The 71569-nt window shown below is 43.6% G+C and overlaps 1 protein-coding gene across 2 annotated transcripts; it reads left to right on the top strand.

The window, feature by feature from the left end:
• The first annotated feature begins 18886 nt into the window (after positions 1-18886).
• On the top strand, positions 18887-61618 carry LOC121167593 (V-type proton ATPase subunit C 1). Of its 2 annotated transcripts, XM_040997093.1 has the most exons (15): positions 18902-19046; positions 29563-29570; positions 31825-31829; positions 33047-33186; positions 34948-35015; positions 41970-42055; positions 44147-44241; positions 48466-48557; positions 49604-49702; positions 52243-52311; positions 55264-55356; positions 55448-55541; positions 57325-57422; positions 58243-58369; positions 60776-61618. In XM_040997093.1, the coding sequence occupies exons 4-15, from the start codon at positions 33055-33057 to the stop codon at positions 60869-60871; spliced, it is 1149 nt and encodes a 382-aa protein (XP_040853027.1). In that variant the 5' UTR covers positions 18902-19046; positions 29563-29570; positions 31825-31829; positions 33047-33054; the 3' UTR covers positions 60872-61618. The 2 variants fall into 2 exon arrangements, with proteins under 2 accessions (XP_040853028.1, XP_040853027.1); XM_040997094.1 differs by lacking the exons at positions 29563-29570; positions 31825-31829 and having other exon boundaries at positions 18887-19046; positions 33018-33186.
• The last annotated feature ends 9951 nt before the right edge of the window (positions 61619-71569 follow it).

Below are 71569 nucleotides of genomic sequence, written 5' to 3'. Positions count from 1 at the left end.
TTAGTCTCTGCAGTCTGGGCTAAAAGCTTTAATTAGAGAGCAATACCTAGAAAAGGAGGTGAGAGGAAGCAGGGTTGCGCTGAGGCAGAGGTGAATGATAACATCGGCCCAACAAAGCCATGGCAAAGCAGCAGGAAAATCTGAAGGAAGTGTTGCTTGGCAGAGCTCCCACTTAAGGCTGAAATGACGGGGGCATGTGGAGAGCCTCGCTTCCTTGGGTCATCACTCTTCAGGCTTTCCTGGGAAGGGCGTGACTTGTGACAGCGCCTCTGGCTGCTCCAGAGGCTGACACTGAATCAAGGGCTACCTGCTGGCTGAGCACCACCCCCTGCAGTTGGGCAGTACACCCTTCCTCAAAAGGTTTTGGTGAGAAATTTGTGTCTGTCACACCCCCGGGGCACTTCCTTCACATACAGCTCTGCTTCAGCCAGTAACACGGGCAAGAGTTTGTTCCAGTTGCAAACAAATTTACTACACCATGAAACCGGAGTGCAAGTCTGACAACCTGAATCCCATCCCGAGACAGGAGGAAAAAGGTCATTTATTAGCACATTTGCTATTTCAGTTTTTTAAAGGTTTATTTTATTTTTATAGTAAAGTCAGATATACAGAGAGGAGAAGAGACAGAGAGGAAGATCTTCTGTCCGATGATTCACTCGCCAAGCAGGGAGCAGGATGGGAAGCAGGGCTGCTAGGATTAGAGCTGGCATCCATATGGGATCCCAGTGCAAGGACTTTAGCCGCTAGGCCACAGCTCCAGGCCCATCATTTGCTATTTCTTATAATGTGGATAAACACAAAGAACTTTTAATTTAATTTACTTACATTTTCCTGTTTTAAATCTTTTACAGGGGCTGATATGGTGGCTCAACAGGCTAATCCTCTGCCCACTGCACCAGTATCCCATTTGGGCACTGGTTCATGTCCCCAAGGCTCTAATTCCCATCAGCTTCTCTGCTTATCGCCTGGGAAAGCAGTAGAGGATGGCCCAAAGCCTTGGGACCCTGCACCTGCATGGGAGACCCAGAAGAAGCTCCTGGTTCCTAACTTTGGATCAATCCTCAGCTCTGGCCATTATGGCCATTTGGAGAGTAAACCAGTTGATGGAAGATCTCTTTTTGTTTGTCTTTCCTCGTCTCTGTAAATCTCTTTCCAATACAAATAAATTAATCTTTTTTTTTTAATAAACAGATGGTAAGTGAACTGTGGTCTTAAACTGTCACAGGCATTTCAACTTGCTTGTTCCTTTACAGAAATAATTGTCCAACCTACAAGATGAATTAGTATGAAATGTTGAAATTAACTGTAATAGACCTATGGTATCAGTATTGTTGTATCGAGTTTGGATCTGTCCGAGGGGAAAAAAAATTAGAGAAAAAAAATCTTGTGTGATTTTTCCCATCTCCCAGGAAAAGCAGAGTCATCCAATAAACTCTGCAGCTAGTCTACTATTAAGCTGTACAAGATTAAATGCACCTCACATGATTGTCATGGGTTCCTACTGAAGTTCTGAATCACACACATACACACAAACACACATACACACACTCCTCTGAAAGAATAGCAGAAATGTGGAAAATGAGCAGAAATCTCCCCAGACTAGACCCAGCTGGGAAGGAGTTTGGAGGCCAGCCACACCATGCATTCCGAAGGTGCTGGAATAATGAAATGGTTGCAAACCACCAAGGGCTGCCTCCAAGGTTGCAGATATCCCAAGGGGAAAGTTGGAGACCGCAGGGACTAAGTGTCTCCCCCCAAGGTCATCTGGCCCATGTCTGGCCACACTGGGACTTAAGTCCAGACCAGCTAACTCACAGCCAGGAACTTGTTCCTTTGCTTCCCGCTGCTTTCTCTTTGGCACTGAATGAGCATGCTATGTGCTTATGCCTACATACAGGACTATAGCGCAAAGCCAATGCCAGATTTTTTCTTCCTACAAAGCTTCCCCGATTCTGAGATCACCATGGCACATGCTATCCATGTCCACTGGCTCTGGGCATGCCTTCTTCCCACCAGGCATCCTATTCTCTGCCAGAGACATTTTACCTGTGTCCCTGAGAGAACCCCGGTTGCCTGGCGATTATCCCATCCCATTCCCTCCCCCTTGCCAGGAGCTGTGGGGAACTCAATCAGGGTTTCCCAACTACCTGCTGCCACCAAAGGTGTATCTTAGCAGGAAGTTGGAATTGGAAGCAGAGTCGGGACTTAAACCCAGGTTTGCTGATTTGAAACATGGGCATCTCAAGGCAGGGCTCAACCACTACACCAAATACTTGCCACTCTTAGTCCATTTGATACTGTAAACCCATAATGTACCTGCCTAGGAGTTTTATAATGAATAGAATTTTTTAGTTCCCTCTTCTGCAAGCGGGGAGTCCCAAATGGAAAGTGCTGTGCCTGGTGAAGAATTTCTTGCTCCAACATAGTATGATGGAAAGCATCCCACCATGAGAGAAGGTCAGGGACCGAGTCCTCATTTTCCTGGTACCCATTCCCACCATAACCAACTGACTCTCTCAATAGAAAGACATTAGTCCAGTCATGGAGCAGAACTTCAAGACCTTGTCACCCTGTCAAAGTGCCACATCTCAACACAGTTGCATTGGTGAAAAAACTTAACATATGGACCTTGAGGGAAACATTCAACCCATAGAATGAACTTTGCTGCTTTCTGGGGCAAAAGAAATTGTGTTTTCTACATCTCTCATAGGCCTGGAACATTGAAATGTTCTGTTATCATATGTTATGTTTTTATATTTTTAATGTTTAATTTTTATTTATTTGTAAGAGCAACAAAGAGAGAGATCATCTATGCTGGCTCATTCCCCTTAATGGCCACAAATAGCCAAGGCTGGGCCAGGTCAAAGCCAGGAGCCAGGAACTCTAAACAGGTATCCCACATGAGTGGCAGAGACCCAACTACTCAGCTTGTGTTCCATTATCTTCCCAGGTGCAATAGCAGGGAGTTGAATTGGAAACAGGGCAGCTGGGACTCAAACTGGTGGTTTGATTTTGGATGCTAACATCACAGGTGGTGGTTTAGCCTGCAATGCCTCAACATTGGTCCCTATAATCATTTGTTGACTGATGGTGACCACAGCCATGTAAACATTCAGAGCTTTCTAGGGAACATGGAAACAAGAAGGTGCAGCAGAAGGGAATGCAGTGGACATAAGCTGGAGCATTAAGCCTGCTGTGTGGTGGGATCAAGGGAGCCGTTCATGAAGATTCCAGAACAGAAGGGTGGCCCTGGGGTGGGAAGCAGGGGGATTGGCCTGAGATATTATTGGGAAACCATAAAACTGGATGGGAACATTAGCACTGGGACATATATGAAAGGGAAACTTCAAAACTTTCAGAATCCTTCATGAACTGTTGCTAAATGGGGCAACTGGATAAAAAGATGACTAAAAAGCCTATAACACACTCCATACCAATGACATAGGAAAAGCCTGTGTTGGTCAGTGGCAATTCACAATTAATGAAGCCACTGATGCTTACAGCATGAGTTCTTACCTCAAAGCAAAAAAGACCTTGATTTCAGGGAGTCTGCAAACTTGGACAGGGACGAAAACTATTTCTTGATTTTCACTAACATCAAGCTGAAATGTTAATTATGAATGAATCAATAAAACTCAGCAGCATGCAGGATTTGGTCACCAATAGTAACTATGGATATTTCATATGATAATTACAGTTGTTCTGGATATTTCAAAACATTTATGCTCATCATATTTTAAAATTAAGGAAACTATTAGATCTGCCTTTCTCTAGATGTTTTTTAATGTATTAATGAAGGACATGTATAAGTATTGCTAGTTCACATATTTTGAGCTGGTAGAAAATTCTGAATGTTCCCAACACAAATGGAATAGGTCTGTGACTATATATGTTAATTTCCCGAGTAAACACACATTGTATACATATACTGAACTGTCACACTACACCTCATAATATGCACTGTTACTATTCATAAATTAAAAAACAATGTACAAAACATTTTTATATCAATATTACAACATAATTGAATTTATACTTTAAAATTTTGTGCTTTAAAAAAAAAAGATTTAGGGAATGGCATGGTAGCCTAGCAAGTAGAGTCCTCACCTTGCACACACTGATGGGATTCCACATGGGCACCTGTTCTAATCCAGTGGCCCCCTTTCCCATGCTTTCCCATCCAGCTCTCTGCTTGTAGCCTGGGAAAGCAGTAGAATATAGCCCAGAGCTTTGGGAGCCTGCACCTGCATGGGAAACCTGGAAGAGGCTCCTGGTTCCTGATTCCTGGTTCGTGGCTCCTGACTTCAGATTGGCTCAGCTCCAGCCGTTGCAGCCCCTTGGGGAGTGAATCATTGGATGGAAGATTTTTCTATCTCTCCTCCTCTCTGTATATTTGCCTTTCCAATAAAAATAAATCTTAAAAGAAGATTTATTAAAAGATTTATTTCATTTATTTATTACATAAATGAGAAACCATGAAATAAGGTCAACAACTGGTATGAATTAGAACAGCAGCCACAGCAACAACAGCAACAAGAGAAATTTACTTATTAACTTACGTTTTTTTAAAGATTTATATTTATTGGAAAGGTAGATATATGGAGAGGCGGAGAGACATAAATGAAGATCCTCTGTCTGCTGATTCACTCCCCAAGTGGCCACAGTGGCTGGAGCTGAGCCAATCTGGAGCCAGGAGCCTCTTCCAGGTTTCTCCCACACCAGTGCTGGGTCCCAAGGCTTTGGGCTGTCCTCCACTGCTTTCCCAGGCCACAAGCAGGGAGCTGGATGGAAAGCGGGGTGCTGAGATTAGAACCGGGGCCCATATGGAATCCCGGGGCATGCAAGGTGAAGACTTTAGCTGCTAACTTATCGTGCCAGGCCCAACCAATTCTTTTATAAAGCATGAGTCTCTAAACAAATTCAAGGAGGTTTTGTTGTTTTTCTAAGGAGCTCTGAGGATTAAATCCAAGCTTGGTTCACAGAAAGAACTGAAACCACTAACTTCCCAGCACTGGAATGTGAAGAGGGATTGTCACAGATTTAGCATGAAAGCCACATATTTAACATTCCTATGTAATAACCATTCTTTAAATTGTATTTTTGTATGAGAAACAGTAAATGCAAATTCAGCACAGGGATAGACTTTGTTGATATTTTGAAGGGAATTGTTGTGGGAAGCAACCCATCTGGGCCAACCTTGTGGGTGGTACAAGAATTCACCGAACAGTCCAGTATAGGGAGCAGAGTTAGGTTCATGGAACATGCTGCAGGAAAGCAGTGGGTAGGACAACTAGGGGCTGACTGCTGCAGGCTACAACTGGAGAGGACAGAGTTAGTGCAAATTCTCTTGTTGGCCAATGGGTTTTCCCGGTTAGTTAATTTGCCATACTGGGAGGAGCTGGGGAGACTGCAATGCCCTTAGCTAGGGACTTTCACACTTCACTAAGTGCTTTCATGAATACCCTTCACATCACTTCCTCTCGATGAGTTGATGATGACAAGTATTTGGCATTTGGATGGAGGGCTTGTCTTCCATCACTGCTTCATGTCAGACAGAGAGACATCTCATTGGCCTTGTCTAAGACTGTTTGTCCACTACAGGTTCATCATGTCCCAGGGTCCTGGCTGCAGGGATGCAGCAGGAAGTAGAGTCTCAGGGAAGAGGGGACAACCCTTCCAGAAACATCTACCCACATTATGTAGGTGGCCTTTTCCAGAGGAATTTGATGCTGAAGGAGCTGACATCCTTGTTGTACTACCACTTGCTATATTGTGAAGGAAATAAAATAGATGAGCTTGTTCAGAATAGGAGTCCCAAGAGTTAGGGTGCAGAGGATAGGTATTAGAGGAATCAGTAGGGGAGGAAGAGAGGATAGGAACCAGGTTCTCCATCCAGGGAGAACTTAAGCTTAGGATCTCTAGTGCATCTGTTAATCCTTCTCAAACATTCTATGAACTGCTCCTATCTTCTGTGGCCTACTTTTACTTCAGTGTTTGCCTCATTTTTTCTTTCCAGTTTAGAGTAATTCAGTCATTCCATTTTATGACAGAAATTTCATAAACAATGCCTTCCCTTGTAAAAGAAAATAAGAGTTTTCTGTTCTTCTTAACCTTCCTCACCAAGAATGCATTCTAACATTTATAGCTTATTTTTCATTTCTTTCTCCCCTGTACACTGATTCCTTTCATTTGCACTTTGAGATAATCCTTTAGGTGTCTCTTTCCTTTGAAATGGGGGTCATCCCTCTCTAGAGGGCATAGCTTCAGCATAAGAACCCTTCCTTTACAACCTCATAATTTTATCTAATTTGTTTAGGGGCAACAGCAGCGCCTCCATTCTCTTTCTTCATAACTTTTAGTCTCTTCTGACAACGTCATTTGCTGACAACACAACTGAGAAATCATCTTGTCAGTCTCTCATTGCCAGGCTTGTGTTTGACCTGATGGTTGGTTTAATTCCTTGATGAGAGAGATGCATTTGATGACCGGGGATCAATATAAAAAAAACTGTGATGACAAAAGACTTATAATTGTTCAAGACCCAGGCCTCTTATTCTGGAATCTTCTTCTGGGGCCAGGCAACATTACAAAGGGGAGCTGGGTGCTTCCTGGGCGGGGGGGGGGGCAGTTGTGTCAAACTAATTTCTGTTGTTTCCTACAGGTGAATTACGGACAATGGAAAGCAACTGGCCCATTCTTTGAAGAAAACAGCCGACATTGGGTAGAAGGTGAAACAGCTTATTTAAGGGCCAACCAGTGCATATCCTCAATTTACATGGGTGTTTGCATCCAGGGGGTGGGCACTCTGCTCACTGCTTCTTTGGCTAGAAAAAGACCCAACACTTTCCCCCTCAGAGGGGAGTCTGTGATGCTGGGTGCCCTGATGGGGAACTGTCAATAGCCACTGCACCAGAGAGGAGGAAGGGCTGAATGTGAACACTTCCAGGGCAGGTGGTATGTGTAGATTCATGGGGATGAATGGCTGCCATCCATTACCCCACACACTGCTAGTTGGCTTCAAGGGAACAGAGAAGTCCTCCTACGGATTATCAACCTGTGTGGGAAGCAACTGACTGTGGCTGGCTTTTCAGGTGTTGAAAATTTCTCCAGAGCAGTCAGAGTGAGCAGGGTTAGGTACATGGAACGTACTGCGAGAGACCAGTGGCAGATGGGACAGCTAGCGACCAACTGCTGCTTCCTGGAGCACAAGCTGAGAGTACACATGCAAAGGCAGCTTACTGAATTTAAGATGAATTCTCCTAGGGTCCTTTCCCAAGTGATGAATTTGCCTTGTTGGGTGGGACTGGGGAGTTTGCACTGTCTTTAGCTAGGGGCTCCCCTAGTCCACCAAGTGTGCCCCAGGAATGAGAACTTAAGAGGTTCCTCTGTCCAGCAGGAAAGAGCTCTCCCTTTAGTCCTCCACATGATGAGTCCTGTCACATGGGGCAGGCTTTTCTTCCTAAGGCTGTCTGAGTTCTGCATTTCGGTGTCCAGAATAGGGAAGTGAAGGCTACATGTATTAGACACATAATATAAATGTAAAGAACAAGTGGCTGAGAGATGGAATTAGGAACAAGGATTTTTATTTGCCCAAGGCTAAGAAAATTGTGCCTGGGGATGCTGGAAAGAAAGCAGCCCCTTGTTTTCCAAACTACTTCCTCCTGTCTATTCTTTCAGGGGGCCAAGATGTGGCTTTTTGATTGTCAGCAAAATGTCATTTTTGGGGCCCATCATAGTGTAGTGAGTAAAGCTACCATCTACTATGTTGGCATCTCATATAGGTGCTGGTTAGAGTCCCAGCTGCTCCGCTTCCAATTCAGCTCCCTGCTAATGTATCTAGGAAAAGCAGCAGAAGATAGTCCAAGTACTTGGGTCCCTGCTACCTGTATGGGAGATCCAGAAGAAGTTCCTGGGTCCTGGCTTAGGCCTAACCCAACCCTGGTCACTGTGACCATCTGTAGAATGAACCAGTAGATGGAAGATCTCTCATCACACTCTCTCTCTCTCCTTCTCTTCCCCTCTCTCTGACTTTCAAATTAATAAATAAATCTTTTTAAAATGCCATTTTTCTCAGTGACATACTCAATAATAATCCAGCGAATTTTTATTGGAAAGTTTTCATGCAGCCTAGCCCTCAACTGTCTTCAGTTATATTGACTCATTGGCCCTCATGTATGCCCCCTATCACCCATATTTTAAAGAATCAGCTTTTACAGTGACTGGCACAGAGAAATCATCCAGTGGTTGGTAGCCACAATTTTTTTTTTCCATTAGGAAGTCAGAATTACAGACAGAAGGAGATAAAGAAAGATCTTATGGCTGTTGGTTCACTCCCTAAATAACCGCAATGGCCAGAGCACAGACAATCCAAAGCCAGAGACCTCTTCTGGGTTCCCCACATGGATATAGGGGCCCAAAGGCTTGGACCATCTTCTGCTGCTTTCCCAGGTCATTATCAAGGAGATGGATCACAAGTGAAGTAGCTGTGATAAGAACCAGGGCCTACGTTCAGATACCGACATTATAGGTGGATGACTAGCACCAGCTCCTTCAGTTCCTTTTTTAATTTTAGAGAAAGTGAGAAAGGAAACAGAGCTCCTATTCATTCCTTGGGGTTTTCTCCCTAAATGCCTGAAACAGCTAAAGTTAGTTCAAATAGAAACCAAAACTTAATCAGGGTGAGTGGTTGGAACCCAACTCCCTGAGCCCTCCCTGCTGCAACATCAGAAGTCGAACCAAGAGGTGAACCCTGACACTTCGATGTGGGAAGCAGGCATCTTCACTGCCATGCTAAATGTCTGCCTCAATTACTAATTTTAATCATGATTACTTTTATGACTAGTGTCCATATGAGGTAATAGGAAAGCTTCAGATTTTGAACTGGATGTTAGGATGTAAATTGTTTTTGTAAGTGGAAGTAGGAAAGAAGTAAAGAGAGATTATACACCCAAGGCTAAGGAGCATGCGGTGGTAAGTAGTCATGTAGCTTGTCTGCACTGAAGAGTTCCTAATCAGTTTGAAGGCTGGGCCTCTCAACATCGTTACAAGGCACCTGCATTTCTTTCTTCTTACAGAGATCTATGTATTTTTACTGGGTAGTGTTTCAGAGAAGAGAAGAGAAGAGAAGAGAAGAGAAGAGAAGAGAAGAGAAGAGAAGAGAACTTCCATCGCTGGTTCACACCTGAATAGCCACAATGGCTGGAGTTGAGCCAATCCAAAGCCAGGAGCCAGAAGCTTCTTTCAGGTCTCCCACCTGGGTGCAGGGCCCCAAGGCCTTGGGCCACTCTTCACTGCTTACTCAGGTACATTTGCAGGAAACTGGACTGGAAGTGGAACAGCATCCATAAGGTGGCCTGCTAAGCTACCATGACCACCCCAACATTCAGTAGCTCAATTTTCTCATGTATTGTTAACTATTTTGAATTGTTTATAAATGTAAGAACTAAGGAATAAAAACAAATAGGAGATTAAAGGGATGCTGTTTAAAATTATTGGATTCTTCAATATTTCTCCTTAAATTAGTAAATTGTAGCTACTGAATATTACCTCCCCATGTTGTTATTTTTAGACTATTAGTGTAAAAAAGATGAAAATGAAACATATTTTGTCTACAGGTCACCACCTATGGGTACAGGGCAGTGTTTATTCAGAATTTGTCCCCTTGTGTTATTTAATGCTGGGTTGAATAAATTACAAAGTAGTGTGATAAAGAAAAAAAATCCTGAAAATCAGTGGCTGGGAAGGGAAGCTATATTTCTTTTTAAAAAATGCTTTCTCTCCCTATCTCTACATTTGCTGCTCCTAGGAAGATGATAATTTCTATTTGTTTAAGGATTGAGAAAACGGGAAGAGAAGAAAGGAGCTGATGAGTTTTATGACTCAGATGAAACAGTTTTTCAGCCCTTCTGCCTCTGGCATAACTGTCTGAGATTAGGCCTTGCATTTGGTTGTGAAATCTATCCAAATACCATCTACCGAGTGCATACACTGTATAATGCATATCCAAGACTCCGAGTGAAAAGTAATTTTGGTAAACTGCTAAAATGCAATGCAAGCAGAATTAGCTAAGTGTCATAAGAATGCTGTAAGAATTAAAGAGGATAAAAGTGATGTTTTCCATGTCAGCAGCATGGCTCTGAGCTAGACAGCCTGGATTCAAAATTCACACCTACCACTTACCAACTTTCTGAGTCCATTTCACAAGGTACAAACATACTAACAGGACTGTTCTCTAGGGGTGGGAGTATTGTGAAGCATTTTTCTTCTTTATGTTTGTCTATACTTAAAGAAGCATTTATTTGAAAACCAGAGTGAGAGAAAGAGACAGAAAAGGAGGGAGAAAGAAACTGAGGGGAAGAGAGAAAGATTGACTTTCCATGTGCTGGCTCACTTCCCAAATGCCTGTAACAGCAAGCTACAGCCAGGAGTCAGGAGCTCCATCAGGTTTCCCTCAGGGATATCAGGGGCCCACACTCTTGGGCCATCGCTTGTTGCCTCCCAAATACATCAGCAGGAATCTGAATGGGAAACAGAATAGCCAGAAATCAAAGTTTATATTTATTACACAATTAATAAATATGAATTGGAATAACATAAATAAATGAAGAACATATTTTCAAAGCTATTATTGATTAAATATTGGGTATTTGTTGATATAAAAATTTATATTTCTGAGCTTAAATAAGGGTTATGACATGTAGAAATTTGACTGTGATGGGCCAGGAATTCACTCTGAGGTGGCACTGGATCTACAACTTATTACACAATTCCATTCTATTGTCATAACAATAGAATATAGAAATAGGATAGAATGTAGAAAGTAGAATAGAAGTAGATGCTATCTTAACTTTGCAAGTAAAAAAAAAAAAACTGAAGGCATTACTCCCTGTATGGCAATCAAGAATTTGATAATTAGACAATATTATGGGGTCCTCCACCACCATAGAGATTTTGGATCAGATAATTCTGAGTGGCACAGGGTGTTAGGCAGCATTCCTGGCCTCTGTTCATAGATAACAGCAGCAACAGTCCCCTGCCCTGCCCCAGGCAGACAACCAGTGTCTCCAGACATGGCCAGACATGGCCTGTGGCTGCAAATCACAGGTCGAACATATTCTGCTTATTGGCCCTAAGCATTAACTTCTCAACATTCAGGACAGAAACCTCACACTATTCTCTCAACATTTAACCATCTCTGAGGATTAATTCTTCAACTAAATATATATATATATATATATATATATAAATATTTAGCTTTTAAAAAGGTTTTCTTTTTATTTGAATGGCAGATGTATAGAGAGACAAGGAGAGATTGTTCATCTGCTGGTTCACTCCCCAAATAGTGGTAACTATCAGAGCTAGGCTGGTTCAAAGGCAAGAGCCAGGAGCCTCCTCTGTGTCTCCCATGTGGGTTTGGGGACCCAAGGATGTGGGCCATGCTCTGTTGCCCTCTAAGGCACATTAGCAGGGAGCTGGATCAGAAGAGGATCAGCTAGGACTTGAATAGGAACCCATATGGGATAACTGAAACAGGCAGAAGCCTAACTCACTATGCCACGGTGCCAGCTCCTTCAACTAAATCTTAAATAAATGTCACTGATGGTGAAAACAAACAATAATGGAGGAATGAAAATGTTTTTTTCTTTAATTTTACTTCTACTTCATTGATTATCAAATGGAATGAACATTTAACTTGTTTTACATTTTAAAAATCTAATTTATTTGAAACACAGAAAGTATGAGAGAGGAAGGAACAAGAGGAGGCTGGAGAAAGAGAGAGCTCCTTCCCTGTGGTCTTACTCTTCAGATGCCAATGATAGCTAGGGGCAGGGTAGGTCAAAGCCAGGAGCCAGACACTCAATGCAGGCCTTCCTTGTATGTGGCAGAGACCCAGCTGCTGGAACCATCACTGCTGTCTCCCAGGATGTATACTAACAAGAAGCTGGGATCAAAAGTGAAGCCAGCTTGAACCTAGGCACTCAACATGGGATGTGAGCACCACTGGGTCAAACACATGTTCCTGATATTTCTTCCTTTCTTAGTTGTTAGTACTTTTTGCCCCATTGTCTTTTAGTATTGTTCTCCTCAATATCTGGTATAATGTAATCTGGATATTATAAATCGCTACCAAAAAAAATAGGTCACATGAGGCCTTCAAGCATAGTCTTTAGTGTGGGCAGATGACAAGGGACTTATATCACAACAACTGAAACATTCTTATGTGGAGTTCTAAACACTCCTGTTTTCACGAGAGCCTTGTCGCGTTGCTTTCATCTTTCTGATCTTTTTTCACTTCTCTATTCCTTCCTCTAACCTCTCTATTCTTCAACTTTTATTCCTTTCCACTAGAGATGGGTTTAATGATCTTTTAGTCTCCATTCATCTAAGCTCTCAGATCATCTTTCACCTGATTAGTTTAGGTATTTTCCCAAACTTGGGAACTTCTTTTCCTAAGGGGAATACCAGCAGGACTTTAAAAAACAAAACAAAACAAAGAGTTATTTATTTTTATTGGAGTCAGATATATATAGAGAGGAGGAGAGACAGAGAGGAATATCTTCTGTCCGTTGATTCACTGCCCAAAAGTGACTGCAATGGCTGGTGCTCTGTCGATCAGGAGTTAGGAACTTCTCCCGGGTCTCCCACATGGGTGCAGGGTCCCAAGGCTTTGGACGTCCTTGACTGCTTTCCCAGGCCACAAGCAGGGAGCAGGATGGGAAGTGGGGCTGCTGTGATTAGAACTGGCATCCATATGGGATCCTGGCGCATTCAAGGTGAGGACTTTAGCCACTAGGCCACCATGGTGGGCTCAGGACTTTGTTTAACATTGTTACTGGTTAAGGAATTCTGCCTATGAGGCGTTTCTTTGGAATGTAGTTCTTCATCACTGCCCTTCTCCTCTGTAACAAAAAGCATATCCCACCACCCCAGAGGACTGGATGTATGTGGACAAGACTCTCATGAGACCCTAGAATGATCTTTTTTCGTTGGCAACTCAAGGTCAACAAAGACTACCAATTTCAGAGTATCACTTTAATAACATGTTATTTAAGCATGGTCAGCTCAGCAACAGGTGCAAAAGAGGAATTGCACACTGTTAATGCAGAGGTAATGAACTTGAAGGCAGTCCAACAAAAGGAGCACTGGCAACTTTGAAATTGTGGGTACAGCCAACAGTTTGCCTTAGGCGCACAAGATGGAGAGGAAGATGTGACACTCTTAGGTAAATCTGGAAAGCATCCTGGCCTTGGACGTAGTGGTGCCTGCACAGAACAAAGTAAAAGTTGCTGCTGCTCAAGATGCAAATGATGATGATGAAGACAAAGAGGATTTTAATGAGGAGGAAGCTGAAAAACAAGGTATAGTGAAAAAATCCAAATGAGATATTTTCAGACCAAAGTGCACAGAATTCAAACCAGAATGGGAAAGACTCAAAATTCTCAATACCCAAATCAAGAGGTTTATGATCTCTCAAAAACCAGGAAAAATAGTGCTGGCACAGTGATACAGCAGGTGGTCCCAGCTTGGGGTTGCACCTCATATCACAATTCCTGGTTTAAGGCCCAGCTATGAGGCTTCTGATTCAGCATTCCTGAAGAAATGCTTGGGAAGGAAAAGATGAAGGCTCAAGTCCTTGGGTCCCTACCACCTACGTGGGAGACCTGATATCATCACTGACTCCCAGTTTTGTACTAACACAGTCCTTGGCTGTTGCAGGTATTTGAGCAGTGAAACAATGGATGAAAGATAATCTGTCTTGCTCTCCTAACCATCCTGTCATTCAATCTTTCTAATAAACTTTTAGGGGATAAAACAGAAAAAGCAATCCTAAGATTCCAAATTGACCTAGTTCTGTAATACACATTAAAGCCAAAAATACAAGCAACTATAGGAAAAGCTGGTTCTTTCCAAAGTGGAAGCCAATTGCATTCACTCCCAGGTGACTGATCAGGAAGCTATTCAAAATACCTGGCAATGGAAGAAGTCTCCTTAAGAAAATAGTTTAAATAGTTTGTTAAAATTTTATCTGATTTTGGGGTACACTCTCAACACAACAGCTAAATAGCTAAATCTTTACCTTGAAAGTGCTACCTGTTCATGTCCCAGCTGCTCCACTTCCCATCTAGCTCCCTGCACAAAGCTTGGGAAAGCAGCAGAGAATGGCCTAAAGCCTTTGGACCCTGCAGCCACATGGGAGACCTGGAAGAAGCTCCTGGCTCTGGATTGGCTCAGCTCTAGCTGTTGTGGCCATTTGGGGAGTGAATCAGCTAATGGAAGATCTTTCTCTGTTTTTCTCTATATAAATCTGATCTACCTTTCCAATAAAAATGATTGCTTTTTAAAAATGGTCCTATTTCATTTCTGTAATAACTGACATGTGTCCATCCTTTCTATAATGCACAATGAGGACTTTCCATGCAGTATTTAAAGACTATCTAGGTTCTGTTCTCAATAATGCATTGCCCAAGTGGCTATTTAGTTTTTAAAGATGGCACTCCACTTTTGCTCAGCTTTATACTTATATGGGCTGTTATAACAGGACTCGGTACTAGAAGTGATCAGACATGGAAATGGTTGGAGGACAGAACTATAGATAGCTCAGATTATATAGATTATACATAGATACACTCAGAATTTTAATAAAGGAGAATTAAATTAATTTTTCTTTTAAAAAGGAAAAGGGAAAGGATAGCCTAGTGGCTGGGATCCTATATGAGCATCGGTTCATGTCCTGGCTGCTCCACTTCCCTTCCAGCTCCCTGATGGAGGCCTGGGAGGGCAGTAGAGAATGGTCCAAAGTCTTGGGACACCTGTAAGAAGCTCTTGGCTTTGGATTGGCTCAGCTCCACCTACTGCGGCTACTTGGGGAGTGAGCCAGGCAATGGAAGATCTTTCTCTCTGTCTCTCCTTCTCTCTGTAAATCTGACTTTCCAATAAAAAAATAAAACCAAGGAAAAATTCTCTATGTATGTCATGGGTACTTTAAGCATAGTAGCTAGTTCTAGACAGGTAGTATTTATTTGTATCTTTAAGTCTAAAAATTAATTTGTTGCACAGCAAAGGAGGAAGGGAGGGATGGAGAAGGAGAGGCAGAGAGAGAATGCACAAGTATTCCTATCTGTTGGTTTACTCCCCAAGTACCCACAATAGTTGGAGCTGGACTGAAGCCAGGAGCCAGCAACTCAACACAGGTCTCTCACAGGTTGACAGGAGCACAAATCCTTGAACCTTCCTCGGTGTGCATTCGTGGGAAGCTGGAGTTAAGGGCCTGGAGTGGGAATCCAACAGGCACTCCATGTGGGATGTGAACAGCTTTATCATTAGGTTAAATGGCCCCCTCAGATAGTATTATTTACATGATTGGGAAAGAGCTGAAGGCATGGCATGCCTCGTACATACTTACACACCTAGTAGGCTCATTCACACAGTATAGAAAGTGAACTGCCTTTTTCTTTGTGAAAATACATTTTCTTACAATTAGGAACAACTATGAAGCTTCATGCCCCAACTTGTATGAAGAGAATATAAAGACAGAATTAAATGGTAAGATGTTGTTTCCCGTGAACATTTTCAAGCCCCCTTGCATTAAACACATCTGTTAGGTTGCTACAAAAGATATGTTAGGTGTAATACCAATTGGAGTGAGCATCTATCGAACACAGCACCCTACATGTATCCTCGGAAGTAAAGAAAGATAGTTGGAAGTAGATGCTCTGCGCTGGGCAGAACCAGGCTGGATTACAACACCCATTGGTTCCAGTGGAAGTCGGGAGTGAAAACAGAACCAACGCAGTAATTGCAACCACCAGCTGATTGGAGCGATGGACGGTGCCAGGCCCTGTACTTGTTAGCACACACAAGAAGTTTCTTTGGAGATCTTCCTATTCTAAATGCTGGACTCAGAACCCTAGCGAAGAAAAGAGAGAAGACAGAACAGTCAACCAACCATCTCAGCTATGATGGACTATGTCAATCAGTGGATTTTTCAAAGACCTCATAGTGCTTGGAGTGGCAAGATTGACAGCGATTCATAACTGTTGCAATATCAAAACCACTTGAGCAAGAACCTCAGAGCATGCCCTACATCCAGGACCTGGGGAGGGTGGGAAATTGGGTGGGCCTTCTCCCTTAATACCCCCCTTTAAACATGAAGGTAACAATATGGAAAACATACTAGTATTATCCACTTTCCTGTAGCCCTTGAACCTTCTTACCCTAATTAACTATGTAAAGAATGTCAAAATAAATTTTATTAAAAAAATAAAATAAAATTATAAAAAAAGAAAATTAAAGCAAAATGATAAATAAAAAAGTTCACTGAAAATTATAATTAAAAGTTAAGCTTTTGTTAGTGTAAAAATAATTTTGAAATCCATATTTTTTTTCATACTCCCTTTTTTCTATAACCTTTCTGAAAACCCCTTTGAGGGCTTAGATGTCAAAACTGTTTTTGCACCAAAATAAATGTATCTTTTTGATTAAAAAAAAGATTTATTTATTTGTTTGTTTATTGCAAAGTCAGATATATGGAGAGGAGGAGAGATAGAGAAGAAGATCTTCCGTCTGATGATTCACTACCCAAGTGACCACAATGGCCGGTGCAGAGCCCATCTGAAGCCAGGAGCTGGAAACTTCCTCCAGGTCTCCCACATCGGTGCTGGGTCCCAAGGCTTTGGGCCGTCCTCAACTGCTTTCTCAGATAACAAGCAGGAAGCTGAATGGGAAGTGGGGCTGCCGGGATTAGAACCGGCACCCATGTGGGATTCCAGCACGTTCAAGGCGAGGACTTTAGCTGCTAGGCTACCTCACAAGGCCTGGAAGTAGTTGCTCTTAACACATGGAGAAACCACGAAGTTTCGAATGCACATCTTAAAATTGTTCCATCAGGGCCTGGTGTGGTAGCCTAGTGGCTAAATCCTTGCCTTGCACCTGCTGGGATCCCATATGGGCACTGGTTTTTATCCCGGCTGCTCTACTTCTCTTCCAGCTTCCTGCTTGTGGCCTGGGAAAGCAGTGAAGAACGGCTCAAAGCACTGAGGCCCTGCGCCCACATCAGAGACCTGGAAGAAACTCCTGGCTTTGGATCAGCTCAGCTTTGGCTGTGGCAGCTACTTAGGGAGTGAACCAACATAGATTTTTCTCTCTGTCTCTCCTTTTTCTGTACATCTCTGTAAATTCTCTCTCTGTAAATCTGACTTTCCAATAAAAAAAATCTTTAAAAATTTGCTTTGTCAGTAGTCTGTATGCTTGTTTAAACTTCAATGAAAGTGAGGTCTGGCACAATGGCTAAGTTGGCTAATTCTTCCCTTGCAGACACAGGGATCCCAAATGAGTGCCAGTTTGTATCCCAGGTGCTCCACTTCCCATCCAATTCCCTGTTTGTGGCCTAGGAAAGCAGCAGAGGATGACCCAAAGTCTTGGGACCTTGCATACAAGGGAGACCTGGAAGAGGCTCCTGGCTTTGGTTTAGGTTCAGCTCCAGCCACTGCAACCATTTGGGGAGTAAATTAGTGGATGGATGATCTTTCTTTCTGTCTCTCCTCTCGGTAAATCTGTCTTTCCAATTAAAAAAGAAAAAAAGTTTAATGACAGTGAAACACATTTCAGAATCCAGGCCCTGAGCCACACTGGCTGCATTTTAGGTCCTCAACAGCTGTTGCAGGTTAATGGGTCTTGCCTGAAGGTTCATTCTGGGATGCCAGAGAAAGCCTCTGAAATTTCTGACACGTTTCTACAGCTGTCCCGCACAGCTGGTTATTGGGATTGCCTGAAAATTCACCCAGACCCCCTGAAGCTCATCAGGTGCATGATGGTTTAGTTGACTGGTACTTCTTGTCCATTCTAATTCTGAAGCTTAACAGATTATCTGATGAACTTCCACAAGGAATTGCAGCATTCGAAAGACAGGACAGGTCAGAAGACCTCGGTCCTTATAATGTACAGTAACAGCAGCAGTCGCTTCCTGGGCATCGTGATAAAATGCCCAGCTCTGTGCTAAAGGCACACTTGATTAAATCATGGTAGCACCTCTATCTGCGTGATTACCACTACTTTGCCGGTGAAGAATCTGACCCTTCCAAGCACAGGGTCACACAGCTGGGATTTCACACCAGGGCGCTTTGCAATTTCCTGTTAGCCCAAAAGGACAAAAGTAGAAAAATCTCAAATCTCTGCTATTTCCCAAATTTGATGTTGGAAACTGGAGGACCGCCCCGCCAACACACACACACCTTCCCAAGCACACGCAAGGTTCAGCAGCGCAGCCGCTACCTGCTTTTCAGAAAGGCCACACTTCCCGCTTCCATGCCTGTGTCCCATGTGTGGATGCAGGTTCATCTGTCTGTGAGGCCACAGGCTCCCCCTGGGCCAGCATCATGCTATCCTGGAGAGAAGGATTCGCTTCAGCAGGTCATTCTCAAAAACAAAACCAAACAAAACCCCACAAACAAAAGCAGCACCACGGTGGGTGCAGGGCAAATGGACTATGCACATTTATGGAATGAAGCTAAGCAGACGGCAAGGAAAATGTGAATTAGGGGACGTGAACTACTAAGCATGTTACTCAGCGAGGCTGTTTGAGGAAAATTCCCAATGCGAAGGAGCCCAAGATGGGGGACTGAACAGAAATTCTGACCCGCAAAAACCTTCTCTTGGAAAATGTTAAGGATGGCTGCGGTGACGTTCCCAAGTGGCGGCCGAGACTCGGCAGGCGACCCTGCGAGCAGCTGGAAACCGGATCCAGCCGGGAACTGGTCGCCAGACTCCCGGGGCCCCGGCTCTCCGCAGGCGCCTGGTCCCGCCCATGCCCCAGGCCCGGCGGCGGCGGCGGGGACTGCGGCTGCGCAGTGGCGCACCAAGCGCGCCAGGTCAGCTGACTGCTCCGGCCGGCACGTGACTTGCTGTGTGGGCGCTGGGGTCGAGGAAGCCGTGAGGCCGGAGCTTAGGTCGGGGAGGGATGGAGCGCTGATCCGTTAACGTCTGCCAGGCTGCCTGCCTCCGTACCTGTACCTACCTGCTGCCACTTCCTCGGTTGACACCTGCCTTGGGTCAGTGAGCGATGGCTGTTCCGGATGGCGAGCACTGGCCGGGCCGGAGCTTGCGCTGCGGTCGCCGCCGGGGAGGGATGGGGGTGGGCGCAGGGGCCGAGGCCTGGGCGGTGGGGCTGGAGCTGTCTGGTTGGATATGTCCGCTTTCTCAGCGCCTGGGGCCTGGCTTTCGTTTCTAAGGAGGAGGGGGTGGGGTAAAGAGGACAGAGCTTAAAAAAAGAGAGAGACCCAGGGCGTCCGGGACCGTTCTCTTGTGAGCGTCACAGCAAATCCGTGCCACCTGGTTGAAGGCGGCGACAGGTGACAGAATACCCAGGCGAAGACTTGGGATGGTATGTAGTAGGTCACACGGAGGAGCCTTCAGGAGGTGTACACCGTGGCGTGGAGGTTAAAGGGCGTAAGAACGTCCCCCCCCCCCTTACTGCACGCAGGGGACCCTCCAGAGGGCACACGATCCTGATAGGGGCAAGGACACAGAGCCAGCGAACTCAAACCATTTTTGAAATTTGATTGCAGTGGGGGAAGGGAAGCCCATAAAAAGAAAAAAAAAATCCCAAAAGGAAACTTGCTGAGTGTCATAGGCAAATGGAATACCTGAGAAACACAGGACAAAGAGGAAGCTGGGCTTCTTTTCAAAGGAAGACGTAGTGTGTTAAGGCGGAAGGGATTTAGGAAGCACTCGGGACTTGGTGCTGCTAGGCCTTGGAGGAGTGGGGCTGCTCAGCCTGGAGCCTTTAGGAGTTCACACACCAGTGTTGGGGAGAGAAGTCACACACCCAGCCATTAAAGGATGTGTGGGTTTTTTTTTTTTTTCCTATATAATTATCCAAGAACATGCCAAGTGCTTTGGGGGTGTGCTGCGGGGCCAGGTGTATGGACTCCTGCTTCGGGCAGCTGGCTAGCTGTCCTGGAGGAAAGAGAACTGGGAAAGATCTGGGCAAGCCGGTGGGAGTTTAGCAGGTGTGTGTGTTTTCTTGGTTGAGAGGGACTTTTTCTAGTCAGGGAGATCCCACAGGGTTTGAAGGGAGAATCAAAGTAGAGAGAAGTAATGTATCTGAGGGAATCAGAAGTTCCGGTGTGGTAGATTTCTTTGTGGAAAAGTGGAAAGTGTAGTAAGGGGCTGGGTCAAGAGAACATTTGACTAACATTATTTACATATTCATTCAACTAATGGATGTTGAATGAGTGCTGTGTGTTTCCTGTGCTGAGGCTAGAGCTTAGAAAACACAGTCTTCTTTCCAGAGTGTACAATAGTTATGCTGAGGGACTGATTTTTAAATGTTACTTATTTGAAAAAAGTTCATTTTTTGGAAAGGTGACAGGGAGAGACAGAAGATAACGTCTGTGCATGGGGCCAGTGGAGGCCAGGAGGTTGGAACTCCAGGTCTCCCATGTGGGTGGCAGAGGCCCAAGCAGCTTGGACCATCTTCTACTTTTCCAGCCATATTAACAGGAGCCCTCAGGACTTGAACCGCTGCCAGGATGCAAGATGCTGGCATTACATTGTATAGGATAGATGGCAGCTTAACCACCTTACCCACAGTGCTAGCCCCTGGCAGGATGGATTTTTGATGAATCTCATACAAGTGTAAAATGTGCTGTCAAGAGCCAGTGGTGTGAAAGAGTTTACCAGGATCATGGCTAATTTTAGAATGCTTTGCCGAGTTTTGACCCAAGACCTCAAAAGGGGGCAGAAAGGACGAAGTAAAGGCGTGAGTGAGAGGAGCAGCCCAGGCTCACGGCGCAGTGTATGCCAGGGCCCTGAGGTGTGCGGAGGAATAACACTTTTGAGAAGTTGTGGGAGGGCTGGTGTGGCTCTAACAGGGAGGGTACAGTGTGAGAAATCTGATCAGGAAAGCTGGTCAGTTTTTTTTCCCTCTAAAATCAGAGGGAAGCCAGTGAAGAGTATAGGCAGTGGGATGAATCCAACTGTGGCATTGAGATCATCTTGTGGAGTGTGAGAAAGGTGGCCAAAGTCAATGAGGGGAAGACTAGGTGAGGGGAACATTGTAGAGTTAAAAGTTATATAACCTCCTGTATGCACTGAAGAATGACAGAGAAAGTCTGATTGGGCTCATCTTAGCGGAGCTAGGGGTTTGTGGAAGTTCCTGCCCTGTCTGTCTTTGTTCTTCTGGGTCTTGGAAAGATTCAAGATGAGAACACTATTAGGTGTGTAGATAGGAACCTCTCTAAACCCCAGGGACTAAAAACAGATGAAATACCTGGTGTGACCCGTGGTCTTCTGACTGCTGATGTATTCCTGCTGCTGGCCTCGTTAGTATGTTGTATGCTCTTTGATTTAGCACTTGGAGTGAAATTTTTCTCTTAGGCCAGCTCTAAGGGGTCTGATCAGGAACTGTTTGAGCCTGTGTGCAGCCATTCAGCTTGCAGCTGAGTTGAAGGAGGTAAGACTAAGAGGTGAGTGGCAAGCCTCAGGTTGTCAGCCACAGCAGGGAGGCTAGGAGCAGGTCTGCCCTGGTGTTGAAGACGGCGCCTTGGGCTTGTGCCCTAGACTACATGCATCCTTTTCCCTTCTGCTATGCCTTGGTGAATGCTAGGGAAACAGAGCTTAGGGCCTGAGAGCTACCTGGTTAATGTAACTCTGTTTTTAAAGCTGAGCAGGAAATGCTCATTTTTATTTTTAGGGCATTAGTCTTAGGAATCTCATTTACTACCTTCATTTTTGCTACCTAAAAAGAAACCTTGAGGGTTTGAAAATCTGATTCTGTGTTCTTTCCAACACATGTGTAGTAATTTCACTGGCTACAAAGCAATGACAAAATAAACCTGCATAGAAGATCTCCTCCAAGCCCACAAGTCCCAGTGCAGTTTTTCAAAACTTCTTTCTGCTTGGGAGTACTGGTGGGTGTAGCCAAATACTTCCTAGTTAAATGTGTCCTTTTGTATATTTTGATTTATCTGCATGCCCTTTGGATGTGAAAGTGTGTATTTAGTTATAATTTCATCTTAGATTTCCATTTTGTGAATGTTTTTAAGACCTTATTAGCACCACCATTAGCATGATGCCCTTGGAAAGATGGTCAGTGAATTAGGGCAGTCTAACATTTTCAATTGACATAAGTGATCCTTGAAACTAGAATTTTCAAACTATATTCTTCTTTTTAAAATAAGATTTATAAGCACTGTGATGTCATAGTAAAGCTGCTGCCTGCAGCTTTATTTATTTATTTTTTATTTTTCTTCTCGCCTGGTAGAGAGCTGGATAGGAAATAGAGCAGCTGGGATGTGAACTGGTTACTGTATGGGATCCTAGCAGATGCAAGGGCAGGATTTAGCCACTAGGCTATCACATCAGTCTCCTAATAGGTTAATTTCATCATCTTTTTGAACCAGCCTATAGTTTCTTTTTAAAGAAGATTTATTTATTTTAAAGATTTATTTATTTATAGGAAAGTTAGATATACATAGAGGAGGACAGACAGAGAGGAAGATCTGTCCGATGATTCACTCCCCAAGTGAGCGCAATGGCTGATGCTATGCCTATCTGAAGCCAGGATCCAGGAACTTCTTCTGGGTATCCTATGTGGGTGCAGGGTCCCAAGGCTTTGGGCCGTCCTCGACCGCTTTCCCAGGCCACAGGCAGGGAGCTGGATGGGAAGTGGAGCTGCCGGGATTAGAACCGGAGCCCATATGGGATCCCAGCGCGTTCAAGGCGAGGACTTTAGCCACTAGGCCACGCCACCAGGCCCGATTTATTTATTTTTATTTGAAAGGCAGAGTTACAGAGAGAGAAGGAAAGATAGATCCTGTTACTGGTTCATTCCCTAAATGACCACAATGGCCAGAGTGGAGCCAATCTGAAGCCAGTATTTTCTTCTTGGTCTCCCCCTTGGGTGAATGGTCCCAAGGACTTGGGCCATCCTCCCTGCTTTCCCAGGCCATACACAGGGAGCTGTATCAGAAATGGAGCAGCTGGGACATGAACCAGCACCCCTGTGAGATGCCAGTGCTGCAGGCTGACGCTTTGCATGCTATGCCATGGATGCTGACCTCTAGTTTCTCTCTCTTTTTTTTTTTTTTTTTGCGTGGGTGCTCTTGGTGTTTTGGATAGGATCAGCCCTCATTTAGCTTCCCATCAACTAGATGGTGATTAATGTTCCCCACGTGGGAACAGTGTGCAAGTGCTCTGTGTATTTCCATCCAGCTCCTGGTGGGGAGGTGCTGTGTGATTGCAGAGCATGCGGGTGGTGCCATCCTTTATTTGTTGGACAGGTACTGCAGGACACAGAGATTCAAAGTATTTTTTTTAACTAACGTATCATCAAGTTTACTAACTTAATGCTCCTTTTTGAAGTTTTTTTTTTTTTTTAAGATTTACTTATTTTTATTGGAAAGTCAGATATACAGAGAGGAGGATCTTCCATCTGATGATTCACTCCCTAAGTGGCCACAATGGCCAGAGCTGCTCTGAACCAAAGCCAGGAGCCAGGAGCTTCTTCCAGGGATTAGAACTGGCACCTATATGGGATCCCAGCATGTCAAGGCAAGGACTTTAGCAGGTAGGCTACCGTGCCAGGCCTGCCTTTTTGAAGTTTTAATGTAACTGTTATAACACTACCGAAACTAGGTATTTTTCTCTTTTAAGTTTTCATTTATTTGAGAGGCAGGGGAATGAGTTCACATCTTCTGGTTCACTCTCAAAATCCTGTGAGGACCAAAGCTTAGCCAGGGCAAAGCCAAGCTCCAGAAGCTCAATTTCTGTTTCTCACATGGGTGGCAAGAACCCAACTATTTATACCATCACTGCTGCTTCCCAGGGTCTGCGCTAGCAGGAAGCTGGAGTCAGGCACTGGAGCCAGATGTCCAGCCCAGACACCCTGATGGTAGGGTATGGGTGTCTTAATTGCTAAAATGAACGCCTACCTAGAAACTATGTATTTCTTTAAGAAACTTGTGCAAAAATTGCATGGATAACTCAAAATAGATTCCTTTTAGTTTCATTAAAATGTAGTTAATAATTGTGTGTCCTTGGGCAAGTTATTTTATTCATTCTTTCAATGTCTGCAAGTGAGGCAGTCACATGATAACATCTACTTTGAAGGGATTAAGCATACAATTGCTTAATAGGTTGATGTGCACGTGGTACATGTACAGTGCTTTTTTTTGTTAAGATTTATTTATTTTTTATTGGAAAGTGAGATATACAGAGAGGAGGAGAGAGAGGGGACGATCCACTCCCCAAGCAGCCACAGCGGCTGGAGCTGAGCTGATCTGAGGCCAGGAGCTTGTTCCATGTCTCCCACACAGGTGTTGAGTCCCAAGTCTTTGGGTCAACTTTGACTGCTTTCCCAGGCCACAAGCAGGGAGCTGGATAGAAAGCAGGCTGCCAGAATATGAACCAGCACACATATGAGATCCAGGTGCATGCAAGGCGAGGAGTTTAGCCACTAGGCTACTGTGCCAGGACTGTACTGTGTTTGTTACTGGTAATTACAGTCTTAAGCTTACAGAGTCACAAGTGGAGAGAAGTCATTGACTTGATAAATGTACCCACCATGTTTGAGTTATATGCTGTTGTGATTCAGTCACTGTTATAAATGACCATCCCCCAAAGAAAAGAGAAGCAGTGGTTAGGGAGCCTTGAGTGTTGTTTCAGGGAATCCCCTGACATGGAAGGAATTGTTTGTTCTCTGGGTCATTGCTGAGTTGCCTGTGAAGAGATGGAATTTTAGGGAGCTCAGGAGGCTGTGGTTGTGATCAGTAGTAGGTATGCTATAATGTCTTCCTAGCTGTGTGTGCCAGGGCAGGCAACTTTACCAGCATTTTCTAGAAATTTCCCAACATTATTTTGAGTTTGTTATCTCCCCAACTTAGCTAGCTAGGAGCCAGTTTCATGCTAATCATATATGTGAAAACAGGGCATTGTTTTTTCAGATTTATTTCTAGTCAGCTATGGAATGAAAAGATGATAGTTTACAGAAAAATGCATCTATTAATGGTAAAATTGTCTTTCGTACTCATACTGATGGCATGAAATTCAGGGAATCTTTAATAGGATTATAGAGCATCTATAGGTCAGTTGAAAATAAAATGCATTAAAGTTAATATTTATTTCATAAGGTTACATGCTCTAACAATTTGAATGTCTCATTCTATGTGAATCAAAAAAAAATATTCCCTGAAAGATAAAATCTGTCTTTTAGTTGCTGGAAACCTTTAAATAACTTATGTTGTGAGTAAACCCCTCCACAGTCCCAATGCAGCTGCTTCTGTTTGGAAGGATAAAACTTGTACGCTCTAAAGGAAAGCATTCTTATTTTTATTTGTTTGGCTAGTACTGTTTAGCCTAGGATGTGGCATTTTTTTTTTGGTATGGCACTGGTGCTATGTAGGTTAGGATGTGGCGCTTTTTAAAAATGAACGAGCTGTGGTGTGTGCTGCATACCAGTCAGCTGTGTTACAAGCTGATGTGCACATTCGGAAGCTGGGTGGTATTTCCCTGATGTCTCAGGCATGCCTTTCCTCATGCTTGTGAGAATGCGCTGCTTAGTAAACTCAATACAGTCATCCTTCAGGATCTGAGAGGCATTGGTTCTGGATTCTGTGGGGATACCGAAATCTGTGAAGGTCAAGTCCCTCATACAAAATTACATAATATTTGCAAGTAATTTATGCATGTCTTTTTGAGTACGTTAAATCCTTTCCAGATTACTTATAATTTATTACAATGTAAATGATGAGTAAGTAGTTACAAAGTGTTGTTTAGGAAGTAATGATGAGCAAATTCGGAAGCTGGGTGGTATTTCCTGATGTCTCAGGCATGCCTTTCCTCATGCTTGTGAGAATGCGCTGCTTAGTAAACTCAATACAGTCATCCTTCAGGATCTGAGAGGCATTGGTTCTGGATTCTGTGGGGAACCTGAAATCTGTGAAGGTCAAGTCCTCTTCGGATCGGCATAGCATTGGCCGTTGCGCTCACTTGGGGAGTGAATCATCGGACGGAAGATCTTCTTCTCTGTCTCTCCTCTCTGTATATCCGCCTTTCCAATAAAAAAAATAATAAAAATAAACCTTTAAAAAAAAAAAAAAGAAAATGTGTCTGTATGGCATAGACACATTTTTTTTTCCCCTGAGTATTTCCCAATGGTGGTTGGTTGACTTTTCACCTGGGGGACTGGTGCATGTGGAGGGCTGACTGCATTTCCAATAGCTGAAGAGGAAGCTTTTATTCATGGACCACCTTCCAGGCATATCTGATTTCTGGGGAGAGATGGGTGCGTTTCAGAGAGTGCGGTGTTGGCATCAACTAAGGTTGAGGTTACCTATGAGCTAAGGTTGGGGTGCTCAGCTGCTCTCTCTAGTTGCCCCTCTCCTGGGCCAGGCGCTTACCTTCCTGCACAGAGGTGGTGCTGGCATGTCTCCTGCCCAGGCTGTCACTCCAGCGTCTGTGTTGTGGTGACAGTTCCTGCTTTACTGTTTTAATTTTATAATCAAAGTAATTGTGGTAGGAAGTAACCCACAGATTCAGACTGTGGGAGTAGAATGTAGTTAATGCAATCAGAAGCTTCAGCACTCTAGTCATCAGGTTTAGTTTTTCTTCCTTGCTTCCATTATGAAAAGGAATTTACTGCTTTTAAAGGAAGACAGTATACTTACTGCGGTCAGACAAGATAGCAGAATTTAAAACTTTGATTCCTGCTTCCCTCATTCTTTTTTTTTTTTTTTTGCCAGAATTTTTCCCATCTTTGCCTCTGCATGAAGAAATCCTGCCCAACCCCTGCATTTGCTTTACTTTCTATTTTTTTTTAAAGGAGATGTAGGTTATGTTTTTATTTTTTTAAGTATTTTTTTTTAATTGAAAAGGCAAATTTACAGAGAAAGAGACACAGAGAGAATGATTTTCCATCCTCTGGCTCACTCCCCAAGTGGCCACCACCACTGGAACTGAGCCAGTCCAAAGCCAGGAGCATCCTCTGGGTCTCCTACATCGGTCCCAAGCATGTGGACCATCTGCTGCTGCTTTCCCAGGTCACAAGCAGGGAGCTGGATGGGAAGTGGAGCAACCGGGATGTAAACTGGCACCCATATGGGATCCTGATGGATGCAGGGTGAGGATTTAGCCATTAGGCTGCCGCTCTGGGCCCTATACATAAGGAATTTTAAATCTGTTGTATTCTATACTTTATGCAGTAAATAAAACTGCAGTCTTGAGCAAAGCAAATATTCAGTTTTTTTTCTATACGAATATACAGAAAGAACAAAAACTTTAAAATTTACTCACAAAAGGTAATCATTTACAGGTTTTTTTTTTATAGCTTAATGTTTGTACCTACATATATTCCAGTTTGCTTTTTAAATGTAGGCTTAGCTAGGTTGAAGGATATGCACATTTTGATCAATAGTGCTAAATTACATTTCGCAAATTTCTCCTTTTCCAAAAAAAAAAAAACCCTTTATTTGAAAGAGCAACAGAGAGGGAGAGAAATAACTCTTCCATTTGTAGATTCACTTGGGTGAGTTGTGGTCAGGTACCATGTAAGGCCTTTCAACAGTAGGCCACGTATCCAGTGGTGGTCCTGTGAGATTATGTCATCTAGAGTTATCATAACCATCTTAGTTTATGCAAGTGCATGCTAACTGTTTGCATGATGAAATATTCTAATGATGCATGTCTCAGAGCATATCCTTGTGGATGAACAATACCTCATGGTACTAGCCTCTTTGAGCATTACTCCCTATGCCACCAGTTGTCCTACAAATTAATAATTGCGAGATAGTGGCTCAGAAGTGTGCGGCAAAGTACAAAACACAAATGGCATCTTTTCCTCATCCTCAGGAATAAAGCCCTAGAAATACAAAAGGTTCAGCTCCACTTGAGAGCTAGAATTGGAGAATTTTCTAGAATTTTCCTTAATATTTCTGGACTGTAGTTCTGTTTAGACTTGATCATTACCTTGTTTCCTTTGATTCTGGTAAAAGTTCAGTGAAGTAAAAAGGACAGGTGTTATTTATAGATGAGAAATTTTTTTTTCATGTCTTGAAATCCTTTGGAAACGTGTTAGATGAAAAAGCATTTCTGGGGTTCTAGAAAGTGTGATAGTGACATCTACTGTAAAAGCTTGTGGTGGTACAGTCTTTGCAGAAGCTGCAGTTTAGATAACCCAGTGCTCAGGAAGAATTGACTTGTTTACCTGCTGTTTTTAGGGGATAGGAAATATAAAATATGTCCTCAAATAGATTGAATCAGAACCACTTGTAGAAAATAATATACAAATAAAACCTCAATTTCCCATAAAGCTAACACCATTTAGAGCTGGGTTACTAAAAAGTTGAAAGAAGCTATTGTATTCTTCAAGCGTTTTAAATAGGAAGGTACTCTTGTAATCACTGTGCAGGCTAACAGAACTAGATTTAGTCAGTACTGGAGTATTAGGAAGAGGAAGGCAGAGATGGGGGAAATAGTCAAGGCCAAGTGGCCCAAGGGAAGAGCGAGGGGAGCAGGCCTTGGAGCAGCTAGATGAAGTGACTCGTGCAAGAGGCAGAGACAGCTCTCCTGCTTGTGTCTGGAAATGACAAAAAAGCTTCCTGAGATAGGTATAACTGTAGCTGGAGCTCCTCCCTTTGCATCAGTGTGCAGTTAAACTGCTGGGTGTATTGACCCAAAAGTATTTTATTAAAAATCCAAACAGCAAGGAAGCTTACATTCACTATTTTATATTTGATCATAAGACGATACTAAAACATGGCAACATTTCTACCAGGAGGAAAAAAAAAGTATACATGATGAGTTAACTTGGTAACTAATTTATTCCATATTGTACTTCAAAAATGTTACTAATTTTTTAATGAATTTTCTAAGTAGGCTAATTTTTTAACTTTACACTGTTTTTAAAATAATACTTAGTTTTGTGATACTCCAGATATACAGAATATGTTTAAATGCTTCAATTGACAGACATTCATATACTGCTACTTAGATTTCATAGGTGTTAACATTTTCTCATATTTGAGAAATAGATTTTTATTTGAAAGAAATAAAATCTTATATACACAGCTAAAGTGCCTCTGTCCTTGCCTGTTGTACTTTCTGCAAGCATGTGACTGTGAACAGTATAGGCCATTATGTGTTTTTTAAATTGTGGAAATAGAAACTCATAATATTGATTTCTAAATTTGTTTTCATCTGCATGGAAGGCAGGGTGACAGAGACTGAGGCAGAGGGGTGTTCTCTCCACTGGCTTACTCTCCAAATGCCTGCAACAGCCAGGGTTGGACCACACTGGAACCAGGAGCCCAGAGCTCCCGAGCCCCTGTACTGTCTGCTATTTGCTAGACAGATGCGGGGAAGCTGGATTGGAGTGGGGGAGCTGCAGCTTGAACCAGCACTCTGGAATGGGATGTGGGCACAGTAGGCAGGGACACAGCCTGCTGCCTGCCACAGTGCCAACCTGGACGTAGAATGGACAGCTGCCTGCCAGTTATCTCCTGCTGTGGAACAAACCATCCAAAAACTTAGTAGTTTAGAGCTGTGATCTCTTAGCTCTTGTTCTCCGAGTTGCCAAGGTCTTGCAGAATTACCGATGCAGCTTGGAGGTGGTGGGCAGGAAGGTCCCAAGCAGCCTTCCTTGGATGTCTGTTTCCTCTTGCATAGCCTCTTCTTTTGTCTAGACTGGCTTCTTTACATCATAAAGTGAGGGCAAGCCACAGAAATGGACAAGGCCTCTTGAGATCTGGGCTCTGAACTTGCATAATGTACCTTTATGTGTTTTTGTGGTCACAGCAGGTTGCAAGGCCATACCTTTTGGTGGAAAGAATAACAAAGGCACATTGTGTGGAGGTATGGCAGGGGGCATTACCTAAACCACAGCTTCTGCAAGACATTCTACCACATGATCCCATTCTCTAATTCAGCTCTTTTACTCCTGTCTGTCCTAAGAAACTTCCACAAAAGCAGACTGTACTTACTGCGATTGTTTATAGCTGGGGGAAGAAAAAGGGCCGGGGACAAGAACTTACCAGAAGGAAAGTGGATCATACAGTTTATTCATGTAATAGAATAGCATGCAGTATTGAAAATAAATGACCTGTACATGGATCACCACAGGTAACTCTAAAAATGAGTGAAAAATCAGGTTGGAAAAGGGGGTAGGGGCCTGGCACGGTAGCCTAGTGACCAAAGTCCTTGCCTTGAATGCACCAGGATCCCATATGGGCAACCGTTCTAATCCTGGCTGCTCCACTTCCCATCCAACTCCCTGCCTGTGGCTTGGGAAAGCCGTAGTAGATAGTCTCCCTGCACCTGCATGGGAGACCTGGAAGAAGCTCCTGACTCTTGGCTTTGGATCAGTGCAACATTTTCCATTACGGCCATTTTGGGAGTGAACCAGTGGATGGAAGACCTTTTTTTCTGTCCTTTCCTCTGTGTATCTGACTTTTCAATAAAAATCATTTTTTAAAAAAAGTATAGGTAGGATGATGTGGTATAACCTTAAAGTGTAACATTTGAAGTTTCTTTAAAATTTTTTATTTTTATTTTTATTTGGAAAGTGGAGACACAGGGAAACAGAGAAGAGAGGTCTTCTATCCATGTGCAGATGCCTACAACAGCTAGGAATGGGCCACACTGCAGCCAGAAGCCTGGGACTCAATCCAGGTCTCCTATGTGGGAGACTCAAGTGCTTGAGTCCTCATCCACTTTCTCCTAGGGTGCATACCAGCAGGAAGCTGGATTGAAAGCGGAATAGCTGGGACTGAAACCATCCACTCTGATGTAGGATGTGGGCATCCCAAACCATGGCCTAACTGCTGTGCCAAATGCTTACCCCAGCATTTGAAGTTTCTAAGGTAGACTGATGAGAATATTGTTTTTGCTTTTTTTTTTTTAATCAAAGGTTATCTTTGGATGACATCCATGGGGTCGCCAGGTTAGCAGTACTGTTACCTGACCAGACTGAGCACTCTGTCTAGGTCAGTGATCACGAGCAAACCCATGTTTAGATTGTTGGTTGTCTGGGAAGTATAGTACCTGCACTTGAGGCAGTGTTACTCTCCATCACTAGGAGCTAATGAAGGTGCCACTTCATTAGTAATGTTGGAAAAGCATCTTAGAGTACATTTTTTTGAGATACTCATATGTAGTACCACCATCTTGTATTTAAACTAGTTTTAACTTCAATGAGTTTTCAGTTTCTTATCTGTAAGTGAAGGAGAATGTTTTTCTTAAAGAATATTGACAAGATTCATTGATTATAAAACATTTAGAGCAGTAACTGGTAGATACTCTGAAAACAGTAGTTAGAAAAAGTATGTAGAAGAGGACTTCTGTGTTAGGTTAATTTTCAATAATGTCATGATGAGTAGATAGGATTTCTTTAGGTAAAATGGGCTACTGAAGTAGTTAACTGTCAGCTATGATTATGGAACTGTAAGAATTTAAATTACAAAATCCTTTCTTTGCTGGTATTGTGGTATAGTGAGTAAAGCTGCTGCCTGTGACACTGGCGTTCTATATGGGTGCCAGTACAACTCCCTGCTGCTCTACTTCCCATCCAACTCCGTGGTAATGTGCCTGTGAAAACAGCAGAAGATGGCCCATTGCCACACAACCTGGGGACCCAGAAGCTCCTGGCTTTGTCCTGGCCCAGCCCTGGTGGTTGTGGCCATTTGTGGAGCAAACCAGCAGATGGAAGATTTCTCTTTGTCTCTCTCTCTTTCTGTAGCTCTGCCTTTCAAGTGAATAAAACCTTTTTAAAAAGTCCTTTCTCATTTATTATCTGATTTTGTTCTTTATGAGTTCTGTTCTGTCTCCCAGTTTCAGAGAGGGTGAATGAGCAGTGCTGGTATAAAGTACACCAAGTTTCTCGTGAAGGCCAATTAAAGCAGAAAACAAAGACCCTGTAAGCTTCCCACTTCTAGGAGTGATTTTGTGTTTGGGTGTTTTCCTACTTCCTGAGTAGATTTGTCTCTATACTTCCCTCCCACCCCTGCCCCCATGGGTAGAGAGGAGGAGGAGAGAAAGGATAAAATTTATAGTTAATGCAGCTCCTTGGAAAGGGAACTTCACAGTTTGTTTCTTACTCAGACCTAGTGATGTTTGAAATGCTCTTGCTCAAAAGTCTGGTGTTGTAGCTAGCCAAGCAGTCAGCAGGCTCAGCCTGACGGTAAGCCACGGTAAGCCACGCACATCCCACATCTGAGAGCTTGGGTTTGGGTCCCAGCTCTGTTTTCTAACTCCAGTTTTCTAGTAATGGCGGACCCTGAGAGGCAGTGATGGTAGCTTCAGTGGTGATGGCCAATCAAGGCCTATGTGAAGTCTAGATTATGTGTCCGTGTCCTGACTCTGACCCCAGCTAGCCTCACATGTGGTTGGTATTTAGGGAGTGAACTACCAGATGGGAGCTGTCTGTTTCCATCTCTTATACTAAAAATGACCAGGCATGTTGGCAAGATTTTCTTTTTTTTTTTGTAACCAGTTAATGGCAGTTACAGATGCATCAGGGACTAAGAACTTTTCTCTAGATTGCAATTTCCCTAAGATTAAGTAGAATTTACTAGTTATTTGATTACATTGTAGAATGTGCTAAGCCAGGGCGACAGATTTATATGTTCAGGTATATTGATTTAATAAAATTCTCCAGGATGAAAGGGATTGTGTGTGTGATTTCCTACTTTGGCTATATGTTTTAAATGTTTGAGAAAAACCTGTAAATTTGTGACTGCAACTTTCTTGGTTAACAGAAACTCTTTTTGAGTAATTCCCTTTTAGGAAGAGAAAGGAAACTTCATATATTAGGTTTTGGGCATCACTTCTTATTACTATCATAGATACATCACTTTTTACCATTTAGATGGATACACTTCCAGGTAAGTTTGACTTTGCTTGGGATCCTAGGCTGATGTTACAGATTAGGTTTCAAACATGTTCCTACTTTGTTCTTCTTTTGCTGTGACTCTGAAGGGCCTTGGAAACAAATGGTGTTAAGTGTAGTCTTGTTTTGTTTTACATTTCAGAGTTTCTGGATTTCAGAAGACATTCCTAGTAACAAACATGACTGAGTTCTGGCTTATATCAGCTCCTGGGGAGAAAACCTGTCAACAAACATGGGAAAAACTGCATGCGGCCACTACAAAGAACAATAATCTTGCTGTCACTTCCAAGTTCAACATTCCTGACTTAAAGGTGAAGCTGCGCTGTGCAGGAAGTGTGTGGGAGAGGAGGACCAGATCCGACTCTGGGTAGAAATGGGGTGATACCCAGTTTGCTTCAGAAGAAAGCCCTCTTGTAGCCAGTCCTTGGCATAGTTTAAAATGTCTCTTGCTCTTTGAGATTTTAGGACTAGGCTACCAAAATTAATTCTCATTTTTCATTTGTGCTTTTTTAAAAACTTATATTATTTGTATAAAGTGAAGAAATTCTACAACACAGGTTTAGAAATATGATGATACTTTTCATACTGTCCTCCCTGCTGTCCACATTCCCCACCCATCCTCCTTCCTCTTTCTTTTTTAAATTCTTACACTCCAATAAGGAAAGATGTCAACACATGGCAAATAGAAGAAAGAAAAGCCTGTTATTCCTTAAGAGCATGAACAAAGGCTGTAAACAGTAATCAAATCTCAGAATATCAGTTCCACTCATAGATTAGATGATCTATTTTTTGTACTCTGTATTAGTTACCAAAGACCAAGGAAAATGTATTTGTCTTTTTAGGACTAGCTTATATCACTATGCTTAATGGTTTCCAGTTGCATCCGTTTATTGCAAAAGACAAGATATTTATTCTCTCTTTTTTTTATGGCTGAGTGGTGTTCTATGGTGTCTGTCTCACACACACACATATACCACATTTTCTTAACTTTCTCTTCTGTTGTTGAACACCTGGGTTGATTCCATGTCTTAGCTACTGTGAAATGAGCTGCAATAAAGCATGTGAACATATATTACTCTCTCGTATGTTAATTTCATTTTGTTTGGTTAAATTCCAAGGAGATGGCTGGGTCATTTGGTAGATCATTTGTGCTTTTCTAAACTATATAAGAAATGTAAAAAAATATTTCATATGTTCACAAATATAATTTTTTGAAGAGGAAAACTGCTATGTATTCTTTTAAGCTTTTGTTAAGAAATTCATATTATGCTGGCTAACATTTTAAACCCCTAACAATCTCTTTAATTATACTTTGCAAATATGAGTAATTTATTCTGATTAAGCTCTAACTAAAAAAAAAAACCTGTAATCTAGCAGTTTCAGAGTGAGGCAGACTACCAGTTATCAGTTGACCCAAACTTTTGGCAAGAATGAAAAAGAATTGATACTTATGTTTTGCTGATTAACTGAGTCAGCCATAGATAACATTCATTTAAGAAATGCTTAAATTTCTGGTTCATTTTAAGACATTTTTTATCAAGATACAAAACAGATTTCTCAGGTGTAATTCCTTCCCTGAATCCTTCTTTCCTTCCTTTTGTGCTTTTTTCTTTTTAATTTTTGCAATAACATTAACTTCTATTTATAATCACAGGCTTAATGCACCACTAGCCATAATGTTCCACAAGTATTGGTTCTTACTATTTTTGGAGTTGGGGAGTCCTCTGAGACAAGACAGGACATGTCATCCAAAACATGCTTATTAGCACACAGGTGGTTTTGTCTACAAACTCGATTACAGACGCTTTGATGCTTGGGCGTGAACCTCCTGCTCTGATTGCCCAGGATGTAAAGCAGAACTGGAGATGACTGGCTGTTCCTAGGCGCAGTGCAAGCACAGGCCTGCCTTGGGGGTGTCTTCATGTCTCCCCTGGGGCTTTTGCCTAAGCATTAGTGGGTTATCTTGTGGATGTGTGTGTGTATGTTTTGTGGGCCCTTTAAATCATCATGTTATATCATCTTACAAGCAAAAAAACAATGAGAAATACTGATATGCCACGTTTTCCTTCTAGGTCGGCACATTGGATGTCTTGGTTGGCTTGTCAGATGAATTGGCTAAACTGGATGCATTTGTAGAAGGGTAATGTATGCATGGAGTAGAGCGTAATGAGAGACACCTTGGGCTACCTGGATATTGGGCTGTTATCTTACATGTTCTCTGCTTGTTGAAATGGTTGTAGTAAATGATGACTTATTTTCTTTATGATGAGATCATTTATATTCAATAATATGTGCCTGTGAGCATGATTTTAAAATATTATTCTTGATACAGTATCATACAATTCACCTATTTAAAATTAGAAATTCAGGGCTTGTGTTGTGGCACAGTGAGTTAAAGCTGCCGCATGCAATACCATCTTCCCGTATCAAAATGCTGGTTCAAGTTCTGTTTTGCTCCTGATCCAACTTCCTGCTGATGTGCCAGGGAAGTTAGTAGGTGTTCCACGTGTATGGTCTCTTATAATCCAGCTAGGGGACCCAGATGGCAAATTCTGGTCTCTGGGTTTTAGCTGCCCCAGACTAGGCTGTTGTGGCTGTTTGGGGATTGAACTAGTAAGAGAAAGATTTTTTTTTCTCTCCCTGTCTCTCTTTCTGTTTCATTCTGCCTTTTTAAAGTGTGCAATTCTGTGGTTTTTAGTACAGTCACAGAGGTATACAACCTTTGCTACAATTTTAGAAACTTTTTTTTATCACTGCTGTCAAAAATACCATTTCTATTCCCTTTAGTTGTCATTCCCTGTCCCCCACCATCTGCTACCTACTCTCTGTCACTATAGATTGGCCTATTGTGGACATTTCATGTAGGCAGAACACAACACATGGTCTTTTTGCAACTGGTTTCTTTGGTTTAGTGTAATATTTTCAAAGTTAATCTTTGCTGTAGCTTTGTCAATATTTCATTTCTCTTTCTTGCCAGATAATATTCAAATGTATAAAAGTATCTCATTGGTTCATCAGTTGATGGACAGTTAGAGGTTGTTTTCACTTTTTGGCTTGTGTGAATAATGCTGCTATGAACTTTCATCCACAGTAAGTTTTCTTGTGCTTCTATGTTTTCATCTCGAATGAGTGCACATATAGGAATGGGATTGCTGGGCCATCGGTAACTGGTTAGCTTTCTGAGGAATGGCTGCCAGGCTCTTCCCAAAGGTGGGTGCTCCATTTTATGTTCCCACCATCGGTTTGTAGTGTGTAAGAATCCTTATTTCTTCACGTCCTTGCTAGTGCTTGTTACTGTTCGTCTTTTTGGTTATAGCCATTCTAGAGGGCTTTAAGTAATTGTCCTTCGGGTGGTGATTTTAAGATTTATTTGCTTAGTTGAAAGAGCATCAGAGAGGGAGAGGGAGAGATTGATTCCATCCATTGACTTACTTCCCAAATGGCTGTTAACAGCTAGGGCTGGGTCGGGCTGGAGCCAGGAGCTGGTAACTTTATACTGGTCCCTCTTGCTCCCCACTATCCCACCTGTAACAGGGGCCCAAGCACTTGGATTGTCACCTGCTCTCTTCCTGAGCACATTAGCAGGAATCAGAAGCTGAACTGGGGTTGCTGCAATATGGGATGCTGGCTTTACAAGAAGCAATTCAACCCACTGCATCAGATGCTGCTCAGCATCTTGTGTTCTTGTGTTTTTTTGTTTGTTTGTTTTTTGTTTTTCAATTTTTGACATATTTTATTTCTTAAAGGCATTTAAAAAATTGATTCTGATAATTTTATTTTCTAAGTCTCTTTGTCTTAGATTTAAAACTCACTTTTCTTCAAAGCATTTCCTCTTAAAAGGAATGTATTTTCACAGAGTGTGTCAGGTGTAATATTTAGACTGTTGTTTTGATAAAATCCAGTTGCTCTGATATGGCTTGAAAATGCTTGTTCCTTTGGAGTATAATTGCAGGGCAAAAACTGCGGCATAGATACAAAAATTCACCATATCACTTGGATTGGTTTTGTACAGAATCATGTGGGATTTTGATAGTGAGGTAGCCAAACATGAAAACACTGGATTGCCAAGGTTCATACAAGGAGGTGATTGGTCAAGTTTCATTTCTGTGTCTAAATTTGAAGTATTTCTCTTATCCCAGTCGCAGTCTGTCATTGTCATCCTCTGCATAAAATTTTCCGGCAAATGCAATCTTCTCTTATAGCAGATGGCAAAAAGGCTGGCAAACGCCCAGAGAAGGGCCTTTTAACTGCACCTAATTAAAGAAGCAAAGAGAGGAACTGTTGGCTGATTCAGGCAGCTTTGCTAGTCCTTTAGTCATGCTCTTGATTTTTAAAAAATATTTATTTGAAAGGCAGAGTTAGAGATCTTCCATCTGCTGGTTCACTCCCTAAATAACAACGACCAGGTCTGGGCCAGGCAGGAGCCAGAAGCTAGGAGTCTACTTTGTGGCAGGGAGACTGATTTTTAACTGGCTTGGCTTTTTATTGCATTCTCAGAGTTTTGTACATATTCTAGATGTAAGTTCATGTTAGATATTTGCAAATGTTTCTCCCCATTCTGTGGGTTATTTTCATTATTTTTTGGTAATGTCCTGTGAAGCACAAAATTTTTTATTTTTTGTAAAGTCTAGTCTTTCCCCCCCCCCCCAAACCCATTTTGGAATTGTATCTAAGAAATAATTGTCTAATCTAGGGTCACAAAGTTTTATGTCAGTGTTTCATTGTATGTTTCAAATTTTCATTAGCCTTTTACATTAAGCACATTGATCCATTTTGAGTTTTATCTGTGGTGTGAAATTGGGGTCTTTTGTATGTGAATAACCAGTTGTTTTAGCATCATTTGCTAAAGACTACTCTTTCCCCTTTAAATTGTCTTATCACCTTGCTGAAAAGCCTTTAAACATAAATATGAAGATTTCATCCTGAACTCTGATCTCTCTTTCTTTGATTAGTATTTCTGTTGCTATGACATTATTATTACATTATCTACAGTATTGCACCTTTGTATTAAGTTTTGAAATTGGAAATTGGTAAACCTTTCAACTTTATTTTTCTTTTTTTTTAGAAAGTTGTGCTTTTTTTAAGATTTATTTTTATTATTTTTTTATTGGAAAGGCGGATATACAGAGAGGAGAGACAGAGAGGAAGATCTTCCGTCCAATGATTCACTCCCCAAGTGAGCACAACGGCCAATGCTATGCCAATCCGAAGCCAGGAGCCTCTTCTGGGTCTCCCACGTGGGTGCAGGGTCCCAAAGCTTTGGGCTGTCCTCGACTGCTTTCCTGGGCCACAGGCAGGGAGCTGGAAGGGAAGCGGGGCTGCATATGGGATCCCGGGTGTGCAAGGCGAGGACTTTAACCACTGTGCCACTGCGCCGGGCCCAACTTTTTCTTTTTGAAATGTTTTATGCCATTATATCCCATATGAATTTTGGGATCATATTGTTAAGTTTTTGCAAAAAGGCAGCTGGGTTGTTTTTGTTTTTGTTTTAAGATTTCTTTTATGAGGCTAGCACTGTGCTTTGTAAGGTAAACCTTTCCTGCGGTGCTGGCATCCTACATGGGTACCAGTTCGAATCCTGAATGCTCCACTTCCAGTCCAGCTCTCTGTTATTGTGTCCGAGAAAACAACAGAGGACAGCCCAAGGTCTTGGACCCCTGCACCCAAGAGGGAGGCCCAGCAGAAACTCCAGGCTCTCAGCCCATCTCCTGCCATTCTGGCCATTTGGGGAATGAACCAGTGGATGGAAGATCTCTTTCTTGGTCTCTTTCTCTCTCTGTAAATCTGCCTTTCCTATAAAAATAAATAAATCTTTAAAAAGTAAAAGAATATTTATTCATTTAAAAGGTAAAAGTAGAGAAGGAGTGAAAAATCTTCCATGTGTTATCTCCCCAAGTGGCCACAGTGCTTGGGAGTAGACCAGGCTGAAGTCAGGGGCCAGGAGGTTTTTCTGAGTCTCCTCTTACATGGATGTCAGGGTCCAAGCACTTGGAAAGTCCTCTCTTGCCTTCCCAGGTCCATTAGTATGTAGCTGGATTAGAAGTAGAGCAGCTGGGACTTGAATTGGTGCCCATATGAGATGCTGGCACTATAGACAGTGTGTTAACACACTGCACCACAGTGTTGGTCCCATCACTGGGAATTTTAGTGAATCTGTGAATCAATTTGAGGAGTATTGTTACCTAACAATAATGTCTTTGATCTGTGAACGTGAGAAGTTAGTCCTTTTATTTGAATATGGCGATATTTTGTCTTCAAAATTCAGTGATTCTAAACGTTTTTTCTGAACTGTTTTTTAAAATCACTTTTGAAATAGTTACAGTGCATATTATAGCTGAAAATGACTATAACATCCTTGATAACTTTCTGCATTGACAGAGCCAGTCTGCAGTCCTTTTGACTCAGAATACAGAGATTTTAAATTTATGTTGCTTATGTAAATAAGTAAAATGTGTAAAATGCAGAATTTGGGGGAATCTCACAAATGTGCCTTTGATTGAAGCTTTGAGTGAATAGGCTTGATTAGAGAGAAGCTTTCTTGAAATCTACATAGGAAGTTTTCCCAGTTGTGCTGTTAGGCTTTTCTGAATTGATAGAACCTCTACAGAGTGACCACGAGCAAGCCTCAACAAATCCACGGACAGTGGAATCGAAAGACGTTTATTTTGGTGTGAAAATTACTTGAAACCCATGCCTAAAAGTCTTCATAAAGTTCATGAAAAATATATGTTAATGAAAAAACTATGGATTTCCAATTTTTTTTTTTTTTTTGCACCAGAATTAGCTTACCTCTTCATTTTGTGCTTCTGTGAACTTGTAGAGGCTGCAACAAGGTTGCAGGGAGAGAGAGGCATCTTCTCAAGAACAACATGTCCTAGGGAAGGAAACAGTTGTGTAGATGCACAGGTAGTCCTCGTGGAGATAGGAATGCCACCTCGGGGCTGTTCTACAGTGTTATTCAGGAAAGACTAAAAAGCACATGAGGCGAGATACTTGCCCACTGGATTGGAAGAATAGAGTGAAAGAAAAAGCATCGTTCCTTGTAGGATTAGCATTCTGTACATTCATACAGAAAAAAGTAATTATGAATTATAAAAATAGCAAAAATAATTATGGATGATGAACTCAGAGAACTAGCTGATGGAAAGAATGGTCTATGGTTTCTTGATAGTAGGTTTTTAACTAAGAGAGGAATCTGAGGAAACTTCTTTGAGTTGCCTTGCCTAAGCTGATGGTCTTCCTGAGGTCCTGTCTGCCCTGCTTCCAGTTTCAAGTGGTGACAACCAGAGACTGAGAAGGGTGCTGCTTTCTTGCTGCTTTTGGGCTGTCTTGAAATCATCAGTGGGATGGCCTAATACAACTTTAAAATTACTCACTTTTTTGAAGGAATATGAAAAATATTTAGGGCAAATGCCAGTAGGCTGGTCAGTAGGACTGCAGGTTCCCAGTGCAGTTCCTCAGCTCTGTTGCATGCTGTGCTGCTGTTCCGTCATCTTCAACCTTCCTGAGGGATACTGGAAAACCATCTGGTTGCTAGTCCTTGGTAGGATTGATAGGGGTCACTTAATACTTTAAATGTTCCACCTTTTGAAGTCTCCATAGTTTGGTATGTGGAGTTACTATCGTTTGTACCTTCTCAGTAATTATTGGAAGAGAAGTGGCTATGTGTACCTTATATAGATATTCTTGGAGAGATGTATGGGGAGACCAGCCAAGAATGTGTACAAACCCCATGTTACACATTGAAGACTTTGGATGCATCGTTGTTTCTGTAATAGTTCATTTCCTCAGGTTTGAGATTACTCAGTGTAGGATTGATATTCAAATATAGCTGATCTGTCTCCTTTTCTCCCCGTGTTTTTAAAATGTTTCAGGAGTTTCTTAATTTGTCCTCTAGTTTTGCTTCCCGGCTGTTGAGCATAGTAGTTAGAATATTTGTTCTCACAAGCCTATCTCTACCATATTATATCCCTGTCTGGAATCTGACATCAGTCCTCCTGCTTCTCAGTATGCTACTCTGGTTAGTCCTGGCTTACCATTCTCTGAATGTCCATTGCTTTCCACTTTGGTTTATCTTGACCTAGACTGTGCTTGGTGAAAGATACATGCACATATGATCAAAGCCATTCCAGCCCTTCTTTGCCCTGCTAATGGATCCTGGCTCTTGTTCCTTATTGATCCTGGTAGCTAGAAGTGCTGCCTTTCTCCTTTCTGCTTCTCTGTGACTTGGTAGTCACAGTTAGTCCTCACTCATGCTGCTTCATATTTAGTCATTTGTGTATTTTTGTCTCTCCAGTTAGATTTGAAGCAATGTGAAAGTGGTAAGTTTGTCTTGTGTAACCTTGACTCCTACCCAAGGCCTTGTGGCGACACGGTATGGGCCGAAGAACCCTGGGCTCTGAAGTGAAGACCCCATGTTTCTGTTCACAGCTCTGCTGTCAGCGGAACTGGCAACTGTGGATAAGGCACTTATCTGTGCCTCCATGTCGTCACTTACAAAATGAAGGGATTGACGAGGTCTTACCAAGGTGCCCTGATAGTTTTGGCACTTCTGGTTTTCTTTTATAGCAAAGTTCCTGACACAGAGCTGATGTTTGATAAATAGTTTATGAATAAATAATACAGGAGCTCATCCTCCTTGGTTAGTTTTGTTTACATTCTGTTTCCTGTTGGATCCCTTTTGTCCTATGGGAGAACACAGTGGCTGGCACGCAGTAGGAATGTCATCCCCGGCTTCTTCCTTTGTCCGTGGCCCTTGCAATCAGTTCCGTCGTCCACTTTCTTCTCGGTGTGTGATATATGGCTGTTTACAGACTGTTTCTCACTACTTATCTCCACCATTTTTGTCACACTGACAAGCGCACTGCACGTAGTCTGCTTAAAACCCTACGTAATTTAGTTGATTTACGCATGAAGCAAAATCTTAATCTGCTTTATCCTTAAATCGTAAATAAGTAGAATCCATTTGTTCTATATTGTATGAATAACTTAATGGTAATCTATGCAGCCAACTCTATGTATAGGTGGTAATTGTGTAACCTGGGATTTGGGTCTTTTTGCTGGAAATGGTTGAGTTTTCCTTTTCCCTCCCCAGAGTCGTGAAGAAGGTGGCCCAATACATGGCTGACGTATTAGAGGATAGTAAAGATAAAGTTCAGGAGAATCTGTTGGCCAATGGAGGTAAGCTTATATTTTCATAATTGATAATGAACCTTAATGAAGTAACTTTACTACAAAAACTGAGAAAGAATGTGAAAACAACCTATAAATAATGTTATTAAATACAACAGGAAGTCAATGAAATGCAATTATTATTACTGAAGTTGCTGCTAATTGCCAGTTATATCCTGTCCCCGGAGCACAATCTTTAAAATTTTTCTTCAAAGATGTGTTTTTTGAAAGGCACACATACACACAAACACACGCAGAGAGAGATCTTTTATCACTGATTCACTTCCTAAATGGCCACAATAGATTTGGCTGGGCCAAGCTGAACTGGAACTGAAACTGGAACTCCATTTTGGTCTCCCCAGGGCTACAGGGTCCAAACACATTGACCATCTTCTGCTGTTTTCCCTGGTGCATTCGCATTGGAAGTGGAGGAGTCAAAACTTGAACCGGGGCCCGGCGCGGTGGCGCAAGTGATTAAGGTCCTCACCTTGCACGCCTGGGATCCCATGTGGACACCGGTTCTGGTCCCAGCGGCCCTGCTTCCCATCCAGCTCCCTGCCTGTGGCCCGGGAAAGCAGTCGAGGACGGCCCAAAGCTTTGGGACCCTGCACCCGCGTGGGAGACCCAGAAGAGGCTCCTGGATTCGGATTGGCATGGCATCGGCCGTTGTGCTCACTTGGGGAGTGAATCATCGGACGGAAGATCTTCCTCTCTGTCTCTCCTCTCTGTATATCCGCCTTTCCGATAAAAGATAAAATGAATCTTTAAAAAAAAAAAAAAAGACTTGAACCATTGCTATGGTCACAGGTGGGATGCTATGGTCACAGGTGGCCTGTGCCACTGTGCCTCTTCCCAAAATATAGTCATGTGTAAGATAGCAGAATTCATAGAAATTTACTTTAACTTTTTCTGGGTCGTGTTTACCAACTCACATTTACAAATAAGTTTCGCAGTTATGTATCCCACCACTGTTCCTGTTCTATAATTGTTGTCCTCTTTACACGTTTCTGTATTTAGTGACATCCAAGTACTAAAATCTTAGAGTAGAAATTATTAATTAAAATTTTTTTTTATATTTTCCCCTCCATTCAAATTTGAATATGAATTTTCTTAGTGCTTATAAAGCAGTCTATTGACTTTGCTTCTGTGCCTAGAAACTAATACTTAGGTAGAGTTTGCTTTGTGTAGTAATGGCTTTATAATGTTGACCTCATTGTTGTCATTTACACTTGGATTTTTGGTTTACTTATGAAATGCCACTTTAGGATTTGCTTCATTCTAAATTAGGGCATCCATGTTTAGTGACTATAATAGGAAGTAACCATTTTGTTTTACTGCATGCTCTATTATGGACCATAATAAAGTTTCTGTATCTTAAATCCAGTGTTCTTCTAGTCTTGTTTCTTCTAGCGAATAGTAGATGCTTATTAGTCAGTTAAAAATGTAGGAATTTATTTTTGCTTTTTACTAATATGGGGAGTCTGAACTAATTGTTCACTCTCGCTGTTCATTTATCATTTGTGTTTTGGTATAGGATGGAAGGTGGATATGCTATTTTTCTGATGTCTTTATTGGCGTGCCAGAGATTTCATGATCTGGTATGGCCAGTGATCTATGGCAGATGTCAGTGAATGGCAGTCGGGGGGCATTGCATCTAAAATTGCTGTTGGAAATTTCATTGATAGTGTGAACACATTGGAATATTGTCAGGAGAAACTGAAGAGAGAAAAGTAATTTGTAATGACTTGCTTTTGTCAGTAAGCATTACTGTATTTTGTTCTGATCTTAATCCCACTGGACTTGAGGGATAAGTGGTTTTGATCACTAAACTTAGTGTTAAGCATCTATTTGGCTGTCCCCCATTTTTTATTCCATCCATTTGAAAGGGAAAGGGTCTGTACTTTGAAGATTGCTGGACTGTACATTTGTGGACACAGTAATCACATGGGGGTAGATGTGCAATAGGCTAAGCTGTTTCTTGGAATATATTATATTCCAATATATAAATTGTATGTAAAATATATTTTAATGCTAAAATGTATGGAAAAAACAAATATTTTAATGCTTCTCTTTAGTGATTAATTTATTTTCTCATTTCAGTTGACTTGGTTACCTATATAACGAGGTTCCAATGGGATATGGCCAAATATCCAATCAAGCAGTCCCTGAAAAATATTTCTGAAATAATTGCCAAGGTAAGATGAAAAATTGAGATGGGACATATTACTTTATGGTGGCTTTGCCTATTTTATAACTTAGCTGTGAGATAGTTTGTAGGTTTTTGACAAGGGAAAATTTATGTGTCACAGATATAAATAGCAGTTATTCTTACTACAACTTTAGATGTTAAAACATATGTTTAGATGTTAAAAGATGTTTAAAAGTTTGGCACTTTTATCTGTAGATTTTCTTAGTGTAGTTTACTTGTTAGCATGGTTAACCTAAATACTACTTCAGTGATGTTTAAATGGTAAAGGAACTTTAAAATTCTGTAATATTTGGAGACTATGAAAAGGAAAATCCCTGAGGTTAAGGAACTGTGTCATGAAAAGTAAAGAATTAAAAATTCTGTAATATCTGTGCAAAATTTTCAGGGTAACTGAGGCCATGTAGCATGGGAGATTGGAATCGATTAAAAGTGTGTGAGTCATTCGGGTAGATAATCATGGCCATTTGTATCTGGTTATGTGCAGTACTTGCTCAGGCATTCAACTTGTATAGTTCTCTGATCCCTTCTGTTAGTGTTGAGCCAATGCCCCGAAAAATTCTCATTTGCATGTACCGCATGGTTTCATGTAGTGTTTAAGGAATAAATGACCCTGAAGCTGAGCCCAGAACGCTGTAAGTGCTGCACTCCTTTTTTATTGAGAAGTGCACAGGCCTGAAAGAGAATAGAAAGGTCTCAGCAGAAACTGCAAAGAGGTGATCGGACACTTTCAGTGTATATTGCAGACATTGTGTTTTGTACAGATCAAAGATTTCTGGCAACCCTGTGTCAGCCATTTATCCAACACTGTGTGTGTCTGCGTCTCATAGCATCTCACACTCTTCCATTGTTATGTCTGTTTTGGTGATTAGTGATCTTTGATGTTAACACTGTATTTTGGGGGTGCCACAAATCTTGCCCATTTCAGAAGGCTATTGATTTAATTTTCATAAATGTTGTAGGTATTCTCTTTTATCTGCTGGCTGTTCCTGCCTCCCTCCTCTTCCTCAGGCCATCCTAATCCCTGAGACACAAAAGTACTGAAACTAGGCCAGTTGGTAGCCCTGGAGTGATGGCAGGTGTGTGGCATACTGAGTTAAGCTGCCACTTGGGAGACCTGCATCCCATATCAGATTGCTGGTTTGAGTCCTGGCTACCACACTTCAGATCCAGATTCCTGCCATGCACCTAGGAAAGCAGCGGGTGATGGCTTGAGTACTTGGGTCCCTGCACGCACACAGGATGCAATTCTGGGCTCCTTGTTTCAGCCTGGCCCAACCCTGGCTGTTGCAGGTATTGGGATGTGAGCCAGTACCAGTGGATGGAATATTTCTCTCCCTGTCTTTCTCTCTCTTATTCTGCCTTACAAATAAATGAATAAATCTTAAAAAAAAAAAAGCCAGCATAACCCTAAGATGACTGGCACCTAAGTATTCAAGCTTGTGTGTTGCTGTAAGTCACAGCTAAAAGTGATGAAGCCTAATGAGGAAAACTTGTCAGAGGTGAGAAAGGCCCAAGGCCAGGCTGTTTGGGCCAGTTTGGCAAGTTGTGAATGCAAAGGAAAAATTATTGAGGGAAATTAAAAATCCTGCTGCAATAAACATGCAGATGATAGAAAAAAATAGCCTTTTTGCTTATATGGGCAATGTTTAGTGACCTGGACAAAAGATCAGACAAAGTACAGCGTTCCCTTAAGCGAAAGCCTGATCCAGAGCGAAGCCCTGGCTCTCTTCATTCTGTGAGGGCAGAAGCAGGTGAGGAAGCTGCAGAGGAAATGTTTGCAATGAACTAATGCTGAAAGTGTGGTCTGAAGAGCTGACTGCATTGCTGCAGTCTCAGGACCAAGGCTTTGGTGGGTGAGCAGTCACTTTCCAGGGATGAGCTGAGAAAATGGTTTCTGGAGATGAAGCTGGGAACACTGCGGAAAGGGCCACAGAGGATTTCAACTGCATTCCCTAAATCCAGTTGAGAGCAGTGACAGGGTTTGGGAGGATGGACTCCAATTTTGAAGAAGTTCCACTGTGTGTGAAATGCTACCAAGCAGCACTGTGTGCTGCAGAGATAGGTCATGGGGGGAAGAGGCAGTACACATGGCAGTTGGAAAAGTCACCCCAGCCTGCAGCAAATGCTGCCCTGGTCAGCATGCAGCCATAGCATGTAGGCAAGACCCTCCACTAGCCAAAAGACAGCAGCTTGTTGAAGGCTTAGCAGTATTTTCAAGCAATACAATATTTTTTAAATAAGGTAGATGCTTTCTAAGACATACACTGCTTTGCATTTATTAGACTAAAGCATGGTGTCAACATAACTTTTATGTACTTTGGGAAATCAAAAAAATTCATGTAACTTATCCAGTTGTGACACTGACTTTATTATGGTGGTCTAGAACCAGCCTTGCTATTTCTCCAAGGTAGGCCTGGATAAATTGAAACATTCTCAGTGATCTCCCTGGCACTTACAAAGAAGTGTGTTTTAAATTATTAAACAGAATTTTACTGGTTTTAGTTACTTAAGTTGTATGATATGCTATAAATATAGTTAACTGCAAATGAATAGATTATCAGAGATTTTAGCTATATCTATAAAGAAAATGAGTAGTTTGCTAATAAAGTGGTGCTTTCATTGTGACTCAGCCTTATTTTCTCCTGTTCCTTATAAAGCATTTAGTCTCCTGCTTTCTGACACTAGTGTTGGATAAGGAGCTTAGAGAGTTCACGTGGCTTATCCTGCTGTGGCACAGCTGGTAATAATGGAGCCATGTTGAAACCACTTCTGCAAATAAGTTCCACTGCAATTTTAATTTGATTGAAATACATATTGTATAGTAATAGGAGTTTGTATCTAACTAATGGGGCTGGCACTGTGGCACAGTGAGGAAAGCAATGCCCGTGGCACTGGTATCCCATGTGAGCTCTGATTTGAGTGCCTGCTCCCCACTTCCCATCTGGCTCCCTGCTAATGTCCCTGGGAAAGTGGCAAAAGATGGCCCAAGTCCTTAAACCTCCGATACCATGTGGGAGACATGGAAGAAACTCCTGGCTCCTGACTTTGGCTTGGCCCAGCCCTGGTCATTGTGGCTGTTTGCAGGGAGCAATCCGTCAGATGGAAGTTCTTTCTCTCTCTTTCCTTCTCTTGCTGTAACTTTTTCAAATAAATACATAAATCCTTTAAATGTTTTACATGATTTAGTTCCTTTTAGAAATAAATCCTTCAGTCTTGTAAATTAAGTCTTTAAATTAGTAATTTTTTTAAAGATTTATTTTTATTATTTCTTTATTGGAAAGGCGGATATACAGAGAGGAGAGACAGAGAGGAAGATCTTCCGTCCGATGATTCACTCCCCAAGTGAGCGCAATGGCCGATGCTATGCCAATCCGAAGCCAGGAGCCTCTTCCGGGTCTCCCACGCGGGTGCAGGGTCCCAAAGCTTTGGGCCGTCTTCTACTGCTCTCCCGGGCCACAGGCAGGGAGCTGGATGGGAAGCGGGGCTGCTGGGATAGAACCGGCACCCATATGGGATCCCGGATGTTCAAGGCGAGGACCTTAACCACTTGCGCCACTGCGCCAGGCCCATAAATTAGTAATTTTTAAACTCAGTGTCCCATATTCAGTTCACATGATTTGAGAAGTGATTTAGGGGCCTGTGCTATGATGCAGTGGTTTAAGCTACTGCCTGCAATGCCTGCATCCCATTTCAGGGCACCAGTTCAGAGTTCTAGCTGCTCTGCTTCCAGTCCAACCTTTCGCTGATGCCTTTGGGAAAGCAGTGGAGAATACTGTGAGTGCTTGGGCCCCTGCCACCCATGTAGGAGACCCAGAAATTGTTTCTGGCTCCTGGTTCTTGGGTTTGGTCCAGCCTAAACGTGGGCCAGAACTGGTATAACTGTGCCAACAGATGGAAGACCTCTTTCTCTGTCTCCTTATCTGTCACTCTGCCTTTCAAATAAATAAAAATAAATCTTTTAAAAATATAATATATTAATAAGTAAACTATGTGAACTAAAACTTTTTAGTAGAAGAGATTCATATGCGGATCATATTTTAATAAAGTAATTTTTTGTGTCCACTAAAATGGTGCTTGTAAAAATCATAGATTATTATTGTACTAGAAATTTAGTGGTGTTTTCTGTAGAAGTTGGAGTGCAGCTGTTTTCATTGCATTACTAGAGGGAGACTCGGGGCAGTTTTGCTCATGTTCTTTTTCTGTTTGGAAGGGAGTGACTCAGATTGATAATGACCTGAAATCGCGAGCATCAGCGTACAATAACCTGAAAGGAAATCTTCAGAATTTGGAGCGAAAGAATGCGTAAGCAAACCATAGCTATCTTAATATTGAAGTCTAGGAAAGCCCATTAGCATGCACTGAAAGAGATTTTGTTATGTTTTAGTAAGTTCTGTTTTATGCTGTTTTTATAATCAAGAGAGTACTTGCTTCATAGAGACAAGTTCGTTAGTATATATTTGGAGAATTCAGATTCATCTAAGCAAATGTGACTTAATTATGCTTGCTTCATAAGTCATGCTTATGTACTGGCTTCTGAATTATCCCTTTGTATGTTTTATATTTCAGTGAAAATTTGTCTAAAATAATTGTTTTAAATCAAGTCATAGTTTAATTGCTTAGGAGTAACATGCTGCTTAAAATAACTCTTTCAAAGAACTCTTTTATAATGTAATAATTGTTCTCTCAATTATCTGTTTTCTGAATTTGTATTTTTCACATGTTCTATTTTTGTCCAAATAGGGCACCCTTATTTTTTTTGTTCTCCTTATAGTCTAACTGCTACACATATAACTTTAAAAGCATGGAACTGCTCACATTATGTAATCAAATTTCAGAGGCAAAATTGATTGGACATTGGCAGTGATATAAACAGGGCAAGATACTTTCATTTTGGGACGATTAGTACTGGAAGAGCAAATGAAAACTGGTTTTAGACTTGGTTCTTGGGTCAACTAACCAAAATTGTCTGGTATCAAATGATAACCCAAGAGAAGAGGGGAACCAAAGAGGCTGCTTAGGTGACATCTTACAGTTAGCGTGAAGTAGGCTGTAATTGTTATCTGTCACATAGCCCTTTCCTAGTTGGTATATATGTAATCAGGAGAGAACGTGAGTAGTAATGATTCCAGCAAACTCAAGGGTAGACATTAGAAGCAGATTTTGATTCATGTGGACATTTGTTTGGTTGCAGGGGTGGAATGTAAATGTCGACTTCATTTAAAGTCTTAACCCAGACTGTTCCCTCTCGGGCCTGTGTATGTAGTGCATGCAAGTATGAGTAAGTGCTGTTTCTCTGTGTGTTGCAGAAACATATTGTAAGCCTAATGATGTTGTTTTCTTATCCTCAGAGGAAGTTTGCTAACTAGAAGTCTAGCAGAAATTGTGAAGAAAGATGACTTTGTTCTTGATTCAGAATATCTCGTCACATTACTGGTCGTGGTTCCCAAGTATGTCTATTGCAACAAGTTTTACTTGCTAAAATACAAGAAAAATGTAGTGATATCTAATACTAAAATTCAAAGATTTTCACAAAACCCAAGTGTGGAAGGAATATAACCTTGTCATTCATTCTGTCAAAACATTTACTCATATGGAACATTCAGTAAAATTCAGTTCTTTACTTGATAATGAGACATGAATTATAAGTTGAGTTTCTAAATCAAATTTAGCAGCTTGGTAGAGTTGGCTTAATAAAAAAGTGAATAATGTTAGATCATTAGACTGTTTAAAATACAGATTTATAGTTTTTTAAAATAGGGAGGTCTTTGGATTTGCATTTTTGGAAAATCTTTATGACAGCTTAGGATGTGTTAAATTTTAAGAAGCAAATAATGGATTAGACTGGGGTTAACTTTTTTTTTTTCTGAAAATGGTCACCTTGCATTTTGGGACTGTTTAAGCTCTGTCACAACTCTCAATTCTTGTATGTCAACTGAAGCAGGTACAGATAATAAGAAACATGTTTTAAAACACCTTTATTTACAAAAACAGGCTGTGGGCGCAGATTGCTGACCTGTGGGTTAGCTCTTTTAAATTTCCTTTAAAATTTAATTTTCTGTCTGATGAAGTTTGACTATAGTTAATTGTGATAAGAGAATATGTGTATGCGGATTAGTGGAAAAATGGAATTACATGGTAAGTTTATATTGAGGCAAAAGAAAATTAGAAATTCGTACATAGTTTTTCATTATGAACACTTCCTGTGACCTTGTTGAAAGCCCCTCATATGGATTTCAAAATTTTCATACAAAATTAAACTTTATCCTTTAATTACATTTTCTATGAACTTTCTTTCAAAAGATATATTTATTATTATTTGACAGGCAGATAAGGTAGATTTACAGAGAGGAGACATAGAGAGAGAGAGATCTTCCATTTGTGGCTTCATGCCCCAGATGGCTGAAATGGCTAGAGCTGAGCCAATCCGAAGTCAGGATTTAGGAGCTTAATTCTGGGTCTTATACATCAGTATTGGGGTCCAGGAACTTGAGCCATCCTCTGCTGCTTTTCCAGTCCGTAAGCAGGGAGCTGGATCAGATGTGGAGCAGCCAGGATATGAACTGGCTCCCATTTGGGATGCTGACACTGCAAATGGAAATTAGCTGGCTATACCATTACACTGGCCCCTGTACAAACTTTTGAAATACTCTTGTACTATGTAGGAAAAAAATTTTTTTCCACATTAAAGATTTTTTTTTCATTGAGCATTTATTTAAGAATTGAGTTTAAAACCAGAAAGTTTTTTTTCTATACTGTATAATTGAAACAAAATACCCAAAACATCTCACCTAGTTAATTTTCCTTTATCATGGTTACAGACAACTAGTTCCTTTTTTCCTCTGTTGTTTATTCAAAAAAGTGAGTAAGAGCACTTCCACCTACTGATGCATTCTCCAAATGCCCTTAACAGCTGAGGCAGCCAGGAACTCGTGCAGAACTCGAGCCTGGGCAGCAGGACCCCAGCTACTGTCACTGCTGTCTTCCAGTTTCTATCAACAAGAAGCTGGTTTCAGCAACTGGAGTTGAGGATAAAACCCAGACTCACTGAAGTGAGAGGCATCTTAACTGATAGTTTAGCTAGTAGACCAAGTGTCTGCAGCCGTTATTCTTTCAAACATGGAGCAGTCAGTTGGTCTGGTGATTAAGGGGCTATTCGGATGCTGCCTCTCATATTGGAGTGCCCAGGTTCTGAACCAGAGTCCAACTTCTTGCCACCACAGACTTTGGTAACAATAATGGTTGAAGCAGTTGGGTTGCTGACAGCCAGATGGGAGGCCCAGATTGAGCTCTTGGCTTCTGCTTGTCCAGTCCCAGCTATTGCAGGAATTTGAAGAGTGAACTAGCAGATGGGATAGGGAGATGTATACACTCTGCCTCTCAGATAAGTAAAAGACACAGACAGACTGGCTAGAAATATAGGAGTAAAGTCCTTTACCGTGAAATGGACACATCTCAGACACAGTTGTCTCCTTTCACCCCTCAGAGCTGGTGGCCTCTAGAGAAGGTTGTTACACAATGTTCTGTGGCAACAATTTACTGTTACTTCATTTACTCATATCTTGCTGGTGCTTTTTGCTTTCTGTAAATACAGTTTTAGTCAACCCTTCATAATGGGCACTGAATAGAAATTATAGTAATTTCAGTGGTACTTTCTTTAAAAAAAAAAAAAGATGCTATTATATACCAGCCACATAGTTTGAAAATAATTTAGAGTCTCTGCTGTACTTTACTTCCTTTCTGAACTTCTAGGATGTGTCTCCTTAGCAATAGTTACAGGAAATACCAAACTGGTGATATGTATTTCTGCTGCACTCATTAGGTTTGAAACTCATTCTTAGTGGGTTAGTTGCATTTTTTTTAAATTATATGAACCTGGGGGGTGCTTATGGTACCCAATGTCCTAGCTTACATATTTTTTTCTCTTCCTGGTTATGACAGGACTAAGACATGTTTTTCTTTTCCAATGCTTACCATACTCTTTCTGCAGGTTAAACCACAACGATTGGATTAAGCAGTATGAAACACTAGCCGAAATGGTAGTTCCAAGGTCTAGCAAGTAAGTAGTGATCTTTGTAAAATCATTTATTTCCTAGAATCCCATAGTTTGGGTGTTGGATTAGGAACTGTAGTTGCTGTCTTTCCTTTGTGATCAATTTGCAGTTTTAGAACCATTACTTTCAGCTTTAAAGTGAGTTTTATGAACTCTAGTCATCATTTTAGATCTGGAAAGAACTTGGCCCAGTGTGTTTGGCCCATTTATGTTTTTAGACATACAGTGGAGACCGGCAAGGTGAGAGAGTTTGCCCAGAATCTCACATCTCACAGTGGCAGGATCAGAACTAGAACCTGCATCTCTGATGTGGTGCTTTCTCTTCTACTTTGTGACTCCTTGTTTAACTATGTGAAGGGAGCAGGCCAGAATGGCTCCTGGTATACCCAGTTGATCTCCAGTGGATGATGTCACTTGGAGCAGATTTTGCCTAGCCTATATGTTCCTTAATGAACAAAAGCACTTTTTATTAAAAACTTCTTTCGTGGATTTAACATACATTTGTCTAATTTTATAACAATGTGAAACAGTTGGAGGTTAAGATAAGGAAGTGAGAATGCATAATTGCATAACTATGGCAAAGATAGGGCTGGACTCTAATCTTCTAACTCTAGATTCTGTACACTTTTAGTACTGTTCTGTGTCGTTTTGAACATGATTTCATGTCTTGTATGCTGTCGTTACCACATGAGACATTCTTTGCAAAAATATCAAATGCAGCATACTTGTCCTGCTCTGGCTGGTCCTGTTTTGTGTATGTATCAGGACAAGGCAGCCTTGTGGGACAAAGGCACAGGAGAGAGGAGAGAGGTGGGATTAGTAAAGCCAGGCCCATGAAGTGATTTCATTTGTCATGTAAGAGGCAGCTTAGAATAATGGAAGGAGTCCTGGTCCCGGGGATCTGAGTCCTGTTGGCTGGTTCTGCCACCAGTCTGCAGTGTGACCTGGGTTAACTCTGATTGTCTTTGTGAAATGAGTGTATCAACTTTCCCTGCATGTGTTTCCAAGTTTAACGTTAGGCTTGATGGAGTAAACAATAAACCAGGTCATATTATTAGAGTTTCATAAATATTCATCGTTAAGAATTAAAGTAGAAATCTGTCCATCATGAAATTGTTTTTCCCATTTGGGGGTACCTTCCTTTGAGATCAGCTCCAAACATGGTAAGCTGCAGACTGTGGGTGCATCCTGAGAGATCACACCTTCTTACCTGTAGAACACTGGAGGCTTGATTTTGTGTCTGACAGGGGGACCACCACACAGTATCCCCCAAAAGTGGGCAGAGCCCATACCAGATGGCCAGGCTGGTTCAGTTGGCCCAGATGTACTGTGATAGAAGGACTTAAAAGTATCACTGTGGAGACTTTGATCTGTGGAGACTCACACAGTAGTTTAAGGGGAAAACACCAGGCAGGAAATTGAATACAAAGCAGTGCTTGTCTTCTGAATGGCCTGTATGTTCATACTGACTGCCTCGGTTCCTAGCCCTACCTCACTCTATGAAAACATCTGTACATTTGAAGTCAAAACCCAAGCTGTTTAAAATGAGTCAAAGAAAGCAGTAGCAACCCAGCCAGCACCATAAAGTGATAAGTAGTTTATGTAGGACAACTATGCTTTGCTGAATTAACCTGGAACGGCCCATTGTTTTTTTCGTTAGTTAGTTAGTTTGTTTTTTAAAGATTTATTTTTATTATTTCTTTATTGGAAAGGCAGATATACAGAGAGGAGAGACAGAGAGGAAGATCTTCCGTCCGATGATTCACTCCCCAAGTGAGCGCAACGGCCGGTGCTATGCCGATCCGAAGCCAGGAGCCTCTTCTGGGTCTCCCACGCGGGTGCAGGGTCCCAAAGCTTTGGGCCGTCCTCGACTGCTTTCCCGGGCCACAGGCAGGGAGCTGGAAGGGAAGCAGGGCCGCTGGGATTAGAACCGGTGCCCATATGGGATCCCGGGCGTGCAAGGTGAGGACCTTTAGCCACTATGCCACCGCGCCGGGCCCGGAACGGCCCATTGTTAAGGGAAGGCCCCTACCATCATCCCTTGGTGTTATTCCTTTACCCCAGGATCACCTGTCTGTGTCTAGAGGATAAAATGCAGTTAACAGGTAAATTTGTTTTGGTGCAGTTTTGACACCCGTGCGTAGTGTTGCCATAAGATGCGGTTTCCAGGAGCTTTGTGGAAGATCCCTTGCTTGCATGGATTTCAGTTTTCTTTGTATCAAAAACTTCGAACTACATTTTCTGTGAACTCTGAAGTACTCTCATGTGTGCACACAGAACTGTGGGTTATTTTTGAAATCCAAAAGGCCACGGTATACATGAACTTTATAGTTTTCCTCTTTCCAAGCCATTGGCACTGCAGATGTACCTGATGGTTAGGCTCTCTGGGCACTTGTCTCTGGAAAGGACTTTGTGGTGCTGTCCCTGAAGCAGTGTCTGAATAGATGTCCCCACCTCCCTGGGCTCTGCCGGAGCCTGCGGTGGATCCCGAGATGCACAGCGATGCAGATGTCATTCAGAGGCTGGTTAGAGGCAGCCTGTTTGTCAGTGTACAATGACAAGTTGGTGGCAGTGCAAGCCAGGCTTCTGTGGGGCCTACAAGAATGGAGTGAGGAGTCCAGAATTAGTTAGACTTGGGGAAAAAAACAATGCTTAGCAAGGTGACACCAGAAACAGAGAAGACTGAAACTGATATAATTCTTAGAGTTGGATTCTTGTCTTTGAGTTAGTGTTAGTTTTGTGATTTAGTAAGAAGGACATCTAATAAGAGGTGTGAAGCCATCAGAGTCAGAAAGCATCATGACAAGCCCTCAGGGTCCTCAGGGTTTGAGGCAGTAGAGATGAACAGCACTGAACTGGTTGGAACAGGGCTGTCACCCCTCTGGCCCCTCTTCCTCCCACGTCAGTGTGAAAGCAGTCAGTACAAAGCTGGCAGTGACTGGTTCTTTTTCTCCACAGTGTTCTGTCAGAGGACCAGGACAGCTACCTTTGTAATGTCACCTTGTTTCGGAAGGCAGTTGACGACTTCAGACACAAAGCCAGGGAAAACAAGTAAGGCTACTGTTGGTGTTATTATTGTTTAATTTGTTAGGTCAGCTGTTTACAGTATGAATAATATTGTGGGTTTTCCCCCCCAATTTAGATTCATTGTTCGTGACTTTCAGTATAATGAAGAGGAGATGAAGGCAGATAAAGAAGAAATGAACCGGCTTTCTACTGACAAGAAAAAGCAATTTGTAAGATATATGTTCAAGATGTATTTTCTTATTCTGAAAGGGTTAAAGAGAGAGACAGAGACCTCCCATCTCCTGGTTCACTCCCTGATGGCCACAATGCCTGGGGTTGATTCAGGACAAATCCAGGAGCCAGAAGCTTAATCCATTGCTCTGCTGTGGGTGCAGGGACTTGGCCATCTTCCACTTCTTTGCCAGGCCATTAGCAGTGAGCTGGACTGGAAGTGAATCAGCCAAGACCCAAACCAGTGTCGAAGCTGGTTGCTCTGCCTGCTACGTCACATTGCCAACTGTGTATGTGTTTTTAGTATTCAAACTTACCGGTGTTTAGCAGAAGAAAAGGTAGTATTTCTTTGCTTTGATTTTTGCCTTGATTTAAAAGAAAACTTTTTTGAACTTCTTTTTTTAAGACATCTCAATCATTTTTTTCTTTTGAATGATCACAATGAATTTTTTCTAATCAGGCTTAGATCTATGAACAGTTATCTTACACCTAAAAATATATTAACTCTGCCCCAGACCATACCGTCTTTTGTTTGGAAGCAGAGATGCATGTTGCATTGTTTTCACTTCTAGATATGGTAGTCTTTATTACTCCACCATTATACATTCCAATTTGCATGATAGATTCCTTATATTAGAGAAAATATATGGTATTTCTCTTTTTGTGATTGACTTATTTCACTGAGCATGATGGTCTCTAGTTGGGACCATCTAGTTGCAAATTGTATAATTTCATTCTTTTTAATGGCTGAATAATATTCCATGGAGTAGATGTACCACAATTTCTTTAACCACTCCTCTTTGGATGGGCATCTGGGTTGTTTCTATGTCTTTGCTATTGTAGATTGTGCTGCTGTAAATATAGGATTACAGATCCCTTTCTCACATGTAGTTAAATTTCTTTTGGAAATCCCTAGGAATGGGATGGCTGGGTCAATGCAGTTCTATTTTAAAGATTTATTTATTTGAGAGGCAGAGTTACAGGGAGAGAAAGACAGAAAGATCTTGCATCCATGGTTCACTCCTCAAATGGCTACAACATCCAGGTCTGTGCCAGTTTGAAACTAGGAGCCTGGAGCTCCTTCTGGGTATCCTACATGTGATGAGGGGACCCAAACACTTGGGCCAGCTTCTGCTCCTTTACCAAGCACATTAGCAGGCTGTTGAACCTGTGCGTGTTTGGGATGCCAGCATCGCAAGTGGTAGCTTAAACTGCTGTGGCACAGAGCTGGCCCATTTCAATTCATCTTAGTGTGTATTGAGGTTACTGAGTAGTAGATAACCCTTTATTATTATTAATTTATTTATATTTGAAAGGCACAGTCAAGGAGAGAGAGACACCTTCCATCTATCAATTCATTCCTCAAATGGCCACAACAGCTGGGACTGGGCTGGTCCTAAATCAGGAACCAGGAGCTTCTGGGTGTCCCATGTGGGTATAGGGGCCCAAGTACTTTGGCTCATTCTCTGCTGCCTTCTTAGATCAAAAGCAGGAAGCTGAGTTGGAAGGGAATCAACCAGGATTCAAGCTGGTACCCATATGGTATGCCAGCACTGTGGGTGGAGGATTAATGTGCCACACCACAGTGCAGGCCCCAGTGGATAACTCTTTAATCCAATTTAGAAAGTTTCCAAGATAATGCAAATAATACTGGTAATATTTTTAAAGTGAATTCTGTGACTTAGTTCTAAATTCCTTATAGATAGTGACTCTTAGAATATTTGGTTTATCTAATTGTCATTTTCAAGACCAAATTTGAGTTACTTCTTTGTCTTCTTGCAGGGACCACTTGTGCGGTGGCTGAAAGTGAATTTCAGTGAAGCATTTATTGCGTGGATTCATGTGAAAGCACTAAGGGTTTTTGTCGAGTCTGTTTTGAGGTAAAGAAAGTTAATGGAGCAGCTTAGAACTGCAGCGTTATTAGATCTCTGCACCCTGGACCTTTTGGCTGCTAGCACAGGCTGCCAGCAGGAGGCTGACTTGGAAAAGCCGAAGGGTCAGTCTGAGGGAGAGAGCACTAAGGCCATGGCTTGGGACATGCGTCTCGATCTTGTCATTTGATGCCAGCCTAGAAGGATCTAGGCCACTGTGGTCACTTGCTCTTTTCTAATGTAGTTAAGTAAGTTACAGGTGGGGTGCACAGTGTTGGCCAGTGTTTGTTCAAAAGGAAGATATTTTGTTGGTGTTGGTGGTATAGTGGTGAGCATAGCTGCTTTCTAAAAGGAAGATATTTCAATATAGTTTACTCATGTACACAGTGTATGGTTGATTTACTAAAATCATTTCATAGTAGCCTGAAAAATTCCAGGACTGCAAAAATCTGTCATCTTGGGATCCTCTGTACATTCTGCTCATCCCAGGAAAGGGTCTAAAAATGCTCTCTTCAAATTTTCAGAGTGCCTGTGGGGTGATCTCACAGTGATTATTATCATAAAAGTATGATAAATATTATTCCTGGAGGTAGTCACGTAGAGTATTTGAAGTAATTCCTAGCACTTGGCTCAACTGAAAGACAAATTTGTAGTGGGCAGTGAGGACCAGAGGAGGTTCGTTTCTCTGAGTGTGTCGGTCAGTGTTTCTGTACACACGGTGGTAGGGCTTGTAAAGGGAACATTAAAATGAGACACTCTTCATTAACTATGATTAAAGAGCAGCAGGCGAATATTAGTGTTGCCTACTGTGTGTCTGCTTCCTTGTAAGGTATGGCTTGCCAGTGAACTTCCAGGCAATGCTCCTGCAGCCCAATAAGAAGACGATGAAGAAACTACGGGAAGTCCTGCACGAGCTGTACAAACATCTGGACAGTAGTGCAGCAGCAATCATTGATGTGAGTACTGATTGGCTCTCCGGGCAGTGGACATTGGAGTGGGATATATATTGTATATATCATACTACTTAGCCATTTTTTATTTAAATTAGTATTTTAAGGTTCCTATTTAACTGTTAGGAAAATGAAGCAACGAATTAACATTGTCTGCCCATGGGCACTAGTTGCTTACAAAAATTAAAAGTTGCAAAGCAAGCACCTAATTTAAATTCTCTTTAGTGACATTAATGGAATCTGGATGGGCATTTTAAGGGGAACTCTCATTTTTCTAAAGAGGTATGACATGCAAAGTAAAATATGGCGTGAGCAGAATGTGTGTGGTTTTTATTGCTGCTATAAATTATTTCAGCTGTCTTACTGATTTTATTCCTTTCCAACATGGTAATATCACATGTGACTGTCAGAACCATAGACAGATAGTTCTTGACAAAAGAACATGCAGGAAATGACTTGCTACATTTTCATGAGTTTGCAGACTATATAATGAGGTATAATTTTATGATACATACTTTCCTACCAAATTATTATAATATGTATGTGAGGGTATTGCAGCAAGTTCATGAAAATGGAATTTAAAGCTATGTTTATTTTGGCACAAAAGAATTTTGAAATTCATGGATAAGAGTAAGGATCTTCAGAAACTTCATGGAAATGCGTATTATGGAAAAATCATGCATGGTGGGGCCAGTGTTGTGGTAGAGTGGGTAAAGCTGCCGCCTGTGAGGCTGGCATCTCATACGTGGTGCCAGTTCATGACCCAGCTGCCTGTTGATGCACCTGAGGAAAGCAGTGGAAGATGGCCCAAGTGTTTGGCTTCCTATGCCCTTCATGGTTCATCCTTAGCTAGTGTGGCCACCTGGGGAGTGAACCAGCAGATGGAAGATTTTTTTTTTCTCCTTCTTTCTCTGTCTTTCCTCTCTATCTCTCCTGACTCTTTTCTTTCATTTAAATGAATTTTTAAAATATTTAGACTTTAAGGAATCATGCATGGTGGGCTGGGTACCATGGCATAATAGACTAAGCTTTTGCCTATGGTGTTGGCATCCCATATGGGTGCTGATTTGAGTCCTGGCTGTTCCACTTCTCATCTAGCTCCCTTCTTATAGCCTGGTAAGCCAGCAAAAGATGGCTCAAGTACTTAGGGCACTGTGCCCTTGAGGGAGACTGGGAGGAAGCTCCTGGCTTCATGCCCTAAGATCGGTTCAGAATTGACTGTTTTGGCCATTCAGGAACTGAACCAGTAGTTGAAAGATCTCTCTCTTTCTGTTTGTAACTCTGCTTTGCAAATGAAAAGCTAAAAGAAAAAAAAAATTTGTAAATATTTATTTATATGTGTTTGAAAGGCAGATTTATAAAGAGAAGGACAGAAAGATCTTCCATTCACTGGTTCACTCTCTAAATAGTGAGTGAACCAGCTCCATGGCCGGAGCTGAGCTGATCCAAAACCAGGAGCCAGGAGCTGCTTCTGGGTCTCCCATGCAGGTTCAGGGTCCCATCCTCTGTTGATTTCCCAGGCCACAGGCAGGGAACTAGATGGGAAGTGGAATAGCTGGGACTAGAACTGGCACCAATATAAGATTCTCATACTTGACAGGTGGAGGATCGGCCAATTAAAGCATTGTTGTCACCCTTCTCCCCCAAAAATCTCTTAGTGCAAAAACTATTTTTGGATTTCAGGATTTTTTTTTTTGTACCAAAATTGTTTCAAAGTCGTTTAATTCCATTTTTCTGTTTTAAAGCCTGTTCTGAGGGGAAAAATTAAATATTTATGTATTTGAAAGACAAAAGGATGGGCGGAAGGAGAGGAAAGAGAGAGAAAGATCTTCTATCTTGTAATTTACTCTGCAAATGCCCCAAACAGAGTGGGGACTAGGCTGAAGCCAGGAGCAGGAACTCCACCCAGGTCTCCCACGTGGGTGGGACCTAAGTACTTGGACCATCACCTGCTGGCTCCCAGATGCATGAACAGGAATCTGGGTCGGAAGCAGAGAAGCCGGCGTTCTTACACAGGAAGCAGGCGTGCCAGGTGACTAACCTGTTCCATACACCGATGCCTCCACTAACATTTGAAGTATCCTCAGAAAGTGTCATCCTTAGAAGTACACTTGGTTTACTTTCATGAAGCATTTTGTAAGCTTCATATCCATTCCACTCAGTACCCAGACCTGACATCTGAAAAGTAACTTTCCACAGGAGACTTTAAGATTAGCGTGATTACGATAGGAATCTGGCCACCGTGCTCTGTCCATGTGTCCTGGGTGAGGGAACCTCTCGGTTGCAGCATGGAAGTAACCCTGCCCCGTTCGGATCCCATCAGTGTGGGACCGTAAGTTAGCCCAGAGTAGACGCTCAATAAACCAAGTCCTCCAAGTAGGGAACTGAGTACTTCTCTGTTTTTTTTCGTAGGCTCCAATGGATATTCCAGGCTTAAACCTGAGTCAACAAGAATACTACCCCTATGTGTACTACAAGATTGATTGCAACCTGCTGGAATTCAAGTAAAGCCGAGCTCCAGCCCAGCCACCCTGTCCTCGTGCCGGTGTGTGCCCACAGAGCCAGGCTGTGACCATAGTGCTTGAATCCTGCCAGCCCTGCTCGCCTCAGCCCCTGCCTAGGTGAACTCTCCTCTAGTGGTCCACATCTCAAGAGTTTCTTTTCAAAGAAAAAAATATATATATATACTGTTTTCTTTTTATGGATCAGGTTTGTAAATGTGTACTGAAAAAATCAGAGTTTATTTATAAGTGCAGGAGTTTATTTAAAAAGATCACTGATATCATGGTATGCATTAATTCCATTTGTTCCTACTGTGCACAGAAGCCTTGTTTACAAGGGAATGGTGAACATTTGTACCATTTTGTTCACAGTGTTAATAGTTATTCAATCGTGATGTGAAGAAATGTGACCATGTTCAGGTATGTGTTTTCTGAATGTTTCCAATTCCAATCTGTCAGCACTGTTGACACCCACAGGAAAGAATAAAATTACCTGTGCAAAGGTGCATTGTGTGTGTAACTTCAGAAGATCGCAAGTCAGCCTCAGAACGTCATCAGTGACGTCACAGCTCCCTTGCTATGCTGCTTCCAGGGTTGCTGCGTGCCGAAGTGTGACTGGCATGTGATCTATGTGTGCCAAATTTGGGTCAGATCACAAATTTAAAGATTATTTTTCAACATATGATGGGTATTTACATTTGAACACTGGACTTCTTAGAAGTAGGACTAATTTTGAATAAAGTTAGTAAAGCTGTGTAGTGTTAGCCATTTCTTTTGTCAGCATTTATTGTTTTCTTTTATTGTCCTCTAATAACAAAAGCCGTGGTTGTGACATGTCATATGTGACGTGGCCTGACAGTGTAGAGACATTGCTAGCCTTTAACCTTTGATGTGAATGACTTCATGTCCTGAAAGAGCTTGGACGAATGAAGTTTATGTATTACTTTAAGGGCATTTGTGAATGAGTTTGTGGCCTCCATGCTTTTTATGTTGAAATTTTGTATTGTTATGTCTGAAGTAATTGTTAGCCTAACAAATGCAAGGTAGGACAGGTGGGGGCCCTCCCTGCAGCCTGACCCCCAGAGGAGGTTTCCCTGTTCTGCCTTCCCCTCTCTAACACATGGCTGAAGAGTGTGTTTTTAATAAAGCGAGGTTCATACCGCATACGTTCCATCACTTGCCTGTCTTCTGAGGGGTGAGTGTCTCAGCTGCTCTGATGTGTCACGCCGTGGTCTGCCAGCTGTCGGGGTGGCCTCGTTATTGGCAGGGTTTGCCCTGAAGCCCTGCTGGGCAGAGCATCATTTCCTGTTGTTGGGATTTCTGCAAGGGAGGCGCAGAAGTGGACTTGTTCTGTAAGTTAGACTTGCACCACACCCTGCCAAGTTACCTGCCAGAATTGTGCATCTCAGACTTGTACAGTGTGGCTTTATTCCAGGTATTCCTTTGGATAAGAGAATGCTGTGAAAATTGTTCATTTTGATGGCTGAACATTCTGGGCTTCTTGTCGTCTTTTGCAAATGTTCTCTCTCTGAGTGTTGGTGTCTGCCACATGGAGTCAGTCTCTGCCACTGAGGTGTCACCTGCATGCCCAGTGACATTCAAGCTTTCACTTAGTTGCTGATTCTGTTGTGCTGAGAGCAGGTAAGATTTGTGCCAGGCTTAAAAGCCCAGCATCTGCTTGAGAACATGGGATTCTCACTGAAGCTCCTATTGGGGTGCCATCACGCAGGTTGGGACCAGCCCCAGCTCTGCTCCCAGGAGCCCTGTGACCTGAATGCAGGTCCCTAGTCTCTCTGTAGAAGCAACAGGATTTGATCCCACCACACGGGGTCGCTGTGATGTGTACATGAGACCCCCTACAGCCCAGGCCCTGCGGGTGTGACTCAGTGTCCCTGGGGAGTCCGCATGACTTTCCTTGCTGTGCTTAGCTCAGGAACTCATGGATACCTCAGCATCAGAGTCCACAGGTGAGACGTGTGTGCAGATGTCAGCTTATGTGGCCACCGAGCTATGGCGCAGGTGTTTCTGTGGCTGCCGCTTTGCCTTCTGCTCCAGGATAGAACTCAGATAACCCAAGAGTCCCAGACTCTACCGAATTGTACCATAAAATTCTAAGTTTAAAATAAAAGTAAAAAGAAGGGGTCATGAAATACTTAGTGATATCTGCTGCCTCAAAACTTCCTGTGCAGTGTGTGATGGCAGCCCTGGCCATCCCAAAGTTGCATTTGTGGAGACTCAAGATCCAGAGAGTTAAGTAAGTCCTTTGCTGAAAGTCACCAGTTTTGAGGTTGGCATTCAGCTTCGTGTTAAGGTGATCATATCTCAAATCAGCATACCTGGGCTCAAGGTCCTGACTCTAGCTCCTGCTAACACACACGCTGGGAGGCAGCCATGATAGACCACGTGACTGATTCCTTCTACCCCTGTGAGAGACCTGGGTTGAGTTCCTTGTTCCCAGCCCCAGCCTGACCCAGGCCATCACTGCCACCATTACAGGGACTTCTCCCCTCCCTTTTTTGTTCTCTTACTCTAATTTAGATATTTGTGGTTTGTTTGTTTTGTATGTGTGTGTGTTTAAAATTTATTTATATTGGAAAAGATTTGCAGAGAGGAGACAGTGAGAAAGATCCGTCTGCTGGTTCACTCGCCAAATGGCCTCCGCAGCTGGAGCTGAGCCCATCCAAAATTGAAGCCAGGAGGCAGAAGTGGGTGCAGGGTCCTAAGGCTTTGGGCCGTCCTCCACTGCTTTCCCAGGCCACAAGCAGGGAGTTCGATGGGAAGTGCAGCAGCCAGAGCATGTATATGGAATGCTGGCACTGCAAGAAGGAGGATTAACTAATTGAGCCATCACACCAGCCTCCTGGGTTGTTTTGGGTTTTTTTTTTTTTTTTTTTTTTTTTTTTTTTGGTAAGCTAATAGTTTGAGTAAGAACCCAGATAGAATCTTAGAACTCTGACTGCTGAATTCTTTATAGCAAACCCTGTCCCCTCCGTTAGGTGCTGTGTGAGCTGAGCTGACTGAGGTAGACAGTGATGTGGGAAGGGCACTGGTATGGGCGGCCAGATAGTGAATGCCCACTGCAGGGTGGGGTGCTGTTGTGTCTGCTGCCTGTGTGCTCATCTCACCAGCTTGTCTGTGTTTTTCTGTACTCAGTAAAGGAAACCCCACATGCTGAAGCAGGAAATTCTAGAACAGTCCTAGTGGCTGGGTGGGTGAGCACATTATCAAATGGTACCTTTAAAGTGATGCTTTGTACAAAGCAAATGTGACCTTTTATTTGTCCTCACTTTAAGACAAAGAGTCTCAAATGTTGCAAATAAAATATCAGAAGCCGATAGAGCTTTAAGGTTTTTCTCCTTCATTCTCAGCTGCCATTTCCTTTAAAGAACTCGAAGTCATACATGGACACAGTAAAAACCACACTGGCAAGACAGTTTCTAAAGGGAGACTTGCCTGCCTCTAGAACCTGTGTTCTGGGCTTGGTCATTGCTGGGCACCCGCTGTTTGCCCTGGGAGGGCTGCACTGCCCTTAGGTTCCAGTGGAGCTACAGGGAACACTCACCTCCATGCTCGCTGCTTCAGGTGCCCAGCCCTGGGCAGCGCCCACCTGATTTCAGGCATGAACGCATGTGGCTTAGGGGGCCCATTTACGTCACCAGAGAAATCGCCCTTGTGATATTTTGATATCCAGGCTCAGGAACTAAAAGAGAAAAGGGACCAGGACTTGGTGATGGTAACTTGTGAGCTTGCTGGGCTTTGCAGGAGAAGCGAGAAGGGTACCCCGGGACCAGGCGTGGGCCTGCAAGCAGCAAGGTGGAGGCTGGGGCAGCTGCAGGCCGCAGGCCTCAGTGGGGTTGCAGCTGCAACCTGGTCCTGACCTGCCTTCCGCCTCCTCGCAGCTCCCTCCACGACCGTGGGGAGGGTGAGGTCAGTGCTGTGGTGGGCCTCAGGCCCTGACATTTGGCCCAGGGACTAGAATTTGGAAACCTTCCTGGGGCCAGTTTGGCACTGCTCACATGGCATCTGTGATCAACCCTGATGGTGATGGTTTGTGAGTGTTTCATAAGCAAAGGGATAGACTGTGTGCAGTACTGTGTGGAACTTGAAATTACATATGTATAAGTGTGAATGTATGTGTGTTGCCAGAAGAACTATCCAGGATATCCATTCAGCTTTCAGCTATTTTGCCATTTCCTGGGTGTCAGGGACCCTCCTGGGCAGGTTTGTGACAAGAAGTTGTCTTTTGCACCGACGCAGCTCAGTGTTTATCTGGGTAGGCTCGTGCTGAGATGGAGCAGTACAGATCCAAGTGGTGCAGGTCTCCGGCTCCGTTAGAGAGCCAAGCGTCCCTTTCCTTAAACAGTGATTTGCAGGTGCTGCGCTTGGCCACCAGAGGGCACCGTGGTGCCGCCGCAGAGCCCACGCGCTCTCCCAGCTCCCCCAGGACGCCCTCGGCGCCCGCAGACCCACCCAGCAGCGTCCAGCCCCGGAATATTTCGCTGCAAATATTAATTAAAGCAGAGTTCGTGGCGGAAATGTCAGAGGGCTCATGTTCACGTTGCAGTGTAACCAAGTCTGCGGGTGTGTGTGTGTGCACGCACGTATAACTAAACTCCAGCAGATGGTGCCCGTTCTGAGTGGTCAGAAACACAAGGAGATTGGCGGGCAGCGCGGGTGGGCCCCGAGCACACCCTGCACCCCAGGCCCTGGGGACACGACACTGAGCGGGCAGGACACAGCGCAGGCCTCACTGGGGCTCAAGGACTGGTGACCAGTGGTGCCTTGCCTGGCACAGCATCGACTTGCAAAGTCCGCGTTAGAGAGGGGATTGTCTGAAAGCCGGAGTCTAGAAGACAGCGCCCTAAGCATGTCGGCCCGGAGAAGTCAGGGGGTGAAGAACAGGGCCCCGTGTTTCTCCAGATCTACCCCACACGTGGTGTGGAGACTGTCCACGAGGAATTCCGGGGGTGATGGACCCTGCACGTCAGAGCTACCCAGGCCGGTGGCCCCGACCCCGGGCGGTGGTCGCTGCCAGTGTGACGGAGGAAGGGATGGATGGATGGAGGGATGGAGGGAGGGAGGGAGGGAGGGAGGGATGGGTGGATGGATGGCGGTTCAAAGCCTGCGATGGAGGTTCCTGACCCCAGAACTCGATCCAGGCGCCACCCTGCCGCCTCCCAGGCTCTGCGCCTGCTGGACCGCGGACGGCCCCGAGGGACACGGTGTCCTGACTGAACCTCCCGTGGAAGAGGCCGGGCCTGCAGCTCCACGGCTGGCCGCGCCCTGCGTGGCTCTCCGTCCTGGGGGCTCTGGGCCGTGGGTCGGCTGGCCGGGAGGAGGCGAGGGCCGCTTGCCCTGTCGCCCCCACGCGCAGCTCCTCGCGCCTCATTGCACCGCATGCCTTCCCCAACGGCCGCAAACGGCCGCCTCGCACCGGGCACCCGCTCTTCAGGTCTTGCCCGAAGGATAACCGCATCCAGCCGGCCTGTCTCCCGGTTTCCCAGCCCCGCTCTTCCTCTGCTCAGCCCAGGCCTCTGCTAGGAAGCTCTGGTCCCCTTGTCCTCTTGTCCCGATGGGCGTTTTCGCGTGTGGCACCAGGAAGCGGAGTCAGGCCTCAGCTCTCTGGCCTGAAGCCCCGGGACCGTGGCTGTCTTCTCCCTGCCCGGCCCAGCCTGGCCGCCCCTCTCTGAGTGCCCGGGTGGCCTCCATACCCGGACCTGAACCCTCTCTTCCTCCACAGAAGTGGGGTGACCATGGAGGCCTGCAGGGTGCCAACAAACATCGGGATGTAACTCGGTGTGTGAGTCGGATGCAGACAGGTGCCTGTGCAGAGGGCGGGACCCACTGCTGGCTTATTATTGAGTTGACTTTAGTTCCTGTTTAGTTCCTGCATTGGGAATCTTGAGCGAGTTGAAATAAGTTCCCCCTTTACAGCCACGTCCAGGGCCTCCCAGGATGACGTGGCCGACAGTTTCACTCCTAGGTGTGTACGTGAACTGTAGCCGCGCAGCCACCAGAGACTGGTGCGGGAACCGCTCACCGCGGTCAGAAAGTGGAAAGGAAACAACCGAGTGTTTCTCTGTTGAGGAATGAACGCGAAAACCAAACATGGACCTTGGAGCCGTGGGAGAGTACTCGGTCAGGAAGAGAAGCCGGAGTGCGAACTGTGCCCTGCATGGGAGAGCCTTGAGAGCGTTACACCGTGTGACAGAAGCCAGAGGTAAAAGGGTGATTCCTTCCTGGGAGCCATCAGGAGTGGGTGAACCCATAGGTGGTGGTAGTGGGCATTCGTTTAGCACTGCTACCTGGGGGCGGGCCCGCATCACTCAGCAAACACTTGGTTCTGGCTGAATACCTCGGTGCTAGCTGTTGCCATTTGGGGAATAAACCAGTGGATGGAAGATCTCTTCTCTCCTTTCCTTTCCCCTCCGTCCTTCCTCTCTTATCTCTGCTCTTCCCCTCCCCTCTCTCTTCTCTCCGTGAGCCCTCTTTTTAGCTTACTTGTGCTTTGCACCCCTGAGACTTTGGGAGGTTGGGGAGCTGCCAGGTGCCAGAGTGACCTGAAGACCTGGCTCAGAATCCCCAGGAACTTGGCCTGCTCCTGTCCTCTGCTGCCCCCAGGCCTCAGACTGGTATACTGGGCACACAGCGTGGACTTCCTTCCCAGAACCCACCTGCAACTGCTTAGGCCCACAGCTGGTGATCCCACACACTGGGATGCCAGCGTCCAGGGCCCTTGCATGGCAGGAGCAGGCCATGACCTCCACTGCCAGGTCGTGAGGAGGGGACACTCCACTCTGCTGCCATCCACATTGCTGCACACGGGACCTGTGTGCTGGGCCAGTGATCTCAGCAGCTGCTCCCTGGTGTGGGGCAGCATGCGCCCTGGAGCCTCTCCCTCCCCCCCAGCCCTGGGGAAACATCACCCCATTCTCTGTTCCTCTAGGCCCACCTTTCTGGAACGCCCGCAGCAGTGACACTGGACAGCACTGGTCGTTTTGAGGTGATCCACGTGCTTGTCAACTCAACTGGACTTGGCCAAGGGCACCGACGGATCCAATCCACGCAGGCAGCTACGGTTTTTATTCATGAGAAGCAATCACAAGGCTCAAGAAAATGAGGACCTCAGAAAGCTCCTTGCAGACCCCTCCTCTTGCCTTGCCCTGAGCTAGGCGGAGATACCTTCCTGTGGCAGATGCCAAGGGCAGTAGGATACAGCATGCCCATAGGCAGCTGCCCAGCATCCCCCTGCCACCCCTTGCCAGCCCTGGCTCTCCTCAGGGTTGCTGGCTGAGGTGCCAGCCTCCTCAGGTGCAACCACTGGGACAGCTGCTGGCCCTGTGTGGTCCCTGCTACCCCTGATGCTGCGATGATGGAAACCACTTGGCCTGGCCTGGCTGCTGGGCTGAACCTGGACTCCTCCCCTCCTACAGTTGGCCATGTGGAAGAGAATCCAGCATGGGGACTCCCATCGGAGGCTGCTGGTTATGGCTCCTGGTTGTCCCGGGGCTGCAGTGATGGGAGGTGGGGTGGGCAGCTTCCTGCCGGGTTTTCCTCCAGTCTGTGTGGACAGGTGCACTCCACAGAACAGCGAGGCTGTGCCAAGGGCTGAGACCCAGGTTGCATGCTTCTCCTGCTGGTGGTTCTGTTCAGAGTTCGGTGAGCCTGGCTACAGGGACACAGGGCAGCAAGGACTTGACTGTGGTGTTGCTCCAGGCCAGCAGGAAGCCCAGGCCTGCCCTGCGCTCCTGTGTTCTGGATTCTGGGGAGAAGCCAGGGGCTCCACAAGGGTGACCTCGTTCTCCTTAGCTTCTTCTTGGCGGGTACTGAACCACCGGTGGGTCTGGGCCCATCCCAGGCCTCCAGGTCTAGCATGTAGCACACTCGACCCTTTGAGCTGGATTACCAGGACCCGGCAGCAGTAGCAGCCATGTGAGACATAGGCCCACACCCCTCTAGATTTCTCCCACAGAAAGGCAGTAATGCTGCCATTGTGATGGACAGGGTCACCGCCAGGCTCTGTATGTCAGTTTTGAGGGTGTCACAGTCCTCTGTGGCACAGAATTCTGGGGTTCCTGGAAACCTTCCCCGTTTTCCCTTCACTAGCTAGCAGCTGAGTCAAGTTGGTCAATGTGGTGGTCATGCGGGAGTCCAGCAGTAGGTCACCAGCTTAGCATTCGCATAGCAGTAATGTACTGCAGACAGCGTCTAACTAGCTGAGGGCCTGGCCTGCCCCTACAGGCTGCCTGCTGGGGCATGCGGTCCCCGAGAGCGCCCTTGCATGCCAATTCCATAACGAGGAATAGAAACCGGATGATGTTCTCGTGACGCAGGCTCTTGAGCAGGCCACTTCCCACTTCACCTGTCATTCACTGGAGGATTGCAGTGGTTTCTCAGGATCAATTTCCCAGCCACTCACTTCCCAGGCACCAGGGACCAGGAAAGGTCCACCAGCTTGAAGCTGCTGTGGTCCAAAACAGAAAGGAAGTAGTACCCATCTGGAGTATTCGCTTCCTGATGCAGGCTTTCTGATTACTCTTTCAACGGCTCCCTCCATAACTTCCAGCTAAGCAACTATTATGATACATAATAAGACAGCCAGGGCACAAGCTGCCACCGTGACCAGTGCACAACTCTAGCTACTTCTCTAAACAAGTGGCACTTAAAACTGGACACTTAAAAACCACAGAAAAGGCTATATAATCGCACTAACAATGATAAATCTGACAGCTGTTTGACACAAAGGGGGTAAAGCAAAAATCTGCAAAACAAAAAGCAAAACAATAGAAAAAAACTAAAATAGGGGGAAAAAAAAAGAGTAGTTCAAGAAACAAAAAATACTGCGCGGCACAAACCTTAGGTGAGATGGGGCCGAGTCACATAGGTCACCAAAGACAGCTCCTTGGGTGAGGAGGAAAGCCAGGCCCCCGCGGGGCTCGGGAAGCCTGTGGAGCACGCGGCGGCAGCGGCTCATGACGTCAGAGCAAGCCACGGACTGCTCACAGCTGCAGGTGGAACAGGGCTCCTCGGGAATCTTGCACGTGCAACTAGGAGCAGCAGCTCCGTGCTTGGGTTGTTGATAGCGACTGATGTGTAGTTCCTGAGAAAGCAGGATGTTTCAGTGGCTTTTCATTTCTAGAAAGTGCTCACATTTTAGCTTTTGAAGACCTGATTTCTACATTCAAAATAATCCGTTCCTTATCCTTTGACCTCGGAATGACAGGCCTCACGGTGCCACTTCTCTGCTATGACAGTAAAGAATGTTCCGTCACCTGAGACACCGCCAGCACGTTACGTCAGCCGAGAGGACCGTGTCCTCCCAAGAGCGTCACAGGTTCAGGAGGCGGGAGTCGCTGTAGCCAGGTGTGGAGGGCCGGAGCAGGGACAGCGAGAGAGCTCTGTCCGCCTCAACTGTCCTCCGGCTAGGAGGGAGGAGCTGAGGCATTTCCAGCTGTCGGAGGTGTTCTGGGCCACCACGGCAAAATACTTCGACATAGGTAACTGAATAAGACGTTTCATCTCAGTGTTTTGGAGGCTGGGAAGTCTACGAGGATGTTTGCAAAGAGCTCACCCTGCTTCAAGGATGGTCCCTTCACAGAAAACATGAGGAACTGGAAAGACCAATGGTTTGGTCAGTTGAAGCCATGCATATGTGTTGAAAGTTGCCTGGTCAGTTGAAGCCATGCATATATGTTCAAAAGTTGCTTGGTCAGTGGAAGCTATGTATATATATGTGTGTTGAAAAGTTCCCTTGTGGCCCTAAAAATTGTACATTAAAAATAAACTTTTTAAAAAGTGCCTTCAAATCATGAAACTAGACATTCTGTGACTGGTGTGGTGGTTCATTGGGTTAAATTTCCACCTGCGGATCTGGTGTGGTGGCCTAGCAGCTAAAGTTCTTACCTTCAACATGCCAGGATCCCATATGGGCACCGATTCATATACTGGCAACCCCACTTTCCCATCCAGCTCTCTGCTTGTGGCCTGGGAAAGCCGTCAAGGACGGCCCAAAGCCTCGGGACCCTGCACCTACTTGGGAGACCTAGAGGAAGATACAGGCTCCTGGCTTTGGATCAGTGCAGCACTGGCCGTTGCAGTGGGGAGTGAATCATCGGACAGAAGATCTTCCTCTCTGTATATCTGACTTTCCAATAAAAATAAATCTTAAAAACAAAACAAACAAAAAACTATCACCTGCAACATGGCATCACATATGAGTAACGGAGTCCCAGCTGCTCCACTTCCAATCCGGCTCCTGTTAAATGCCTGAGAAAGCAGCAGAAGATGGACCAAACACTTGGGCCTCTGCCCCAACATTCATGGGAGACCAGGATGGAGTTCCAGGTTCCCAACTTTGGTCTGAAGTAGCCCACGCTGCTGTGGGAGATGGACCCCTCTGTTACTCTGCCTTTCTGGTCTTTCCGCAGTCAGTCATGCTGTCCAGGAGGTGGCGCTCCTGTGATCTCGTCCCCTCCCAGAGTCCCCACCTCTTCAATTCTGTGGCCTTGAGCTTGAGTTTGAATGCGAAGTTTGGAGAGGCATGGACATTTGTTCCTTAATCGCTCAAAGGCAAATACAAGTGGCTTTCATTTGCTTTCTTCATTGATGAAATGGTTTAAGGGACTGCTGTCGGCCAGGCCCAGGAGCTAGAGAGGGATGCAGCAGCGTGTCCCCAGGAAGGGGCTCCCGCCCTCACTGGGAGGAC

The sequence above is a fragment of the Ochotona curzoniae genome, unplaced genomic scaffold, assembly GCF_017591425.1.
Source record: "Ochotona curzoniae isolate NIBS_2020 unplaced genomic scaffold, NIBS_Ocur_1.0 patch4, whole genome shotgun sequence".
Taxonomy (NCBI): domain Eukaryota; kingdom Metazoa; phylum Chordata; class Mammalia; order Lagomorpha; family Ochotonidae; genus Ochotona; species Ochotona curzoniae.
This window is presented reverse-complemented; position numbering and strand designations above follow the sequence as displayed.

Coding starts and splice junctions, on each gene's coding strand:
- LOC121167593 (XM_040997094.1), top strand. CDS start 33,055: ATGACTGAGTTCTGGCTTATATCAGCTCCTGGGGAGAAAACCTGTCAA. Junction 48,558..49,603: donor AATTTGGAGCGAAAGAATGC/GTAAGCAAACCA, acceptor TCTTATCCTCAG/AGGAAGTTTGCTAACTAGAA. Junction 49,703..52,242: donor TTACTGGTCGTGGTTCCCAA/GTATGTCTATTG, acceptor CTCTTTCTGCAG/GTTAAACCACAACGATTGGA.